Source organism: Tachypleus tridentatus, chromosome 13 (assembly GCF_004210375.1).
Source record: "Tachypleus tridentatus isolate NWPU-2018 chromosome 13, ASM421037v1, whole genome shotgun sequence".
Classification (NCBI taxonomy): domain Eukaryota; kingdom Metazoa; phylum Arthropoda; class Merostomata; order Xiphosura; family Limulidae; genus Tachypleus; species Tachypleus tridentatus.
Window position 1 is genome coordinate 275,296,366 of NC_134837.1, and position 72,089 is coordinate 275,368,454.

A 72,089-nucleotide genomic window follows, 5' to 3' on the forward strand; every position below is an offset into this window, starting at 1 on the left:
GTACTTACCTTCCTCACAAAAAGCTATCAAAATGTATTTCCAATATGTACTTACCTTCCTCACAAAAAGCTATCAAAATGTATTTCCAATATGTACGTACCTTCCTCACAAAAAGCTATCAAAATGTATTTCCAATATGCACTTACCTTCCTCACAAAAAGCTATCAAAATGTATTTCCAATATGTACTTACCTTCCTCACAAAAGCTATCAAAATGTATTTCCAATATGTACTTACCTTCCTCACAAAAAGCTATCTCAATCTTTGTCAGCCTGTGACTGTGCTTAAAACTAGTCACTAAAAAAAAAAAAAAATGAAAGAAAGGAATTGATAAAAATTACCCCAGTCAAAGGTGGACAGATGTGTTTATAATAGCTATGGGAGGAAGATGAATATCACCAGTGCAAGATAGGCAGATTGTGAGAATAATTAGTGATAAAGATGTTGGGAAAAGTCCAATTTCCATCCTGAATGATCTCCTCCAATAGATGACAAAGATAATCAGCCAAGGACATGGTTATGCAATGAATTTGATGAAAAGAAATTTTGTGTAGATAAGTTAAACTATGCCAGCCTAACAAGTTGATGAACTAACTCACCCAGGAATGGAAAGTAAAATCTCCTGTAAAATGTGACTAACCAAAAAAGTTACATAAAAAGAGAGTAAAGTTTGTTAAACCTGATGGTATTCTTGGTCAGAAATGTGCTCATGTTGAAAAGAAGAAATTGTTGGCCAAACATAGGATTCTGTCTGCCAGCAAATTAAGGCCCATACTTCCTCAACAGATAATCTCAAATCAGCATCCTAGGAACTCCTTCCATTTGTGTTATAGTTTCTGACAATCTAAACCTGAAATTCATACGAATAACATGCAAAAATTGGGAACCAAAAACATTTCAAATGCAAGACTATGGAAACAATTGAAATCAAATTCCAAAAATTAAAACAATTGATAAAATACAATGCCAATCAAGAAAGTTAAATTAAGCAGGAATAGCAGTATAGGTGGCACCATACTATTGATAGAGTGTAGTGACATGATCTACCAGTTCAGAAATGTCTTGAAATACATGGAGTATATGGACTGAGTGTAAGTAAGAAAGTACTGGAACTCTTGTTGATCTTTTAAGATTTATTGAATCTAATGAGATTAATATGAAGTGTATTAATCTCTCTTTGGTAAGTCTTTTGTTACTTCCACTTGGAAATTGTTATGTAACTTGATAAAATGACAACACTTTTCAAAACATAAATAAAAGCCGTCTTCAAAATGACCAGTTTGGTTGTATTTATATTTCTTCCTCTTCAAAGAATGTACTGCTATTATTTATTTCTGTAAATGTAGTTATCCTGAATGACACCTATAGAACCTGAGACTTTAATAATGCCAAATCTCCAGTCATTTAATTTGACATACTTAAGTGAGTAATGAAACAAGAGTCTGATATCTAACGTTGATAAATATTATCTGTAGATAAATATTTAGTTTAAATCTTGGCATTTATAAATATTCATTTTACACATACAGTACTTTTAAAGAAGAATGATAAAGTATTGGTGTTACTTAACATGTTAAACTAGACAAATCATTATATCATGATAATTACCACCTGAAGTTAGAAAACACTGACAGTTAATTCAGAAAGGCACTGGTTAATGTTACACACTACTGTTATGTTTGTACAGGCAGTTTTATATTTTATTAACTTAAAATGTCTCTTGAATGTGGTGCATTACCAACATGTATTCATTGTTATTCTGATATAGATAGATAGAAACATTTTTTTTATTAAGTTGTAAAATTTAGTTATATCTTTGATCTTTTTAATATTGATATTTGTGTTGATCATGTTTCAACATTAAAATATACGTAGATGTTCATCAAATTATATAATGTGTGATTTATTTATTATTATCTAATTTTTAACATCATGCATATCTACTTTAGATATGAAGACCAGTGTGGACAACTATATTGGAAGTCAGTTTACTGGTTGTGTAATAAAACAAGAAAATCACTTTACAGAAGACTTAAAATTCTCAAACAACAATATTAGCAGAGAAAGAAAGTCAAGTGGATATAACTTAAAACCATCTAATGTACATCAATGTGATGATAACCTAACACCACAAAAGAAGACATTTTCTGGAGAGAAAGCATATCATTGTGAACTTTGTGGAAAACAGTTTAAAAGAAATATTAACTTAAAACAACATCAGAGGATACACATTGGGGGAAAACCTTACAATTGTACAGTGTGTGGAAAACAGTTTAGAACAAAAAGTCGTTTAAAAATACATGATAGAATACACAATGGGGAGAAACCCTACAGTTGTACAGTGTGTGGAAAACAGTTTGGAACAAACAGTGAATTAAAAATGCATGAAAGAATACACACTGGGGAGAAACCTTACAGTTGTACAAATTGTGGAAAACAGTTTGGAAAAAACAGTCACTTAAAGCAACATCAAAGAATACACACTGGGGAGAAACCTTACAGTTGTACAGTATGTGGAAAACAATTTATAACAAATGGTGATTTAAATATACATGAAAGAATACACACTGGGGAGAAACCCTACAGTTGTACAGTATGTGGAAAACAATTTATAACAAATGGTGATTTAAATATACATGAAAGAATACACACTGGGGAGAAACCCTACAGTTGTACAGTATGTGGAAAACAATTTATAACAAATGGTGATTTAAATATACATGAAAGATTACACACTGGAGAGAAACCTTACAGTTGTACAGTGTGTGAAAAACAGTTTGATAGAAATAGTAACTTAAAACAACATCAAAGAATACACACTGGGAAGAAACCTTACAGTTGTACTGTGTGTGGAAAACAGTTTAGAACAAAAAGTCATTTAAAAATACATGAAAGATTACACACTGGAGAGAAACCTTACTGTTGTACAGTGTGTGTAAAACAATTTCATGCAAATAGTTACTTAAATCACCATCAAAGAATACACACTGGGGAGAAACCTTACAGTTGTACAGTGTGTGGAAAACAATTTGGAACAAAGAGTTACTAAAAACACCATCAAAATATACACTGAGGTGAAACATTACAGTGTACAATATGTGAAAGACTGTATGGAACAAACAGAAAATTAAAAACATGTGAAAATATAAAATGGGGAGAAACCTTACTGTTGTACAAATTATTGAAAAAAATTCAGATAAAGCAGTTTCTTCAAGTATTTTGAAAGTATATGTACCAGATAGAAATATTACAATTGTGAGTTTTGTGGAGAACTATTATAAAATAACTCTTAACTTAAAAAAAACATAAACAAATACATACTGAAATCTTAATCTTTGTCTAATATGTAATATAGAGTTTGTAAAAAATATTGTATTGAAATATCATAACGGAATACATATTGGAGACATGATTTACAGCTTTGCATTCAACTGAATTCAATTTGGAACAAATAAGAGATTAGAAATACTTTAGAAATTACACACTTTGGAGAAACCATACCATTTTGTTGTATATAGTATTGTGAGGAATTTAGAACAAACAGTCAGTGATAATGAGAAAACCCACTTGTAGAGAAAAGTATATATGTAAAAATGTCTGGTTTGGGTTGAGAAAATTTTTTATGTAGAGGAGCGAACAATGTTTCAATCTTCTTCGGTCATCGTCAGGTTCGCAAAGAAAGAAAAAGGTAACTGACATGTTGTGTTCTTTGAATCTGGTTTGCATTTTTCTACTTGTTTCTCCAACATAGAAGTCATGGAAGTTATTCAAAAACTAGGCACAAAACAGAGGTCTATCCTGTGTAAAAACTACACTGACAAACATCACACCCACATTATTTATAAAATACAATGTGCCTGGTTTTTGAATAACTTTCAAGACTTCTATATGGGAAAAACAAGTAGAAAAATGGAAACTGGATTCAAAGAACACAAAACGTCACCTTCATACGTTTTCAAACACTGCAAATCAAATAAACATGACATAACCATAGAAAACACCCAAATACTAAATACAGAAACAAGCATAAACAAATGCAAAATTAAAGAAACAACAACTCAAGCCAAAAATTAACCAATACAAAGGAACACCTTTGTACCTAAATTAATAAATATAATCAAACATCTAAGCATGCCCTCTACATTCCTACACTCAGTTACACAAAACCCCCTTCAAACATGTGGTCAGCTATCAGTCAGTTACCTTTTTCTTTCTTTGTGAACCTGACGATGACCAAAGAAGGTCGAAACATTGTTTGCTCCTCTACACAAAAAAGTTCTCAACCCAAACCAGCCATTTTTACATATATATTTTAGAACAAACAGTAACTACCAGTGAATGTGATAAATGTTCAAAAGTTGTTGAATCATAAAAGACAGGATTAAGGTATATAGATCTATCTTTGGTGTGTAATTTAGAATTATTCAGTGTTAGTGTTAACATTAAATTTAAGAATGTTAAAATTAAACCTGAATGGAAATTGCTGGAGACAACAGTCATTAGTTCTGTAAAATAAAACAGAAAGGAAGTGGTAGTTTTAGTTCCTTAATGTATAGATAGTGAGTACTTATTCAAACCAGTATCTTTATATTAATATTTCACCATGTTCTGAGAATGTACTGCTATAATTTATTTAGCTGGATTTGATGTTCAGAACACTTTACAGCCTTCTGGATTCTGGAACATGAAAGTTTCCAAATCTCTAGTCTCACAGCTTTTCATGTTAAATAAAGTAATCATACAGGTTATACTAAGATTATTCTGTTCTGTACATGATAATGTATAAATAAAATATTGTTAAACAGTTTTATTTTGTCTTAATCTTAACACTTCTAGTTATTTAAATTACATATCCACAAGTTGAGAAAAACAACAACTTAATCAGCCACTTACAATTAACCCAGAAATCAGTGGCCGAGAGTAATGATGATTGCTGTGATACTGTACCATGTTTTTACCATTAAATACACTTAGTCTTAAATATGGATGGATATATACTTTTTTAAGTAGGAATTCAATAGAGAGAAAAGGTTTATAAAGTGTGAAACTGTGTAAGTTACATCATTATTTTTTACCTATAATGTTTTGGTATTGATGTTGGTGTTCATTGTAAAAATAAATTTAATTTGAAAGCTCATCAAATAAAGTAAGTATGAATTATTTATTATTACATCCTGGTGTGGCATTTCAGTTTGCAAGTTCAACTGACAATCATGGGATCAAGACCTGTGGCTGTACATGTTTGTTCTTTCACCTATGTTATGTAACAGTAATCCCACTATTGGTTGATAAAGAGTGTCTTTAGAGTCTGGAGTAAGTATTATGGATTAGCTTTCTTATTAGAGATATTACTAATAAAGAATACAGTCTTGTAACCTGTAGAAAAGACTTCAAAATGATGAATGAGTCAAAATAACGAGAACATACAATGGAGGGAAACCTTACAGTTGAGCAGTTTTAGCAACAATTTTAAGTAATTGTAGCTCAAAAATAAATGAAACAACACATAGTAGTAGATAAAAACCTTGCATCTGTTTAGTGTTTGTCAAATGTAATATATTATGATTGTAATGAGCTATGTGTGTAAAATATAATAGATTGGAGCTGCATTGGACTGTGTGTGTGAAAATTATAATATAATGTGGTTGTAATGGACTCTGTATGTAAAATATTATACATCATGGCTCTAATGGACTGTAACAAGAGATTCAAGCAAGGAACTTGTTAGCATACTCGTATGTAAATTTGGTATGCATGGTTCTTTATTTGAGATTAGGGAGCAAACAGTTAATTAGACCTGGACAGTTAATGCAACAATTTTTTAAAGGTAATATTGACGTTTTATAACCTGCTAAATTGTTGCTGTCCTGTGTATTTAAACTGTTTATGAGTGCCACAAGCCTTCTGCAACCACTGTTAGAATTAAAATATTCTAAGGTATGTCTCGTGAAAATCATCATGCATTGCTTCACTAATAAGAGCATAATATGCTCACTTGATGTGTGTGACTCTCTCTTCGTGAAAATCATCATGCATTGCTTCACTAATAAGAGCATAATATGCTCACTTGATGTGTGTGACTCTCTCTTCGTGAAAATCATCATGCATTGCTTCACTAATAAGAGCATAATATGCTCACTTGATGTGTGTGACTCTCTCTTCGTGAAAATCATCATGCATTGCTTCACTAATAAGAGCATAATATGCTCACTTGATGTGTGTGACTCTCTCTTCGTGAAAATCATCATGCATTGCTTCACTAATAAGAGCATAATATGCTCACTTGATGTGTGTGACTCTCTCTTCGTGAAAATCATCATGCATTGCTTCACTAATAAGAGCATAATATGCTCACTTGATGTGTGTGACTCTCTCTTCGTGAAAATCATCATGCATTGCTTCACTAATAAGAGCATAATATGCTCACTTGATGTGTGTGACTCTCTCTTCGTGAAAATCATCATGCATTGCTTCACTAATAAGAGCATAATATGCTCACTTGATGTGTGTGACTCTCTCTTCGTGAAAATCATCATGCATTGCTTCACTAATAAGAGCATAATACGCTCACTTGATGTGTGTGACTCTCTCTTCGTGAAAATCATCATGCATTGCTTCACTAATAAGAGCATAATACGCTCACTTGATGTGTGTGACTCTCTCTTCGTGAAAATCATCATGCATTGCTTCACTAATAAGAGCATAATACGCTCACTTGATGTGTGTGACTCTCTCTTCGTGAAAATCATCATGCATTGCTTCACTAATAAGAGCATAATACGCTCACTTGATGTGTGTGACTCTCTCTTCGTGAAAATCATCATGCATTGCTTCACTAATAAGAGCATAATACGCTCACTTGATGTGTGTGACTCTCTCTTCGTGAAAATCATCATGCATTGCTTCACTAATAAGAGCATAATACGCTCACTTGATGTGTGTGACTCTCTCTTCGTGAAAATCATCATGCATTGCTTCACTAATAAGAGCATAATATGCTCACTTGATGTGTGTGACTCTCTCTTCGTGAAAATCATCATGCATTGCTTCACTAATAAGAGCATAATACGCTCACTTGATGTGTGTGACTCTCTCTTCGTGAAAATCATCATGCATTGCTTCACTAATAAGAGCATAATACGCTCACTTGATGTGTGTGACTCTCTCTTCGTGAAAATCATCATGCATTGCTTCACTAATAAGAGCATAATACGCTCACTTGATGTGTGTGACTCTCTCTTCGTGAAAATCATCATGCATTGCTTCACTAATAAGAGCATAATACGCTCACTTGATGTGTGTGACTCTCTCTTCGTGAAAATCATCATGCATTGCTTCACTAATAAGAGCATAATACGCTCACTTGATGTGTGTGACTCTCTCTTCGTGAAAATCATCATGCATTGCTTCACTAATAAGAGCATAATACGCTCACTTGATGTGTGTGACTCTCTCTTCGTGAAAATCATCATGCATTGCTTCACTAATAAGAGCATAATACGCTCACTTGATGTGTGTGACTCTCTCTTCGTGAAAATCATCATGCATTGCTTCACTAATAAGAGCATAATATGCTCACTTGATGTGTGTGACTCTCTCTTCGTGAAAATCATCATGCATTGCTTCACTAATAAGAGCATAATACGCTCACTTGATGTGTGTGACTCTCTCTTCGTGAAAATCATCATGCATTGCTTCACTAATAAGAGCATAATACGCTCACTTGATGTGTGTGACTCTCTCTTCGTGAAAATCATCATGCATTGCTTCACTAATAAGAGCATAATACGCTCACTTGATGTGTGTGACTCTCTCTTCGTGAAAATCATCATGCATTGCTTCACTAATAAGAGCATAATACGCTCACTTGATGTGTGTGACTCTCTCTTCGTGAAAATCATCATGCATTGCTTCACTAATAAGAGCATAATACGCTCACTTGATGTGTGTGACTCTCTCTTCGTGAAAATCATCATGCATTGCTTCACTAATAAGAGCATAATATGCTCACTTGATGTGTGTGACTCCTTTGTATAATAAGAGCATAATACGCTCACTTGATGTGTGTGACTCCTTTGTATAATAAGAGCATAATACGCTCACTTGATGTTGTGACTCCTTTGTATAATAAGAGCATAATACGCTCACTTGATGTTGTGACTCCTTTGTATAATAAGAGCATAATACGCTCACTTGATGTTGTGACTCCTTTGTATAATAAGAGCATAATACGCTCACTTGATGTTGTGACTCCTTTGTATAATAAGAGCATAATACGCTCACTTGATGTGTGTGACTCCTTTGTATTTCTCATTTGGCAGTACATGCACTCTGGCATCCTTTTTTGTCTTGATTTGTACTTCAGAATAATACTGTTATTGAAATGATTTTAATTTAAAATACTCCAACTTTTGAGGGCAGTCAGTGGCATTCGTTCATATTCTAGTCACATTTGTTCTGCTTCAAATGTCACCACTTTGATAGTCTCACGTTCAACAGGCACTTTACCACAGGCTTTGGGTGCTGGTGACACGTTGGGAGATTTCTCTACTTTTATACACGAGAAGATTGAACTTTATACAGGTAAACCTTTATTTCAGGTGGTACTCTAATTCCTTCTGAATATGTGGAACTAGGGCAGGCTGAGGAAGACTTTAATTGTCTGTTTCTGCCTCTTGAATGTGTCCATACCCTTCCTGTGAATTTTGTTTGGCCTTCCATGGTTTTTAAAACTTTATTTCTCAGGTATGTGATGTTTTGTTTCTTGCTCCTGTATCTTATGACCTATGTCTTTTATTATTGTATGAATATACATCCCATCCCTACTTGGTTTACTTCCACCCTCCAACATTTGGGTTCATGCTGACCAATTTGCCTCTCAGTTGAGCAATGGTGTTAGAATACCTTGTTCCCCACAAGTTTCAGATCAGTACGTCATATCACATATCAAAGGGCTGACAGTCAATATCTCGACCAACAACTTTTGGATTCAGTTTAATCCATTTGGTGCAGGAGGGGGGAGATTGTGAATCTTCTGTTTTTCTCATCCATGCTCAGTGTTTTTGCTTTCAGCTTACCCTCATGACTCTTTTAGAGTTTATTTCCACTATCCTTCACCAGTATGAAACTTCAAAGAAATCCTGAAGGATTTTCTCGTTATTTTCTCACTCTTCCTGTTGTTTTGTTTGTTGCACTTAGCTCTGGCTTTGGAAATATTATTTATCTATTGTTAGGACCTTTTACGTTGTGTTGCTATCTTACCTTAAACCGGTTACCTGTTTCTTATCTCCAGGATTTGTGTATGGCTCCATTTTTAAGATGTTTCATCTTTGATTTGGCTCTAGAGCCCGTGGAGTCTCGGATGGCATCACTTCAACAACAATCTCCCCTTTTACATCTGGTTGCCTGTTAATCTCGGTCAGAGCCAAGAGTAGCGCCAATTTCAGTTTCTCGTTCTTCCACTTCCCAGCCATTACCTGTTCTGTGTTCTCATGATACCACAGTTTGTCATTGTTTGTAATAATGCACAATATGCCACCAACAATTCTGGTTACTACCTGGTGGGAGCTTCCCTTGTAGACTTCTTTCATATGTGGTGGCCTTTCACCATAGATATTTGGGTACTTCAGGTTTTGTCAGAGGGATTCAAAATTTATTTTCTAACCCTATCTCCCTTGTCTCAGGTACCTGTTTCCTTCCCTTCTTAGGATCCCATAACTTGCCAGCATCTATCAGAGGTGGTATAGGACCTCATCACCCAACAAGTTATTGAACTTCTTACACATCCTACTCTGGATTTTCATTCTTGCCTGTTTATGGTTCCCAAAAAAGACAAGGAAATGGAGGTCCATGATCATTCTGTCCCACCTTAATTGTTTTTTTCACCTTCCATGTGTCACCATGGAGTCATACCCCACTATACAGTGGAAAGTTTTTATGGATGATCAAATAAACATCTCCAAAGCTTATCTGCATATTTTAATCTCAGTATGATCTTGTCCTTATCTTTGGTTCATCTATCAAAAGGTGGTGTACCAATTTTGCATCTTTCCCTTTGAGCTGCCTTCTGCTCCCTATTTTTTTTGTCAGGTGACAAGAGCTTTTGTTCTTTGTCTTCATGCCTGGGGCTGAATTTCCAGTTTTACATTCGTAACTCACTACTTCTGGCCCATTCCGAACAGGGGTCAGTTATTTGTGTTCATCAGCTCCTTCTTCAAGCTGCTTAAGTAAACTGGTTGATCAAATTGGAGAACTCCATCCTTCATCTTACCCAATTTCTTGTGTATTTGGATGTCTTTGTCAAAACACTTCAACTGGGCCAAACCATCTCTTTGTTTCCAAAAAAACGTATTAGTAGTCCCGAACTACTTGACAGAAAAACAAAGAAATCACCAAAGCATTTGTAAATAACATAGTCACTAGGTATGATATACTGACAGATGGAGGAAATAACTGTGTGTAAGTTAATGAAAAAAGTTTGCAACTTACTACGTATAAGGAAAATTGAAATGACATCTTATCATCCATCTGTTAAACGAGTTTGTAGAATGAATTTATAGAACTATTTAGACATGACCTCTCAGTATTACGAGGAAGGTCAAACAACTAGTGAAGAGCAGATCCATTTGTTATTATTAGCATATAGAAGTGCTACAATGAGTCTACTCAAGAAAGTCCGTTCTTTCTCTATTACATGATGCAAGAAATACTAACTCTTAAAAAATGAGGTATGTGATAGGTTGTGATTTCAAGGCAGAATTGTTACATCAAATGCAGTTAGCCTATGAGTTAGTTAATGAACATTTAACTAAAACTGCAGAGCATAGAGAGAAGCAAGTAAATATAAAGGCACAAAGTAGTGACCTAAGGTTAGGGACAAAGTGTTGTTACACACCCTGATTTTAAAAAAGGAATTACTAAAAGCTAGCAAAGCTATAGAAAGATCTAAATACAGTTCTTAAATAAACTAGTCCAGTTAATGTTTAGATTAAGGAGATTTATGGAAAATGTAATTAATTAATAGATTAAAGAAAGTTAAAAAAGATATAGACTTTATTAAAACTCTTTCATCCCTTCCCCCCTGGAGGTTAAAGTGCACGTTTGGAACTGTACATTCAAACTTTTTGTGAAATAACATTTTTACTACTTACGTCAATGAGAATGGTATCAAAACGTAGTTTATAATGTAAAATTATACATGTTGCAATGTTTTTTTAATTTAAAAGGAAATGTTAAGTATTGGGTTTTGTGTGTCACATGATACGTCCAATTGCCATTTCGCTCTGTTTCTATTTTAATATGCCCATCATACAATATGTACAAGTATCTAATGAATTAGAAACTTGAATTTGAGATATAAACAAGCTAAACATAAAATAAGAACCTCCAACCTTTATTATTTGCTGAGATGTCGATATATTTAGCGAATTATTTGAAGGTTCTCTACTATTGCCACCTACTACTGAGTAGCTTAAGTTTATAACTAATAGAAAGAGAATTTTTTCCTTCTACGTAATTCTGACAGTTGTTATAAATGACTTAAGGGCGAAAGAAATAATTTTGCTCAAACTGTAGATGTGATCAATAAGTCGTTTCTCTGTATAAGAATTTGGATTTTTTTCAATCCACATGTATTTTACTTAGATACGTTACTAAATTACAGGATTTAGAGTGTACCAATACTGTTATTTGCTATTGTTTTTTTATTTTTCAAAAGTAAGTGTTTGAAGTCTACAAATATTATCATTTCTACACACCCCACCCGCAAGTCTAGACAAGGCTCAGTGATAGAACAGGTGCAGAATTTCGTTACACGGGTACGTACTCGAAATCAATGTTGTACAACGTATTTCTCATTTACTTTCTATGTTTTAAGAAGTGTAACTGAAATTTAAACAGTTATGAGTGAATAATAGCATTTATATTTATAGGCATATGTAATGTACGATAGCCGAAGTAGTATACTTTTATAAGCCAATGCATTTGTATTGTACAGATAAGCACTGTATTTGTCATTCTGATTGTATAAATTGTGGTAAATTTAAAACCACGTTATACCATATTCGAAACTTGACAACTTTAAAACAACAGAATAGTAAATTTTATAATAATGTGCCAAAATAACGTCCCACGCATATACTGCGAAATTCGACAGACATCAAATAAATGAGCATTTGTATTGAAAGACGTGCAATGTAAATGGATCGGCTCAGAACCTACTACATTTATTGAAGCAGCGCAACTTTGAACCATATAATAAATATTTTCACACGTTCAAATTACAATTTGATTACCCTTGGAAATTTCTTTTGTAAGGATTGTATGAAACATAAGCCCTTTAAGTCCAATACTGTGTTATTTGAGCAAGGACATGTATGAATGACACTTTTATATTTTGCACGTGGGTTGTTGCTCTCTAGGGTTTGTTTGTTTTGAATTTCGCGCAAAGCTACTCAAGGGCTGTCTGTGCTAGCCGTCCCTAATTTAGCAGTGTAAAACTAGAGGGAAGGCAGCTAGTCATCACCACTCACCGCCAACTCATGGGCTACTCTTTTACCAATGAGTGGTGGGGTTGACCGTCACGTTATAACGCCCCCACGGCTGAAAGGGTGAGCATGTTTGGTGTGACGGGGATTCTAACAGGCGACTTATTTCTTTATGCTGCGCAAAGACTGATTCAGTCGGTCAGTGATTTAAGCTCTATTTACAGTGGATTTAACCTTAGATGTTGAAAGTAAAATAATTACAGAAAATTTATGGGTTATGTTTTAACAGTTTAAACTCAAGGTTCGTACTTTGGAACCTCTTAATTAATAATGAAGAAAAGGATAAGCTGCTCATTTTGTTTCTGATTTTACATTAAAATAGATGAGTTTTCTACAGGCTGAAGAATTAAGTGATAAACGTAATAACAGAAAAAATATAAAGTTTCAATGGAAACAGAAGCTATGTATTACTTTAAGAGGTTCTAGAGGTTATACAAGTTAAATATGAGGTTTTTGAGACAACGAAGAGTATTTTTAACCTCAAAATGAAAATCATTTTGCTTTCAAACTAGTTAAAGAAGAATCGACAAATTTTCGAAAGAATATTAATAAAAAATCTGTGTGCAAAAGCCTTGTAATGTTTACTAAAGGTGTACCAAATTATGTGAAGATACACTTGATGTATTAGAAGTTACTAGAATGTAAACCGCAACGAGTACTAATGTTATGAATCAGGTCCAATGGGCCAAGGCAGTGTGTGAACACTTATTATGAGTGTATAGTTGATGAAACAAAAAACAGAATGAACATAGGAATATACTCAACTTAGTTGAGTCTGACATACCTCTTGATCATGAAGAAGAAATGCCAGAGACAGAAATAGGAACTCCAGAGTTAGGAAAAAGATGAAAGTCTTGTATTAAGTTATGAAAAAATAACAACAGAAGACGTCCTTACTGGTAGTGGCGATAGTGGTTGTTTGTTTTTTTAATTTCGCCCAAAGCTACACGAGGGCTATCTGTCTGTAATTCAGCAATGTAACACTAGAGGGAAGGCAGCTAGTCAGCATCACCCACCACCAACTCTTGGGCTACTCTTTTTACCAACGAATAATGGGATTGACTGTCCATTATAACGCCCCCACGACTGAAAGGGCGAGCAGGTTTGATGTGACGGGGATGCGAACCTCAGATTACGAGTCGAGTTAACCATTTGGCAATGCCTGGCCTTTGGCGGTAGTGAAAGTATTGCACAATTAACTGAGGATAATACCGTAAAAACTACAGTAACACCACGATCTGATGTAATAACCCATGACTATGACCTTATATTACGCGGTGTTATATGAACTGAATGTATCTTTATCTTTTTTTTATGCACCTTGTACTACCAGGCTCAACAACGTTTGTCTTTACATGAAGGTATGATTTAACTGGATCTAAATAATCATCTCCTAATCCAGTTATAGAAAGTTCGAAATGTTTTCTATTGGTCAGTGAAGATAGACAGTCCACTGACTTTCTTCAATCACTATTTGTAGAGGTGGGGGGAGGAAAACAAGTTTCGCTCAAATTTTGTATGATGATAGTGTTCTTGTAATTTGGTAGGAGAGTCGTGATTACTTGTCGAAAAAGTCTAGAGTCGATGTTCTTCGTCTCATAGCTTAGGTATTCTGAATATGGGACCTTCATGTTTCTTCTTTTTATTGATTAGAACTTCTCTAGCTGGATTCTGAGCTCCTTGTATTGCTCGTTTTTCGTGTTTGACATTAGAAGCTAAATTTATATTTTATTTAACTGCCTTACTTCTTATGGCTAATGTTTTAGTTTCTGTTTCAAAAATAGTATATCAAACGAAATAGGTTACTTAAACATGTGAAAAAATACTTAAATTCATTGTTATATGACTTAGGTTAGATAGATACACCAGATCAGCCTGCCATTATTCATTGGTTCCTGAAACGATAACTCGGTTTCTCGAAAATGTATATTTACCGGTTCGTGTATCTTGTCGACTTAACTTGTCTTTTAATCTGACTTACTTACCTAGCGCTTTTACACAGTGTATGAAAGTGAATAAGCTTTTTATAGTTAGTGATGGAAATTATAATAACCCACATGTATTGTCTTGTATTTATTGTAATTAAAAAATCACTAAATGATGTAAATCGGCATCACAGATAACTTTCGAGAACGTAAGATATTCAGTGTTGCCCCACTCCCTTATCAGTCTGAAGTGAGTGCACTTAACCCCTTAGGTACATAGTAGACTAGTACTGTATAAAACAAATTATTATGAAGCAAATGGAGGTACTTGCTGATCTTACAGAAAGTTTTAATTTAATTTTTTTTTAAATTTATTATTGTATGTTGGTTTGGTGTTTGTGGCGCAGAGTAACTAGGCTAGCTGTGCTTTACTGTATGTAACAATAAGTTTTTTTGGGAGAATAATAAACATAGAGATATTTGGAAGATATTGTATGATATCTGTTATATAATAAAATGGATTTGAAAAACCTTTAAAAATATTCACATCTCACTGATGGATGGAGAAAACTATGATGTGGATAGAACTAAATGAAGAGCTAGCTAATCTTACTTTGTTTTTAAACATAGAAATAACACCACTAGATGCATTCAGTTATTCTCATACACTGATGGGTGACTTCTCAGTGGTATATCTATATGTTTGCAGACACACAATAATATAAACCGAGTTTGGATACTTGTAGTAGATAGAGCGCAAATAGTGGTGCTTCTCGTCAAACGAACAAGCTAATAGATGAAGAAAATATAGAGTGCGGCAAATAAGTGGGAAACTTCATTTTTTGTTTATAAGTTTTAGGAATGTTACCACTAAATGTGAACAGTGTGTCGACATGGCCGGGAGTCTTGCCTTCTGTAACATTTTGTACTGTTTATGAATCATTCTAACTGAATCTTTTGAACTAGATATATTTTTTTCAAGTTCAAGGAAGGTTTTTATATATTAGTTAGATCTCCAGGTTACAGCTGATGTGATTTTAAACTTACATCATCTTTAGCAACTTTAATACTTGTACATGACCATTAAGGAAAACTTGTATCCGTTTCATAATGCATATATACCTAAAATCAACATGGTGTAGTTAGAAGTAGCTGGTGAGTTAATATATTAACCAGACATTTTTGTTGAACTAATAATAAGAAATAAACACTGAACAAACCCATAAAATAAATCTACTTATGATGCTATTTGGCGTAAATGATGTTCATAGGTAATCTTTCAGTTTTAATTGTATAGGTCAGGTATTTGATGAAACTGAGAGTTGAAGGCCTTCTCAGTAACTGATGTTGCAGATAGTACGTTTGACATATTGTTATAAATTCTTTACTTAAGATATTAGAAGTACCACTTTAAGTTTAATAATTATTACATTATCAATATCATCTTATCGAAAGGTTTTTCAGAAACCAATTTAGATTACTGCTTTTTAACTTGTTGTTTTAATACGTGGTTTCCTCTATAAACATCCAGGGGTTTTGAGAATATTTTGGTTCTGCAGAATGCAAGAGTTCTGCATATTCTATACTACACAATAGTCATATAATTGCGATGTGACTACATCATATTCGTTTATTAGTATAGATAATTTTGTAATGTCACAACTTAAGTCACTACGTTGTTTTAAACTAGTTAATGAGACCAGATACAATGTGTTTGGATCGTGTAAAAATTAACTATTTGACGGATTAAACTTGTATGTGGTTTACTGAGTAGTTTACTCAGTAAATTTTTCATGTTCTACATGTATGTGTGTTGATATATAGCTATATTAAACATAAATATCCTGTTTATAAATACTGATATGGTATTACAGAGTGTTATTTGTAATGAATGATGTTATGTGACACAAGTTTAACACTACAAGAGTTCTTACATTAAAAAGCGTTAAGAACCATGGATTTAGATAAGTAACATTTATTCTTCAAGTCGTTCTTAAAATCTTAAATTAAATTTGTTTAATAATAACTGGATCAGAACTCTAAATGAATATATACGTCTTACAATGACAAAATAATCTTAATCTTAAATAAATCCTGGCTATAAATCATGTACAGATTGAATGTTATGACATCTAAGGATGTTCCAGAAAGTTGTCAGGAAATAAATAATTTATCATGTTCCTAAGCTCCTAATTACAGTTACCTTTAACCACAACCCAGACTCAATCCTTTTCATTTACTCTGGACATTATAACGCCCCACGGCTGAAAGGGCGACCATGTTTGGTGCGACTGGTTTTCGAATCCGCGACCCTCGGATTACGAGTCGAACGCCTTAACACCTTTTCTGTTTTATATTTCATATAATAAAAACATATAATAAATATGATAGGTTAAAGACGAGTATGCATGTATATGTTTTCTGATAGCAAAGCCACTGAGGGGAATTGAACCCCTGATTTTAGCGTTGTAAATCCGTAGACTTTCCGCTGTACCAACGGAGGACGGTTAAAGACGATAAATACAACTCTTTACATCTAAATCTTGTTGCTCTGAGATCTTCACTGACAAGTCGTTATACAAGTGATCGCGAGGAACAACCCTTTATTTATATTCTACGCACAATTTGTTAACAAGCTGTAAAGATTTGTTTTGTTTTGAATTTTGCACAAAGCTACTCGAGGGCTATCTGTGATAGCCGTCCGTAATTTAGCAGTGTAAGAAGAGAGGGAAGGCAGCTAGTCATCACCACCCACCGTCAACTCTTGGGCTACTCTTTTATGAACGAATAGTGGGATTGACCGTCACATTATAACGCCCCCTACGGCTTTTATTGCTGTCTATCAGAAACCAATAGAAAGGCAATCAGTTCATACCATTTACCGTCTTAAAGTAAAAGTGGGATTGTCTGTTACTGTTATAACGCACACATAGCTGAAAGAACGAAGCAGGGTTAGTAGCACCACTTCTCAAACACAAGACTCAAACAACATAAGAACATGGTGGCCATTTCGGTCATAAATGCGTTATAATCAAACATTCCGTTCGTTACGAATAGCCCAGATGTTGGCGGTGATTGGAGTTAATTTGTTGTTTTTCCTCTAATCTATCACTTCAAAATCAGGGTCTCCTGATACAGATAGTCATCACATAATTAATAAACAACCAATCAATCTCACAGGTCTTAGTAGCCGTATGAATTATATCGCTTCCTTACAGACCCTTCATACCTAAGACGTCATACTGTATGAAACAAAATGCAAGAAAACCCAGGGGTGAAGTACCCATAATATAACTAGCTATTAAGTCTGCTCCAAAGAGTGCTCCAGCCGCAGGTGGTCGAAATAAATCTCTTCCATATTATCTGCCTTTACCAGAAGTCCACTGAGCAACTTATTTGCAAACTACCTTTTAACAGACTAGTAAGAAAAATAGCTCAGGACTTCAAGACTGACCTGCGATTCCAGAGCTCCACCGTCTTAGCTCTTCAATTAGTCAGTGTGGCCAACTTGGTGGGCCTGTTTGAAGACACCAACCTGTTTGTCGTCCATACTAAAAGAGTGATAATCATGCCGAAAAACATCTGGCTTACCCACCGAATTCAAGGAATACGGGGCTAAACAACAAAAGCATTTGCTCACTTTTAAATGAACTACCACTTTTACGGCCACAGAAAAGGAAGAGAACAACCGTTTCCAGTGATCCAGACCATGGGACTGAGGGTTCTTGGTTAAGTCCAGTTACTACTGAACGAAATAATGTCCTGCACTTTGGTGCTGTGTTGGCATGCTATAAGAGTGACAGTCAAACAATAGCAGCTCAAGAGTCAAACATATATTTCAATCAAGATTAGATTGCAGGAATTAGTGATTAATTTACGTTACCTTAAAACTGAAATATCCCACGAGGAAAGGCAGACAGTCAGTATATAGCTTCCTCCACTATCAATTCGGATACCCCAAGTGGTCCTGGCTTGGCAAGGTGGTTAAGGCGCTCGACTCGTAATCTGAGGATTGCGGTTTCGAATACCAGTCCCACCAAACATACTCCCCTTTTAGCCTTGGGAGCGTTATAATATGTGGGCAATCTAACTATTTGTGGGCACTGCTAAATTAGGGACGGCTAGCACAGATAGCCCTCATGTACGTATGCGCGAAATTATAAAAAAAAGAATCATGAGCTCGTAGCTCTTAAATACGGTGTGTAATAAGTTGTTTGTCATCAGATGCCAAACATAACCCTCTGACCAAAATATAACATGCTAATCATTAAATCACACCAAGCCCAATATTGCAGTTAATTCTCCTGATTACTACCGAGATTTCTGCGTAGTTTTAAACATAAGAATGTGCACTAAAAACTGTTCGATGAAGTTGAGTTTTCAATCATATACAACAGTAAAAGAAGAAACTCTTTAAGAGCTTATAAGCGTTGTCAAGGAAACCTGGACATTCAAGTGTACACTTTCAATGTTTATTGGTTTTCAGACCCTGAATTCAACTAACGATTGTTGTCCCTTTCTAAAGGCTCAAAGTCGAATCACTAGCTTCAGTCAATGATGTCTAATTTTAATATTCAATGACATAATAAAGTAAAGAAACAGTACTTGTAATATATATGTACTTATAAATAAACTTATAACAAATGAAAGTTTAATATTAAGAGCACAATGTTGATATTAATGGATACATACCCATGTTGAAGAATGCTAAGTACTATAAACGTTCACGAACCTTTATCCATGAATCAGATTTTAAAGTCTCTTCAGATTTGTCATCACATGCGATTATCGTAATTTGATACATCTTCATCATAACCCGAAGCAATCTTGCTAATTTTGGGTTATCTGCATTCTGCCCACTGCGGGAAATTGAAACCCCGATTTAAGTGTTGTAAGGGCGTAAACTTGCTGTTGGTTCACTAGATACTTTTTTTGTTAACACGTTGTTATAAGTAACTTTTGGTTAACTTCAAGTAACGAACTCCACGTCTAAAAAAGTATATATATTTATAATACAGCTTAAAGTGTTCAGTAGCATATTACAGCCATCCTAGTCACAAGGTGTCATACTGACACAAGGTTACACCAAGTTTCAACTGATGGGTAACTAGACTCTATGCTATCCATAATGCTTTTTGGTAAGCAAAAGCAATTTTTTTCACAATACTTTGCACAATTATGTACAATAAAATGGTTTGCTGTGGCCAAGTGTAATTTTATGTTTCTAGGAAGGATGTCTGACATTCGAGATATGCGGGTTCGCTACTCGTCACTGAACATGTTCGTCCTGTGAGCGTGGAAGCATTTTAAAGTTACGGTACATCTCACTATTCGATGATAAAAAGAGTAGCCCAAGAGTTGACGGTGGGTAACGCTGACAAGCTGCCTTCCATCTAACCTTTCTCTAGTAAAGTAGGGACGGCTACATGGAGAGAAGATGGGCGCCGCCAGGTAAACTCCTGCCCAAGAATCATCGATGGTACATTGGCTCCTAAGGTGCCCCAACGATCGTAAGAGGTCCCGAAACTCACGCTCTAGCATGCAGAGTGTCGGATGTTAACAAAAATATGTCATTTATTTTCTCATGTAACACATGCAAATTTCCTTGAAAACTCTACAGTGATAAACAAAAGAATATTTTTCCAACGTCAATCCAATAAAAATGCTCCATCTTTACTGTTTAATATTGCAAGGGAACTTTTATTGTATAGATTCTTATGTAGCTGTGCCGTTGAACTTACTTCTAAGCAGGTTTTTAACAGTTTCAGCAAACTATAACTTTTTAGGTATGTAGCAAACAAGTGTTTTTTAGTAACTGAATTATAAAGAAATATTAATTTCTTTAATAGTTGAACTTGTTTGCATAGCTGAAAAATTCACCATTTATATGATTACACTCACTCGTTCTCAAACATTGTTACATTGGATTTTATGTTTTTGCGAATATCTTATTGGTTTTACTTTGTTTCACCATCGACTTGAAGTAGTGTATGGCGTTTCGAATGAATTTGTTGTTTGACGCAAAAGTTCCAGCAGACGTCACTTTCAAATGTGTAATATTATTCTCTTTTGTCGTCTCAAAATATACAAAAACAGTGTCATAACACGTGTGTATAGAACTGTGTAGTAATACATCGATATAATATACAATCCGGGTTCAGTGGAAATGTTAAAATATGTTTTCTTCTTATAACAACTTCGTTACTCAAGAAATAGATCTTATTCATTAAGTATTATCTCACGTTATTACAACTACAACTAGCTCTATGTCTTCACAACCTGAATTATTATTACATCTTTGGCTCTTACGTCCTTAGAAGTTCAACAATACTTACAACTATAATGTGCTCTTGTGTCTGTATAATCACGACGAACCCTTACATCCCAACATATAGTAATCACACCCTCAGTTCATAAATCCTTATAATAACAAATAATTATTAAATACTTGAAAGTACAACTAGTTCATTTCTTCTTACACTACAATTACAGTTTTTATCGTCTTACAAGTACAACTAGTCCATACATTCTTACGACTACAGCTATAGCTTTTATCTCTTTAGAGCTACAAATAAACCTTACATCCTTACAACTATAGCTAATCTTACGTCCTTACAACCACAACTAGACCATACATGTTTACATCTGCGACTTCTGCTACAACTCCAACTCAATCTTGCATCCTTAAAACTAGAACTAGCTTTTATCTCTCCATAACTGCAACTAAACCTTGCGTCTTTAAAACTACAACTAACTTTTACACCCCTACATTTAATCTTTACATGTTTCCATCTACAAATAACTTTTGATTTCATACAATTACTGTTGATTGGTTTCGGCTTCTATTGATGGTGAGATATTTGAAAACAATGTTTTTAGTCAATTAGTTATTTGTATTTATTAACAGGATGCACTCATTGACTTTATCTAGATCTGAAAATTTTTATGTAAACAAAAGTGAGAAAGAGAAGTTAGGGTGTTTTTCAACTGTTTAAGTTGTGAAACTCGTTCACCTCAGATTGAAACTGAACACACCTTCTCCAACACTTTCTTCTTTTAGACCATACATATATACAGTTCACTGTTATTGGATTATTCATTAAATGTGGAAGAGAGGTGAGAAAAAAAGTTGTTCCAGAAATTCCTTACTTTCCATGTATTTAATAATAATAAAAACCTATTGTTAAGGCACTGAATTATTTCTTTCGGATATACTATGACCAACTGGTGAAATTTAAAATTCATCTTCAGAACTGATCGTGATTATCTATAAACCCTGAAAAAGAAACAAAGAGGTAAAAGAAGTCATTTTGTTGAATACAGAAAACCAAACACTCTGTATTGTTACCACGTTTCTATAATATTGAAACGTTTTTAGTTTATTTTGGTGTAGTTTTCCAGTGATGTGAATAGTGCAGTTACATAGTTGACAATCATGGTTCTAATATATGTTCCTATAAAAAGTCAAAACACAAATATAAAAAAATTACCTCACCGTCAAATTTATAAGATCCTTGGTTCTTTTGGTAAAGTTTATTTTCGATACTTTGATATTCATGTGTTCACACAGGATGTTTACCATAACAAACTAGCATAGTTCGCCGAGCTGAGCCAACAGCTAGTATATGATTTTATGTATTTTATAGTTTGAAAAATGTCTGAAATTCAGTTAGAAGGTCGTAGCATTTTTTAAATAACGTGGTTAAAACTCTTGTTATAAATGTAACAAATTAACAATATATTTAAAATGAATCTGATTTTATATTGTACCTAGTTGTTTTTAGCTTTTCCTTGCTAATTGAAATAATTGTGATTGTGTACAATTAACGTAAGTAGTTTCAGATAACTAGTGTCAAATACATTCTGTAAAAAGGAATCAGAGAAATGGAAATTATGTTTTTAAATCAAGAACTTACACTGATGACAAGTTACTCGTTTGATGAGATCTCCACTACTTACACTGATGACAAGTTACTTGTTTGATGAGATCTTCAGTACTTACACTGATGATAAGTTTGATGAGATCCACTACTTACACTGATGACAAGTTACTTGTTTGATGAGATCACCAGTACTTACACTGATGACAAGTTACTTGTTTGATGATATCACCAGTACTTACACTGATGACAAGTTACTTGTTTGATGATATCACCAGTACTTACACTGATGACAAGTTACTTGTTTGATGAGATCCAGTACTTACACTGATGACAAGTTACTTGTTTGATGAGATCTCCACTACTTACACTGATGACAAGTTACTCGTTTGATGAGATCTACAGTACTTACACTGATGACAAGTTTGATGAGATCTCCAGTATTTACACTGATGACAAGTTTGATGAGATCTACAGTACAAGTTTGATGAGATCTCCAGTACTTACACTGATGACAAGTTACTTGTTTGATGAGATCCAGTACTTACAGTGATGACAAGTTACTTGTTTGATGAGATCTCCAGTACTTACACTGATGACAAGTTACTCGTTTGATGAGATCTCAGTACTGAGATGACAACTGTTACTTGTTTGATGAGATCTCTGTTTGATGAGATCAGTACTTACACTGATGACAAGTTTGATGAGATCTCCAGTACTTACACTGATGACAAGTTACTTGTTTGATGAGATCCAGTACTTACACTGATGACAAGTTTGATGAGATCCAGTACTTACACTGATGACAAGTTACTTGTTTGATGAGATCCAGTACTTACACTGATGACAAGTTACTTGTTTGATGAGATCCAGTACTTACACTGATGACAAGTTTGATGAGATCCAGTACTTACACTGATGACAAGTTACTTGTTTGATGAGATCCAGTACTTACACTGATGACAAGTTACTTGTTTGATGAGATCACCAGTACTTACACTGATGACAAGTTTGATGAGATCTCCAGTACTTACACTGATGACAAGTTTGATGAGACCTTCAGTACTTACACTGATGACAAGTTACTTGTTTGATGAGATCCAGTACTTACACTGATGACAAGTTACTTGTTTGATGAGATCACCAGTACTTACACTGATGACAAGTTTGATGAGATCTCCAGTACTTACACTGATGACAAGTTACTTGTTTGATGAGATCCAGTACTTACACTGATGACAAGTTACTTGTTTGATGAGATCTTCAGTACTTACACTGATGACAAGTTTGATGAGATCCAGTACTTACACTGATGACAAGTTACTTGTTTGATGAGATCCAGTACTTACACTGATGACAAGTTACTTGTTTGATGAGATCCAGTACTTACACTGATGACAAGTTACTTGTTTGATGATATCACCAGTACTTACACTGATGACAAGTTTGATGAGATCTCCAGTACTTACACTGATGACAAGTTACTTGTTTGATGAGATCTTCAGTACTTACACTGATGACAAGTTTGATGAGATCCAGTACTTACACTGATGACAAGTTACTTGTTTGATGAGATCCAGTACTTACAGTGATGACAAGTTACTTGTTTGATGATATCACCAGTACTTACACTGATGACAAGTTACTCGTTTGATGAGATCTCCAGTACTTACACTGATGACAAGTTACTTGTTTGATGAGATCTTCAGTACTTACACTGATGACAAGTTACTTGTTTGATGAGATCCAGTACTTGTACTGCTGATCTCGGTAACACAGTGATCTAACGAAATAGAAATAGCTTTGTTGATATCATTATGTAGAATGATATGGCTTTACCATCTTTACCAAATAATCCAAAAAAGACATCTGACAATATAAACCATCACAAGAGTATTTTGTTCTAATGTTACTTATTTCATTACCAACAGGTAATTTTATCATGGTAACAAAACTAACATGCCAGCCATGGTAACAAAACTAATGTTTTAATCAACTCTCCTGCATTTATGTTTATCCAAACCAGATATGTGATGATTGGACGTATGATCTGAAATGTGAAATCGGTCATCTAAGCTTACACTACATTCAGTGGACTTGCACGAGTTTCTCTCACTTGCCTCTTTTAAAGTCTATCACAGAATTTAAAGTATTTCAAATTGTTTGTGAACAATGTCCAGACCTCAGTAAAGAAATATCGAAATATTGAAAAATGGTTACAAATACCATTAGCATAAATGTAGCACTACTTTCAAACCAAGATTACACATCTGGACAAGGTCATTCACAACAGAAACAGATGACCAGTAGCTACCAATTTAGATCACCCACAATTAAAACTATTACCAGACACAACTCGTTAGAACCAGCCTTCACAATGCCATCATGTTTACCAAACATAGCTGAAACTGGATCATGTGTCAATGTACAGATGGTTAGGTCCAGACTTTACAAGGTAAACTGAAAGATGTATTAGTTATGGATGGTTACACACTAAGTGGAGTGTATTCTCATCACAACAAGCCACATGAGACATTTTTATAGATGAGTTCACCATGTAGAGAGATGATCTGTGGGTTAATTTCAAATTATTATAATATTAATCAATCATAATTTAATAGAAGATGATGTACATGCTATGTACATTTATCACTGTACTTCTACTTCATTGCCAGGGTTTTAAGAGTACATCATAGGTTTGGGGACAATTAGTCTAGCAGTTAGTCAAATGATGGATTATGTTATAAACTTTATAATATTTATATACATCTCTATAAAAACAATTGTTAAAAATATATTTTTATATATAACCTCTGCTGTGTTAGAATTAATTTTGTTTTCAATGCATTTACTAATTGTTTTCGTATGTTAGTTTTATTGATATAATAAATTGTTTTCAGATCCAAATCCATGATAATTTAGTTATCTATAAATTCAAATATTGAATGACATCATTAAAATGTTATCTAACAGATTATTTAGAGAAATGAAAACTAACCAAATTCACATAAAACAGTTGTCGCAAACAAACTCTGTCTTTTCACTTTATCAAAACCTAAGTAAAAAAATGATTAACACTTGACAATATTATTCTAAAGAACTTAACAATCATTAAATATTAAGTCATGAAATAATCCAAATAATAAAACCAACACTAAGCAGTCTTGTGTATCCAGAAATAAGCCCTTCTTCAATAAAAATATTATCAACAATCTTTAACACTATATACAAACACTGTTCTTTGTTCATATCCTAAGTCTTCTTATACAGTCTACACCAACATTTGTTGTCCTCTCTTCTCTCATAGGGTCTCCTGTAGGGCTTTACAGAAAAAGACAAACAAGGACTTTCCAGCGACGTTTATTACTGACTGATTTATCTTATAAGGTCACTGTACATGAGGACGACATTTACCAGTTTCACGTGTAAAATTACTTACATTTTACATGTAGACATACATGATTTATTTTTGTTTTTTTGTTCTGTCGGATCATCGATGGACTAAGTTTAAATTTACGGACTTATAACATTAAAATCCAGGGTTCTATTCCCAATACTGATCAATATTCAAAGCTTCAGTTGCTTATGAAGCAGTTTTATATCATAAATCAAAATCAATTGATAACAGACCTACACCTCTTCACAGATGCTTATCTTTCCATCTCTGAACAACAATCTCACCTCAGACATCTGGACCAGCACAAGCAATTCCTCCATATCAGTGTGCTCGATCTTTATTCTATCAAACGGAGATGTTCGCATTTCTTACCAATGCTAGTGGATTGTTTGATTATCATCCATTCTTACAATTTCATGGTGGTTTTATATATCAACAATAAAGTAAGTACTAGATCTTTAACTCTTTGTTTTAAACACTCGACCTTATGGGCATCTATCCAATGAATCTACTTTATAGATTCTCATGTATTGAAAGCGATGTGCCTTATAGCAGACTATCTGTATCATGTTTTGCCTATTAAATAACCACTTCACCCACCAGTTTCCTAATATTTATGCTTTCTTTTGGTACTTACGACTTCTTACCTCTTCAATAATAAAGTTTCATGAGTAAAGATGGAACTAGCCAACAAGTAGTTGATGTCATTCTCCTGATGATAGAGATAGTGCTTTTACTGAACAATAACACTATTATCCAATAATATAATTCATGAAAACGTATGAGAGTTTAGGTAGGAGTTGCCTAAAAGCTAGTGCCATGCAAATACTCAAGGAAGATGCTAGCAGAAGATGGAATCTTTGACTGAAAAGGTAAGTATCTAATGAAAACACATTTTCATGTAAGAAAATGTTAAGTTTCCAAAACCAGATCTCTTGTGACTAACCAGTAAGAGATAATAGAAGGGATGGTTCCCATCTTCACCTTTACATCTGATGATGTGTTAAAAGTTTTCCTCTTTCTTTTACTTTAACGTTTTGCATGCTGTTTGTTTATTTTTCCTTCATTTTCTAGTTATTAATTAGCTATGGTTTCAAAATCCTCTCCAGGTGAACATTAATCTTGAATTTCATATGACTTTTTATATCCTTTTCAACTGGTAGAATTTTCAAAACATTTCTCAATTGGGCAGAATTTTCTTCCTTTTATTTTAGGTTAATCTACTCCTAATCTGTCTTATAGTGAAGTTATTTCTGTTTTGAGAGTCATGTCTATGATGGAAGTCCTTCGAGTCACACTTACTTTCACACATGTCACTGAGTACGATAGAATTAATGGAAGATTTCTGCACGTTCTCTAAAATCCTCTATTCATCCATATCATTCCTACAAGATCCTTTGTATAGCATGTTTTTCTCAATTCTCAATGGTTCTAATGGTTATATAATCAGTTGAATACTCAACATCTGTATACATTTACCACTTGTCTAAGTAAAAAAAAAAGTCCCTCTTTTCTGGTTCCTAGTACCATATTCTTCAGCTTAGATGATAAATTAATTTATACAAGATTAGACTAACTTATCCATATACCTGCATGCTTCCTTCTCTATGTTTTATCGATCATTCATTCATTATCAGCATCTGTCCTTCCGATAAGACCTTTATGGGATCTCAAACTTAATTTCCAGTCCTTACTTTAATTCAGGATATAACTCCCTTAACACTTCCTCTTTCACTATCACTCCTTAACCAGACTCAGTGCTAAATGTATCATTTGGTATCACTACTCTCTGTCTTCAAATGTGGCTATTGGACTAGTTGTATATGTAGCTTTATCCTTTTTGTTTCCCTATATCTTTCTTCTTTCTTAAATTTTAATACATAACATAGTAAACGGATGTTTGTTCGAGATAAATTATATTATATAACAATGATAAATTGAGGGTTCGTGTCAGAGAACTGAATCAAAGACAAGATTCAACCTAAATTACAATTAAAATCATAATTCAATTTATATTTATCAAAGCCAACAAAATTTAAATATGTCTGAATATTAAGGATATCTTGAATCGTTCTCCTTCAAACAACTGGAAAAATATAACAGAAGTGAATTGCTGGAAATTGTCAAAAGTTTAGAATTAGAATTTAAGAAATAAATGAGATAAAATGACCTAATAAAGTTCATTATTAAAATACCAATCCATGATCATTTGTTGTCCAAGGAAAGCACTACTGGGTTACCCTAATGTTCCCACCAGCTAAACAGACTTCAGTGATAAAGATAAATTAGAAATTCAGCTAAAACTCAAATAAATCAAGCTTGAACAGGTCAGTATCGAAGTCAAGAAAAAAAATAGGCTGAGATAAATAAAAATTAGACTCAATTCCGATCAAAAATGGAAAAATACAGCTTTTAACTTGAAGTACCATTGTTTGATGAAAATTAAGTTGATAAACATTGCCAACATTTTGAGAAGACTGCCCTAATCACTGAATGACTCACCTAATATGGTCATTATTATTTCAATTAAGTTGATAAACATTGCCAACATTTTGAGAAGACTGCCTAATCACTGAATGACTCACCTAATATGGTCATTATTATTTCAATTAAGTTGATAAACATTGCCAACATTTTGAGAAGACTGCCCTAATCACTGAATGACTCACCTAATATGGTCATTATTATTTCAATTAAGTTGATAAACATTGCCAACATTTTGAGAAGACTCACCCTAATCACTGAATGACTCTAATCACTAATATCACCTAATATGGTCATTATTATTTCAATTAAGTTGATAAACATTGCCAACATTTTGAGAAGACTGCCCTAATCACTGAATGACTCACCTAATATGGTCATTATTATTTCAATTAAGTTGATAAACATTGCCAACATTTTGAGAAGACTGCCCTAATCACTGAATGACTCACCTAATATGGTCATTATTATTTCAAAGTGTTTCAACTGGTAAAGCACAATAACCTTATGCTGGTCTCTCCCTAGAAAATTGTACAGATTATGATAAGATCAAAGCAAATATTCTGAAAGCATACAAATTACTACTGGAGGCTTATCACCAAATGTTTAGAAGTTATCACAAGCAAGATAATCAAACCTGTATAGAGTTCGTCCATGAAAAGAATTTTACTTGATTGAAAATAAAATTGAAATACTACAAGAAGCAGTTGCTATTTCTGATGATTACACTTTAACACAGATAAAAACCACTTTGTATGAAAACGAAATTCCTGCTGCATTAACTAACACATGTATCTGTTTAATTCAATGAAGTTAAGGATTCGTTTAAGAATTCCAGCTTCTCTAGTTCGAAATAAAATTTCCTATGTTTATGAAGTACCATATTAAAGGATGCAGGACCCTTGTTAATATGAAAGTGTATTTAAATTTATGTCGTAAATATTGTTTTAACTAGATTACATTGAATTATTTTATTACCTTATTCAATAATTTTGTCATAGATCCTAAAATAAAAAAGAGAAAAACGTTTGAAACGGTTAACTAAGTAAATGTAAATCGATAAAAAAGGTGTTTTATACAATATTAAAAGACAATTTATTAACATTCCAATAGGATAATATAACAGTTGTTAAGCAGAAAATATACACATTTTAATTTGGATAAATGTGGTGATAAGACAACTAGAAAGACCTAGGAGAACTTTCATACCTAAACACCCAAGTGATCCACGATAGATGAGTTACAGCCCAAAATATATACAGTTATCGAGATTGTTTTGTATTGAGCAATACGCATGTCAGTCAATTGATGGCGAGATCTATGAAGTTAATCTTATTAAACTCTAAGCATTTTCAAACATTAAGTGATGTATTAACATTTAATATTTACCACTTAGAAATGTCTGTGATGTGGAAAGTTTTATTTCATCGAGTACTTGCTAGTTAAAAAAAATACAAATACCAAGCACTAGAATGTCGTTTTGTTGAATCTGCCAGCACAGATTTCTGTGTTTGAATAAAAATTACATTGTAAATTTTACTCTGTTGCCGGCATTTTTACAAACTTAAGATGTAATGTTGACCTTTATGTATTAGTAGAACAAATCAGAACCATTTGAGATATTACGTTTACTTAGACCTATAAAACATATTTTTTATCTGGTACTCTTAGTTTTGATTGTACCTTGTAATTACAGTTCAATACAACTATTAAAGTTTGTGGTATGTTGCTCGTTCTAATAGTTTTATTAAACATCAAAGATTGAAATTTGACAAGAAGATTGTTGAAAGTGGATTAACTTATATATTTATGTAAGTTACACTGAAACTGCATACATTTTACTTATATACGTAGTAATCTAGTCCTTAAGTAATATAATGATATATAATACTACTTTGTTTTTACGATTATTCTAATAATCGGATTTCTGAAACACCAACCTACCACAATTGTCACAGTAAAACGTTATATTATCTACACATTAAAATTATATAGATATGATGAAAAATCATACCTACAGTTACAGAACAACTTATCACACATTGAATTTATAAAACAATTATCATAAACACTTGCATTTCAAAGTTTCCAACATCAGTTTAGGGTTTAATAAACAATACCATAATAAAAAGTGTTTAAACAAAAAATCACTGGTGATAAAAAAAAGGAAAGATACAGAATGGCACATAGCTGAGAAGTTATGTACACACAATGAGAGGATGGTCGAATACTGTCCTCAAGAGGAAGAGAAGTTGACAGAGCCTAAGTAGTAGACGAAAATAAACAAACACGCTGACCTCCTCCTAAGTTTCCCATAGGAAACGGGAGATGAAAGAGAGTAAAACCGATAAGAGGGAAGCTGTAGGATGCATAATGAAGATCACTAATATATATAAAGTGGGAGTGAAGCTGTAGGCTACAGAATGAAGATCACTAATATATGAAAAGTGGGAGTGAAGCTGTAGGCTACAGAATGAAGATCACTGATATATGAAAAGTGGGAGTGAAGCTGTAGGCTACATAATGAAGATCACTAATATATGAAAAGTGGGAGTGAAGCTGTAGGCTACATAATGAAGATCACTAATATATGAAAAGTGGGAGTGAAGCTGTAGGCTACATAATGAAGATCACTAATATATGAAAAGTGGGAATGAAGCTGTAGGATGCATAATGAAGATCACTAATATATGAAAAGTGGGAGTGAAGCTGTAGGCTACAGAATGAAGATCACTGATATATGAAAAGTGGGAGTGAAGCTGTAGGCTACAGAATGAAGATCACTAATATATGAAAAGTGGGAGTGAAGCTGTAGGCTACAGAATGAAGATCACTGATATATGGATGCATAATGAAGATCACTGATATATGAAAAGTGGGAGTGAAGCTGTAGGCTACAGAATGAAGATCACTGATATATGAAAAGTGGGAGTGAAGCTGTAGGCTACAGAATGAAGATCACTGATATATGAAAAGTGGGAGTGAAGCTGTAGGATGCATAATGAAGATCACTAATATATGAAAAGTGGGAGTGAAGCTGTAGGCTACATAATGAAGATCACTAATATATGAAAAGTGGGAGTGAAGCTGTAGGCTACAGAATGAAGATCACTGATATATGAAAAGTGGGAGTGAAACTGTAGGCTACATAATGAAGATCACTGATATATGAAAAGTGGGAGTGAAACTGTAGGCTACAGAATGAAGATCACTGATATATAAAAAGTGGGAGTGAAGCTGTAGGATGCATAATGAAGATCACTAATATATGAAAAGTGGGAGTGAAGCTGTAGGCTACATAATGAAGATCACTGATATATGAAAAGTGGGAGTGAAACTGTAGGCTACAGAATGAAGATCACTGATATATGAAAAGTGGGAGTGAAGCTGTAGGATGCATAATGAAGATCACTGATATATGAAAAGTGGGAGTGAAGCTGTAGGCTACATAATGAAGATCACTGACATATGAAAAGTGGGAGTGAAGCTGTAGGCTACAGAATGAAGATCACTGACATATGAAAAGTGGGAGTGAAGCTGTAGGCTACAGAATGAAGATCACTGACATATGAAAAATGGCTGTTATGTCATCAACATGTAACGTACTTTTTCTAGCCACTGTTGAAATTTGACTTATGTGAAGTAATTCTTGTCCCACAAAGGAGACAGAAATAGTGATATGAGCTTGTGAGTTCATAAGCTAAAAATATAAGTTGAAAAACAAAATAAGTTTCTATCATTTAAAAACACATCTTTCGAGTGCAAAACTATAGAGGAAGCTAGCAAATAGGAAAGTTGTGTCCACTCTAATTGTTGGAAAGCAAATGTATCATCCCGCTTTCTCCACTCTCCAGCTTCACATGACATTTGGACTAGATGCACATGTAGTTTCCATCCTTTTCATTTCTATGTATCCTTTTTACCTTTGTTCTATATTAGAGAACATTATAACTGGCTGAGTACTCTGCATCCTACAAAATCCTACTGATTACTTTGTAGGATAACTGGTTTTAGAAAGGAATTCAAACAACCAAATAATATTAGTTGGCTGAGGAACCTCCATCATACCTTCTCCAGCAGGTTTATTTCTGGGAGGTATGGAAAAAGAGATGGACCAGTCTAGATGTATTGTGTTGACTAGGATGCCCATCACCTTATCATGGCAGATAAGGTGGACCAGCCAGCATATCTACAGTTAAGAATGTCATACTCATTTTTACACCCAATTTAGTGACCAGTACTTTCAAGATGGGAGAATAGTATACCTGGTTAGTGTGTTTTCCCATTGGTGTATTCTTACAAAATCACACTCTCCAACCACATTTTTGGATACTTTCTGAGGAGTGCTCGTCTTGGTTCATATGCCAAGAGAATGCAAGATTCCCGATGAGATTCCTGCTATTATGTTAGTTTTAAAAGATATCGTATCAAAGTTAATATTTTCTTACAATTTACTCTCCTCATATTTCTGGTGCTTCTTTTTTGTCTAATATTGAATTAAATATTGAACCACATTGAAACGTAAAGTAGGTGGAAGTTGCAAGCCTAGTAGGGAATATAAACATTTTCGCATATTGAAGGATGTAATGAACGATAAGAAATCTTATTGAAAATAGTATAAAACTGATATTTTAGAATATGTACAGTGATCTGATATAACATCCTGTGTGTACATATAGTCTTAAATATTTAGTGCCTAACAAAATTTGGGAACCTTATTACATTGTCTTTCCAAAATAAAATTTGGATCACACAATAAAACTTCAAACACATATTTATTTAAAACATTTCCAGTATTCTTAATTTATCCAATAAAAGAGGTAGATGAACAGAAATATATTTTCTCCCTCATCTTATGTTATGAAGTCTCCATTCACACCTCAGCCAATAAAATTAAAGTTATCTCACCTCATTATGCTGTAGCATATGCGGAAGAAAGCTGAAAATGAAAATAAACCATTAGTTATAAATATAACCAGACAAATAAAACTGAACATAACACATGGCAAATGATAATGTACGTAATATTTAAAATGAATATATAAATAAAATCAGGAATAATATCTTTATATCAAACACAAAATTTATAAATAAAAATGTTGATTAATTTATTGAAGAAATATGTAGAGGAATAAATATTTTTTGCAAGTATAACATTATATAACATTAAATTATATTATGGTCTGTTATTTTGTAATAAAGCCATGTCGAGCTATCTGACGTCTTCACTTATAAGAATGGAAACTCTGATTTTATTGTTGTAATCCTGTAGAATAAGTGCTGTACCACCCTGAGTTTCCAAGGATTTCCAAGCATGCCAGTGTTTTTCAATATTATAATCTAACCTAGACTGTAACATCTATATGTGTAGGTACGTCAGCACAAAGTTTAGACTTCCTAATACAGCCACAAGTTTTTCATGTGTTGTTACTGATATAGTCACCACTATGGTTGCCTTCAAACTTTGCTAATCTTGGCTCATTTATTATAGATGATATTTAAGTCATGGTGTGGGGTATGCTTCCTCGTTAAGCAGAGATGAATTCCTTTCAGATGGACCAAAATTATCAAGAGGTTTTAGAGATGTCACAGAAAACTAAAGTATATGGTTACTTTCTAGTGAACACTTGTTGGTGCCCGTGAAAAGTTTATCATATAATATTTTACTTCGTCTTTCAATTTCATTTTAATAAGACATATCCAATACTTGCACAATAAAAATATTTTACAGTTTTACTGACATTTAAATCTGAATAGTTTGATTTTGATCTGAAACAGCTTCGTTTTTGTTTTGTTTTTTCTAAAACTTTTCCAACTCATAAATAAGACACCAAGACTGACATTCTGATGAACTTTTGGCTTAACTTAAAAGGCACTGATAATTTTGCCTCCCGCTAGTACAGCAGTAAGTCTACGGATTTACAATGGTAAAATCAGGGGCTCGATTCTTCTCGGTGGGCCAAGCAGATAGCCTGTTGTGGCTCTGCTATAAAAACACACACACATACTGATAATTTTAACACAGTTTGTTTTTAACAAAAAGCTTTGACACATGGATTAACTTTGAATTAAAAGGTCCAGAACTAATTAAACTACCACAACCACTCTAAACATTTCATAATTATTTAATCAGCTCAGCCATGAATAACAAAATTGAAATTTGCACAAAAATTATGTTTCAGATGTAATTAATAAAATTTACAAAACAGAAGCAAGTTTTAAATATAAAATAATTAAAAACGAACTTAAAATAAATATTTATTTTTCTTTAGTGAAAATATCATGAGTTGCAAGGAAGACACTTTCTTTGATGATTCTGTCAACACAGAAATACTTCAATAAAATCTTTTCTGTGATGTAATGATGTGGTGAATTTTTAAACTAAAATATTTATAAAATCGTTTTACTCATGGATGGTAAATGTTACTGAATGTCTAGCATGAGTAGATTGTTATAAAACTATCAGACAATTCCACTAAAATATCCTATGCCCAATCACCTTCAGCACGAATATATACAGTTATTACTTCTCACAGTATATCACAACCCATTTCATTTACTGTAAATATCAACCCATGCAACACAGCACCAAACTCACGTCTGTAAAACTAATCATAGAGTCACCCTTACCTGACATTAAAACATCAGCCAACTGCTCACAAATACCGATACTTTCACTGTAAAAAATCACAGGTAATCGAAAATACTATCTTAGTCACACAGAAAATCCTTAATATCAGTCACTGGCAGCTAACCACAGAAATTCATAACTTCATAAAAATCAGAAGGTGCTTGCACAGAGAAATAATTTTACAAGAAACACTAGCCTCAAACCTTAATAAATGACACAAAGAACCACATTAAAAATTAATCGTAACCCAGCATTACGAAAAGTGATAAAGCTTCTTTCTGCCAGTCAATAGATAACCATAGACAGGATCCTACAAAGTTCTAGAAAAAATTCAAAACAATTTCCAATGACAAATCTACTTAAATATATACAACAATTACGACACTACGAAGACCAAGCCAAACTATCCATAGGTTATTATTCTACATTAATGATAATATAAAATACCTATATAAGACCTATTGTGGAATATGGATGTCAGTGACATACAGCATGCCTCACATCTATGTAAAACTTGAATTGAGGTTGTTGTTTGTTATTAAGCACAAAGTTACACAAAGGGCTGTCTGTGCTCTACCCACTACAGTTTTTAGCATTGTAAGTACACATTGTGCTGTGCCACTGAGAGAGTGTGGGGCTATAACTTGAGCCTACCCAACTAAAACCAGTACGAATAGCCAACCAAATCCACGTCTATACAATAGGCTCTTACTTATAGAAAACAAGCAATTCAATATCATAACAAACACGTTTCTTATGACCAGCTAAAAATACTAAAATAAGACCAAAACCAGAAATAAACTATTCAATATTGCACAAACACCAGCCTCATGGAGCAAATTGATCTCTTCTTCAAATCACATCAGTCACAAAACAAACAATCCAACAACCAACTTGAGAATTTTACCTTGTGGCTCTAACTCCCATCTTTCTTAAGGCTACCGACAATAATGAACAATGGACTAAATATATTCATTAATAATCATATGTATCATGTTTATATTATTCAATATGTGGTCATGTTCTCTATTTTACCAATATATTCAATGTCTAGTGATTATATAGTTTGTGTTTTATATATATGAACTGTATAAACATAGTAAATTGTACATTCTGTTAAATCTAATATTAATTACCATGCACATGATTGTATCCGAAATTGTAATATGTAAGTGTCCTTTGTGATGCATTAACTCTTGTTCTGGCTTTGTGTTTTCTCTGGGACGTGGTGCGCTGGCCGACATGGGATGGGTCTCCACTATCTGGATCTGCTGCTCGTGATAAGTTTATAAACTTCACGCTAGAAGTTTCAAAACACCCCTTGTCAAATCACCACCAAGAAGACAACTATCCTTCAGGCTTCCTTCACCTTTTTTTTTTCAAGTCTGAACCATGAATCAACTGTTCAGAGAAACAATTATTAACCCATTAAAATTATTTAAAGCCAAAATAGGCTCAAATAGAAAATCATTAATTTCTGAGAACCCACAGGTTTTTGATAAACCTAAAATAACTATCAAGTTTTTTAGCTTAGCTTAAAATAATAAAATAAAATTGGAGGCAAGGCTAATACCTGCACTTACAGTATTAATTAATTAAGCCACGTGATGATGTTTTGTTTTTGTTGTTGTTTTACCCATCATCATGCTCCAAATTGAAAAACTGGTGAATCAATAAATGAATATTTGCTGTAAAATTCTTATCAACGCTTCAAGTGTAGCAAACACTTTGCCAATTGTGATTTCATTTTCTCACACCCAAGGTGTTTTTGATTAGAAACAAAGATCAAAATCATTGAAGTAAAATTCATGTAAACCAGAAGAACTCTTGAACAACCCTAAAACCTCCTTTATTAAAAATAATATCAATCTCTACAACAAAACTATTTTACTTATATCACAATCTCTTAAATAACTAGGATCAAGTAGTAATCAGTTTATGATAGTTTACTTTAAAAATACTTTAGTGTTGATTTTAAACATTAACTATATTTTATATCATTATCAATCTACAATAAATTTCATTCCTAAACTATTCAAACCAAAGATACAGTAATTGCCATTTGGTATTTCACCACATGCTCCGCAGTCGTTATGAGTATTTCACAATTCAGTGGTTAAAATAAATCACGGTATCACCCTAATAACTGTGATAACAATAATCACAGTACTGGTTATTTTTTTCTCTTTTAGTGTGATCTTCATTATAAATATTATACATACTAGTTCTACTGGTTTGACAGTTTTCTTCTTTTTAGATATCATAACACAGAATCATGGTTATGTGTTGTAGTTTTTAACTCAACTAAAAATAACTGTTAACACAAGCCACTCACCCAAATAATTTGTATTCAAACACAAAAACTTCCTTCAGATTTTTCTCTCCCCTTCAAAGAAGCTGTAAAAATCTTACTGCATAAAAAGAAATAAATGCAAAAATAACTTTTATTGTCATAATTACTTTAAAAACACTCTGGCTTTGAACCCATACCTAAATTATTTAAATTTTTCTGAAATGCATTGCTGTTTTTAACTCTTTGTTACAAATTAACTTGTACTCACTCACTTATGTTTCTTTATTCAATAATCAGCATGAACAGACATATCTGTACAACTATCAATTAGATAATTAACTGTAACAATGCTGCCACACCTAATCATTTAATAAATTAAGTTTATAAAACGTTTAACCTCAGTCAGATGAGACAGGAATAGTTTGTGCATTTTAGATTTTACACTTCATGAGCTCTTGGGATTTCATTTCCATGTTGTTCTTTACTTATGTGATACTTTTTATATTTACTAAACACTCAAGTTTTCTGTCATATATCAGTTCCATATACTAGTCTACATGACTGATTACATGACTATAGTTTTGATAATTATCAAACAATTTCTCTTACATATATACGATAATTTATTTTTCTCACTCGTGACACAATAACTTCCTCATTGACAATCATTTTGATTGTGTTAAACAACAAAACCATCATGAATACATTAACTAAGTTACTTGAAACAGCTATCATGTCTTCATCAATTATAAATCAGAGTATAATCATTATTATTATATTAATCAGGTTCTGTAAGATAGTCATCATCACCTTTATAGTTACGTGTCTCAAGATATCCGTCATTACCACTTCAGTCACATGCATCAAAACAACTATTATGACTATCGAAGTTAAACATATTAACACGGCTATCACGACAACGTTAATCAAACAGCTCACGAGAACTATCAAGATTATATTAACTAAACAACTTAGGTTAACAACTGTAAAGACGTTATTTGAATGTTTTAGTGTAACTATCATGATTGAGATAATGAAACAGATTACGATAATCAGATATTTTGTGATATCCATCATGGATACATACGGTAAGTAACTGCTTTAGGACAGCTATCACCAGTACTTTAATTAAATGTTTCAAGATATCCATAAAGATTTCTTTAGTCACATATTTGAAAGCTTCTTTCATAACTTCCATAGTTACACCACATCTCCTGGCAATTGTCATTACTTTAATTAACGAGCATAAGGAAGCCATTATTGACACTGTGATTAAAAACCTAAAGACAACCAGCATGGTGATATTAATCCAACAGTATATTACAGGCATCACCAATATATAAGTTATACACTCCAGAAGAAGCATCGTTAGTATGTTAATTAAATTCTTCCAGACAGCCATCGCGATTACCTTTAGTAAAATTAGTGTTGTGAAATACACTGCTGGCCAAAATTTTAAGGCCAATGAACATAAAGAAAAATATGCATTTTGCGCTGTTAGACTCAACCACTTATTTGAGTAGAGCTTCGAAAAATGACAATAAGAAATGGGAAAATAAAAAAAAAACTTTTAGCATTTAATAGGGAAAATATGAACACTATGAAATTAACCTACATACTAGCTGGTTAAATGTTTAAAAACCATACCAAAATGAAGTCCTAAACAGGGTAGGAAATGCCCAACAAGAGGTCGCAGGGAGTTTGTCAGGGATGCCCGTTGTCCCCCTCGCTTTATGCATTGTTGATCGAGTGCCTGCTCTCTTCTCTGTATCACTTGGTCTTGGTGAGTGGCCTCCAGTTGCCGGGGGTACGAGCGTGACATACATCTTGCATGCAGACGATGTGAACCTCTTCCTCAAGAACCTGACATCGTTGGGTTCAGCACTGGTCAATGTCCACCATTACTCTCTGGTCAGTGCTGTCCAGCTCAATTATCTCATGTCTCGGTATTGGGGGTTGGGCAAATGGGCCTCGTCCGCCGACTCCCTGTTTGGTATGGCCTGGACCTCCTACCAGGTCACTTGCTTTGATGTTCATCTTCTCATGAGCCCCGGGTTGCTTGGGACGGGGTGGTGCAATGTATCGGTTCAGCAGTGCACGATTACTGCTACTGCCCCACTAACTTGTATGACAGGGTGGAGGTGGTGAGAAGGATGATACTCCCCTTGGTCTGGTACCTTGGGGCTGTTCTTCCTCTGTATGACTGCACTGCATGGGCCATTGAGCACCACGTCTTTGCCGTTCTGTGGGGTGGCAAGTCTGAGGCTGTATCTCAGCTTTTCTCGACACTGCTGCCTCGTAAGGGAGGTCTGGGCATAACTTGTGTCAGAATCCAGTGTCTCTCTCTCTTTCTGTCTACTGCCTTTCGCTGTTTGTCCTTGGAGGGTCATCCCTGTTGCCACCTTACTCGATTCTTGGTTGGCAAGGTCGCAGGCATTTTGGTGTTCTGTTGAGCCTGCGAACTTCTATGTTTTTGACCCTCCTTCCTGGTATGTTGACGCTGCTGCGGCGATTTCATGCTGTGTCAGCCGACGTTCCGACAGACTCCTGTTCCCTCTACTGCCTGCTGGTTTTCAGGTCCCGCCTCTCTTGGCGGAGACCATCCTGTACCACGTGCCGGTCCCTGTTTCCGTCCATCTGGCCTTTTCCTTCCAGTATACTTTAACCATCTTTACGTATGTCATCTGGCTTGTTCGAAACAAATTAGTTTTCGTGCAGGCACTGGTGTCGTACTTTAAGATATTGAGCAAGGCCAGGTATCGGCTGTTACTCCGCTTTGAGGCGGACTTTCGATGGCTGGGTTACAGGGATTTCTTCCATCTATAGCGGCCGGGTATCTCGCCTCTTTTTGCGTTTGTGGGGTCCGGGTCGAGAGTGGATTCTGAGCCATTCTGTCTTCACTCTCGCTTCTTATATATATGTATGTTCTTTTATCATTTTTGTTTTTTGGTATATATTTAATTATTTTTGCTTGGTATATATTTAATTCTGTTTGCTTTGAATGTATTACCTTTTTGCCTTGTCTATATTTAATTAATTCTGCTTTGTTTATATTTAATTACTTTTGCTTTGCATCTATTTCATTGTTTTTGCTTTGCATCTATTTCATTGTTTTTGCTTTGCATCTATTTCATTTTGTCTTGTATATACACCATTCTTTTTCACTTTGTAATATGTGTAATTATTTTGTTTTTCCTTGCTTTGTATATATTCCTCCTTTTCACTTTGTATATATAACATTTTTTTCATAACTCATACCGCGTGCTGTTTTTGTCACGATTTCTTGTACAGTTCATTTTTCTTGTAAATAAATTCAAAATCAGGATAAATATTTTTTATTAAGTAAATATATTGGAGGAAGAGGTCAAATGTACCTGACCCTCCTGGGTATTTAACAACATCAATACCCAAATACCCACACAGTCAAACTTAAGTAAATATACAATGAAACACAGTTTACTGAAACTGTTTTTCTCTTTGTGCTTTATTATTGTAGCAAAAATTAGTGAACTTAAGTAACTGTAACAAGCCTATTCTAAACGTTTTATTATCTTTCTGTGTATTAAGAATTAACTTGATTACTTAAGATCGATCAGTGTAGATCCAGCCTATAAATATAGGTAAATTATGAGTCAGGCGAAACATATTTTGAAGAGGATGCTGTTGATTTATGAAAAAATTTATATAATTTAGAAAGTGTTGAGTTTAAGTTAATGCGTGTTAGTTATTATATTTTAAAATATAAGTATAATTTGGATGGATTAACAGTGTTATGAAAGAAAGGAATCATGGTGTAATAGCTGATCATATTCTAAAGCCATCTAAGCAGTGTGCAATTGTTAGTGGTGGAGCAAATAGGATGTTGGGTTGTATGCACAGAAATATTGAATACAAGTCTAAAGAAGTAACAGTTTCATTGTACTTGTTACTAATTAGGTCACATCTGGAATACTGTGTTCAGTCTAATGTTCCTTATCTTAAGAAAGACATCAAATTTAAGAAAGTGTTCAAAGAAGGGTTATTAGAATGGTGCCTAGGATGGAAGGATTGTCATATGAGGAGGGGCTGAAATTTCTCAGATTTTTTTTTGAGAAAAATAAAAGTTAGCTTGGATACGACTAAAGTATGTGAGATTGAAGGAAATGACAGTGATAATGTATCAACGTTTTCATAGTTAAAAGTGAGAACTAGGAACACAAATACAAAACTTGGTTGTTTGTATATAAACACTAAACTATACATTGTGTTATAACAAAACTTTGTGGAGTCTAGCTTTCTTTTCCACTGACTCACTTCCAGTTATAAAAGATGTAGATTCACCTTGTGGAAGCACTCTTGATTTTGGAATCAGCAACCACATTGAAATTCATATTATCACAAAATTAACCTCATACATTTAACTGTAAGTTGTAAAAAATTAGAGTCAAACCCTAAGTTTGGTAACAAGGTTCTGCTGACTGGCTGATGTATCCGTATTCACTTGTTTAAAGTAAGGTAACTTTGTAATTCTGTCTAGTAAAATACAATCTCAGTGTAATTTTCTTTTTAATTGAGAAATTGTTTTTGTTTTCCTTGTTATTTGAGCAATCTATATTCTGCTCACCACAGGTATCAACACCCAGTTTCTAGCATTGCATGTCTGTCAATATGTCACTGGGCCACCAGTGATCTAAGTAAGAAATATCGAATTATAATCCTAAAACTTTGTTTGTTATCTTCATTTCTGTTTTTGACTGACCCATGTCCTGCTATAATTCTGTCTGTTGAACATTTCTGAAGTTTATTTTTCTGTTTTCACTGTGTCACATCTAGTTCTAATTCTACATGGTAACATTTCTATGCAAGGTAATTTCCTTGTAAAGGTTTTCACACTGTTCTTTTTCACAGAACTATTTTATTTATAATGCTATCCAGTAACACAGTTTTATGGGCTAGTTTTCTCTTTTTGTCAGCCATGTTTAGCTATAATTCATTATGTTAAACTTTTCAATGGTCTTTATACTTTTTCAAAGATCCATATTCAGCTGTAATTCTGTCTGATAAAACTGTTTATATTCTGAGCAATAAATAAACAAATAGCACCACAGTCCATTTACTATAAAATATTACATTAAGACAAGCCAAATGTTTATAGAAATTTTCATAAAACTGTTGGTTACCACAGCTGCATTAAGATAGTTAAATAATTGTCTCTTTTTTTGTTTTTGTCAAAGTCCACACAGGCTTCAATTACTTTAGAAAACAGCTGGGAAGAATTTCATAATGAATTACCTTTCCCTGCTCTGTTATAATTTCACCTTCAAATTGCCACTATACACTTTATCACTAAACTCTCAATCACACACTAGGTCTATCATTTGAACTAAATTTTTAATGCTTGATAGAAGTCCGGAACATTCCACATAGTAATAGTTATTATGATTCAATAATACTCAGTGATAGAAGAAAACCTTATAATGGTTCTAGTAACAAGTTGCTATAATATAAAAACTGACAGTTCATAACATAAGTATGATTTATAAGCAGCTGTGTCAATATGATTGCCATAAACTATTGTTTCTATAAATAATTAAATTTAACATTCACACCATGTCAGCTATCTAATTCATAACCTTCACATTCAGCTAAAAACGTCATTTATGTCTAACATAATGTTGACGTTTTTTAAAAACAATTACAAGTTATAATTCTCTCTGTTTTTACTTTTCTCATAACTAATAGGAAAGACAAAGACTAACCAAACTAGTTTGTTTCACTGACAAATAGATGGGATAAGAAAGAACAAGGGTGAGAAAATTTTACAACAGTAGATAATAGAAAGTTATATATCTATCACATAGGTTAATAAAGCTTTGAATCAAAGTTCCACAAGTTATATATCTATCACACAGGTTAATAAAGCTTTGAATCAAAGTTCCACAAGTTATATATCTATCACACAGGTTAATAAAGCTTTGAATCAAAGTTCCACAAGTTATATATCTATCACACAGGTTAATAAAGCTTTGAATCAAAGTTCCACAAGTTATATATCTATCACACAGGTTAATAAAGCTTTGAATCAAAGTTCCACAAGTTATATATCTATCACACAGGTTAATAAAGCTTTGAATCGAAGTTCCACAAGTTATATATCTATCACATAGGTTAATAAAGCTTTGAATCAAAGTTTGAATCACAATTTATAGTGAGTATAAATACACACTGGCAATACTTGTTTACAAAAGTTATGATTTAATAACTTTACAGATCCATGTATAGTACAGAGATGTTCGGATATTTCAATACTTGTTTACAAAAGTTATGATTTAATAACTTTACAGATCCATGTATAGTACAGAGATGTTCGGATATTTCAATACTTGTTTACAAAAGTTATGATTTAATAACTTTACAGATCCATGTATAGTACAGAGATGTTCGGATATTTCAATACTAGTTTACAAAAGTTATGATTTAATAACTTTACAGATCCATGTATAGTACAGAGATGTTCGGATATTTCAATACTAGTTTACAAAAGTTATGATTTAATAACTTTACAGATCCATGTATAGTACAGAGATGTTCGGATATTTCAATACTTGTTTACAAAGTTATGATTTAATAACTTTACAGATCCATGTATAGTACAGAGATGTTCGGATATTTCAATACTTGTTTACAAAAGTTATGATTTAATAACTTTACAGATCCATGTATAGTACAGAGATGTTCGGATATTTCAATACTAGTTTAAAAAATTATATGTTACATCATATAATAAATCACTTTTTATTCTGTAAACTTAATGAAGACTATACACACATATTGGATCATTGTATAAAAATAAAGCTTACCTAATAATGACAATTATGATGAATATCTTGAAAATATGAAGGATAATAAAAATGACGAAACACGATGTGAATGTATATGAAAATTTACCAAAACATGTTTACAACTACATAAATCAACACTATCAGAAGTCAACATGTATTTATAAGGTTGTGTAAAGAATCCAGAAACAATTATTGCACATCTCTATAGGCAACATGCTATATCAATGCTAACCAAATGTGATCTTGTTTTTCTTACCATCTTGGAGAATTGTTCTGGCATTTAAACAAGCAACAATGACTGCATAACCTCTCTGTAATACTATATCTCTCAAGAACTATGTTTTGTCCACATAGTTTATACACTTAGTTGTACAGTACCAAGAAGGTTATTATCAAACTGTTACAGGTCTCAAGAAGTAGGATAAAATAAACTACATAATGAACAAATAGGAATCCAAAGGACTTTGTTAACTATTAGAAGTTAGATTAAGATATAATTTAATGTTAGTGTTTAAATTTCAGTTTAATAATAAGTAGATAGTACTGACTAACTATTTTCCTGTGAAATGGAAAAACTTTGAATGTCTTAAAGTGGACAAAAGGATCAGATTGCATTTGAGATATACAAGTATTTTTTTGTAAATATAGTAAGATGGTGGTTGTAATGTATCAGGTCATCTCATAAGTAATGTCTAAAAATTTAATACAGAAGGTGCATCATCATTTTTGTCTTGATCAGTAGTAAAGGTGTTGTGTTACACCAGGATAATGCATGGACCCATACAGCAAGGATCACACCTGTTACCATTGAAGAGCAAGACTGGGAAAACTTCCCCATCTGATTATCATCTATTCCAAAGTTTGAAGAACTATTTTGATGGAAAAGAGCTTGGAACACATGATGTCAAAACTACCCTCTCTACATTCTTATCCTCCAAACCTCAAGAGTTTTATGTAAGTGACATTCAGAAGCTTGTGAGTCATTGGCAGGAAGTAATTAATAATAATGGAACATACATTATTGATTATATAACATTAAAAGTGTTTGAAATCCTTTCTCTTTTTCTGAACTTAAAATCAGACATTACTTAAGGGATGACCTGATATATGGATATAAAGAAGTTTTCCATCAGTTTATTACATTTTTAACCATGTTCCACAATGATTCTCCCATTTTTGCTTTCTCTAAACATTTCTCAGTTACAGATCTTTTGTCCATGGTTTAATCACATGAATCTATTCACACACATGTTAAGATAAAGGTAAATGATTTTCTGAAATTAGATGATAATGTTCAACTTCATGGATATATTGTTACTTCAGTTTTACCACTAATCTATATCTGGATATAAACATTAAAATACTGTAATTTTACATTGTTTATTATTTACAAACTACTCATTGTCATATGATCTTGATCATAATAAATATGTTTCGTGACATCGGTATTTTAAAGTCTCAGAATTCTCAGTGACAAAGTAAAAGTTTCTATATTCATAAAACACCAAACTGATGGTGTTGTATTTAGACATTAAATTGGACAGTGACCCTCATATGGATATCAAGGATTGTTTTAAATCCCCTTAAAAATTCTGGGCATGTTAATAAAGCTGAAAAAAAACAACCCAAAACCATGGCATTTGTTTCATTTAAAATTAGTTATAGAATTCAAATTAATATTACAACCAGTAAAGGTATGTGTGATTAACTTGTTAAATAATCTTTAACCAGGTTTTATACCTTTCTCTGGTATTTTAAGATATCATTCATTTGCAGACAACTTCTCAGTTTATGAAACTTATCTACACCTCAAATATACTACATGGCCGAAAGTATGTGAACACCCATTCTAATTAGTGGGTGTGGCTATTTTAGCCACACACATTGCTAACAGGTGCATAAAATCAAGCACACAGCCATGCAGTCTCCATAGACAAACATTGGTAGTACAATGGGTCATTCTGAAGAACTCAGTGACTTTCAACATGGCACTGTCATAGGATGCCACATTTCTAACAAGTCAGTTCATCAACTTTCTGCCTTTCAAGCGCTACCTCTATCAATTCTAAGTGCTGCTATTGTGAAGTAGAAACATCTAGGAGTTACAAAACCTCAGCCATGAAGTGGTAGGCCTCACAAGCTCGCATAACAGGACTGCCAAGTGCTGAAGCTCATAAAAATCATCTGTCCACAGTTGCATCACTCACTATCAAGTTCCAAACTGCCTCTGGAAGCAACAAAAGTACAAGAACTGCTCATCAGGAGCTTCATGAAATGGGTTTCCATGGCTGAGCAACCACACACAAGCCTAAGATCACCATGCACAATGTTAAATGTTAGTTAGAGTGATGTAAAGCATACTGCCATTGGACTCTGGAGCAGTAGAAACGTGTTATCTGGAGTGATGAATCATACTTCACTATCTGGCAGTCTGACAGACAAATCTGGGTTTGGTGAATGTCAAGAGAACACTAACTGTCTGAATGCAGTGCCGACTGTAAAGTTTTGTGGAGGAGGAATAATGGTCTGGGGCTGTTTCTCATGGTTTGAGCTAGACTCTTTCGTTTCAGTTAAGGAAAATCTTAATGCTACAGCATACAATGACATTCTAGAGAATTGTGTGCTTCCAACCTTGTGGCAAACATTTGGGGAAGGCCCTTTTTTGTTTCAGCATGAAAATGCCTCCATGCACAAAGTGAGGTCCATAAAGCCATCATTTGCTGAGATTGGTGTGGAAGAACGTGACTGACTTGCACAGAGCCCTAATCTCAACCCCATCGAACACCTTTGGGAGGAATTGGAACGTCGTCTGCAAGCCAGGCCTTCTCCCCTGACCTCACCAATGCTCTTGTGGCTGAATAGGAGTGAATCCCTGCAGCCACTTTCCAAATTCTAGTAAAAAGACTTCCCAGAAGAGTGGAAGCTGTTATAGCGACAAAGGGGGGGGCAAACTCCATATTAATGTCCAAGCTTTTGGAATGAGATGTTCAACAAGCACATATGGTTGTGATGGTCATGCATCCATATACTTTTGGCCATGTAGTGTATATATCAGTTCTCTAATGATTTCTTTGCTTTTTGTTTTTCTTTTGACATTTTGTACTTTTAAATGACTATTCTTTGAAAAATTAATTTTAAACTTTACTTAGACTATTTTCTTCAGTATTCATCTGCTTTTATTTTTTTTTGCCATTTAAGACTAAAACTTGTACAGCTAAACAGAATGATACATTAGTTTCTCTTTTACTCCCACTGCCACTTTTATTATAAAGTACAGATTCTGTACTGAGTTAGGATTATACATTATTATCACAAATGAGTCACTATATTGACAACACAAATATCCCTTCATACACAGGAAGGGTGGTATCCTCATATCAGATATATTCCACTTGCTACTATTACTATACTGTGGAACAAGAATTAAAGTTTATGACAAATTTATATTGAGTCATTCTGTTATCACATTACAACTGATTCATAACTTGTATGTATTCCAGAATTACAATGTTTAAGTTGGTGTAAATATCTCTTTCATGTAGATCCATATCATTTTACTTGTTCAGTGTTACTGTTTGTTTAGTACCTGGGTCTGTGGTGATCTTACAGGACCTGAAGTGTTATATATAAACAAATACAATAACTGTATATGTATTGTTACTTAGTTTATGTATTATGTTCTAGTATGTTATCCACTGCATTATTACAGTACTCCAGTTAATGAAGTTGTTAGTATAGTTAGCGATATTCTCCTGTACATCATATTGTTAGAGGATAGTGAAGTGTGTCTAGGTGCGTTTTAAAACACCACAACTATTACATTTAGTTCCTTTTTTTACTATATACAGCATTTCATTACCCCACAGTTTTGTCAGGACAAGTCCAGCATGGCCAAGGTCCTCTAAAGGCTAATGTTTCCTTTCCTAGCTAAAGAAGAATGCTCTTTCTTCATTTATTTAATATGAGAATCTTAGCTGTCTGTTAATCTAGAGGTAACATACTAAACTGAAATTAATATTTCTAATATAAAAGATGGAACTAAAATCAGTACTCATCTCCAGATGAACACATTTATATTCTTCCTATCATTGTATAGATAGCTGAGTCTCTATAAACACTTATTTATTTATAAAGAGGTTGACAGTGGTGTTAACTGATGGAGGAAGTCTTTTGTGATGTGTGACATAAATAGTAAACTAGTATCATCACTAGATTCTTCAGCTCTGTTATATTGTCATTACTATATGGTTTATTTTGTGATGTGTGACATAAATAGTAAACTAGTATCATCACTACATTCTTCAGCTCTGTTATATTGTCATTACTATTTGGTTTGTTTTGTGATGTGTGACATAAATAGTAAACTAGTATCATCACTACATTCTTCAGCTCTGTTATATTATCATTACTATATGGTTTGTTTTGTGATGTGTGAGATAAATAGTAAACTAGTATCATCACTACATTCTTCAGCTCTGTTATATTGTCATTACTATATGGTTTGTTTTGTGATGTGTGACATAAATAGTAAACTAGTATCATCACTACATTCTTCAGCTCTGTTATATTGTCATTACTATATGGTTTGTTTTGTGATGTGTGACATAAATAGTAAACTAGTATCATCACTACATTCTTCAGCTCTGTTATATTGTCATTACTATATGGTTTATTTTGTGATGTGTGACATAAATAGTAAACTAGTATCATCACTACATTCTTCAGCTCTGTTATATTGTCATTACTATATGGTTTGTTTTGTGATGTGTGACATAAATAGTAAACTAGTATCATCACTACATTCTTCAGCTCTGTTATATTGTCATTACTATATGGTTTGTTTTGTGATGTGTGACATAAATAGTAAACTAGTATCATCACTACATTCTTCAGCTCTGTTATATTGTCATTACTATATGGTTTATTTTGTGATGTGTGACATAAATAGTAAACTAGTATCATCACTACATTCTTCAGCTCTGTTATATTGTCATTACTATATGGTTTGTTTTGTGATGTGTGACATAAATAGTAAACTAGTATCATCACTAGATTCTTCAGCTCTGTTATATTGTCATTACTATATGGTTTGTTTTGTGATGTGTGACATAAATAGTAAACTAGTATCATCACTACATTCTTCAGCTCTGTTATATTGTCATTACTATATGGTTTGTTTTGTGATGTGTGACATAAATAGTAAACTAGTATCATCACTACATTCTTCAGCTCTGTTATATTGTCATTACTATATGGTTTGTTTTGTGATGTGTGACATAAATAGTAAACTAGTATCATCACTACATTCTTCAGCTCTGTTATATTGTCATTACTATATGGTTTATTTTGTGATGTGTGTTATAAATAGTAAACTAGTATCATCACTACATTCTTCAGCTCAGTTATATTGTCATTACTATATGGTTTGTTTTGTGATGTGTGACATAAATAGTAAACTAGCATTATCACTACATTCTTCAGCTCTGTTATATTGTCATTACTATATGGTTTGTTTTGTGATGTGTGACATAAATAGTAAACTAGTATTATCACTACATTCTTCAGCTCTGTTATATTGTCATTACTATATGGTTTGTTTTGTGATGTGTGACATAAATAGTAAACTAGTATTATCACTACATTCTTCACCTCTGTTATATTGTCATTACTATATGGTTTGTTTTGTGATGTGTGACATAAATAGTAAACTAGTATCATCACTACATTCTTCAGCTCTGTTATATTGTCATTACTATATGGATTATTTATTGTGTTTCTGTCTGTAACATTCTGTTCTTATGTACTTCAGAATGTCCTACAGTAGTTTATCATCAACCAACAACTTTGTTTCCAGCTTGAAAGAAAAGCAGTTTTTCAAAACATGACAAAAGAAAATTAAAACTCAAGTTCCTTTAAAATATCTTTTCTCCAACAGTCTAATGTTATAATTTTCCTGCACAGAGAATATACTTCTTATAGACACTTACCAACCCTTACATAAAACTTTTCTCAATTATTATATCCTCTATATACTTACAGGTTTCACTCACCATTAGTCTAAATACTTTTATCTACCCAAGCATGTTTAATGTGGTTCAGCTGTAGTGTAGCATATAAACAATCATGCAACAATCCTCTACCAACAGGCATGTGACTTACTCTCCTCATGCAACTACCTCTCCCTGGTGTATAGTCTAACCTCACTTGGAGATTAGATGCTAGAAACAGAAACACTAAATTGGATGTAAAGTGTGATAAGTGTCAATCAGTAATATATTTTATTGGTAAGAAAATGATAAGTTCCAATATGATACCTCACCTTTACTAATATAAAAACTAGAATCCTATACATTGACCTGTTGAATGGGTGGTGTAACATTACCAAAATTATCCCTTTTTTAAAATACATCTAAAAGAGCCCAGGGAGTTTATCAACATCTCTGTTCAGTAAACACATTAGAGGGAGATTGAACTACATCTGAATCAGTTTTACTCTTCACTCTTGATGAAAAACATCATCACTGAATGGACAACAAAGAGAAACATGATAAACAGCAGAAAGTAAAAGTGTCAGACTTTTAAAAGATAGGGCAGGTCCACTCAAAGCTGTGTGAACAATTCCATCCTCAAACCACTGGAACTGTGAATGATATATTCAGTTCACAGAAGGTCACGAACCAACTGTAGCTAGACCTGCCATTGATATAGTGTGGTTAAAGCATGTCAGACCATAACTGAGAGATCAACTATAGCTTCACACTATCTGAACCAATGTTGATACTTCTAGTCCTGGAAGAATGGCATCCTCAACCAATCAGATTAAGATGCACACCTAATATAACATGATGATGAAGCTCCAGACTGCAATCAGAAAATCAACTCAATTCTCAGAATCACTGGGATTGGGATTCAATTGTTTCATCCCTGGAAAGCCAGAGCTCCTCAACCAGTGTGTGAAATTAACTCTACCTAATGCCACTTATACCACAAATGGTTCATTTCTCCTGCATTAAGAAGTTCTTGTACCATATATTTTAAGGTCTATAATACACAACACCAAGATGGTATGTTCTACAGGACTGCTTGTAGATTCAACTTTGTGAAGTACTGCACCATAATTATATTCATCCCAACTATACACTCATGGACTAGTATGAATAAAGCAGAAAAGGATCACTGTCCATTTTAACCACTATTTTCTGTATATTTTACAAAGTTTGATCATTTAAAAACATGCAACAACTGAAAAATCTGTAAAATTAAGGGGGGGAGAAACAAATCTAATTATTTCTAAACAAATACATCATTTAATTTCATTAGACACTAACATAATAGCATTCCATGCCTTGACTTCTTAAGATACTGACAATTTTCCTTCATTAATACTGCTGCTTAAGATGCCTGCAGCTTTTGTAATATTGCTATAGAATACACTTCACTTAGTTCTGAAGTTAAACTATTCATATCACAGATGGTTTCCATTTTGTTGATGTCCAAAATAAGCAAAAATGCAAATGTACAACAGTTTAGCACAGACATTAATATTTGAAAAGAGTCACCTTGTTTACAAACATTAAACCATGAATTTAGGTTTACAGTTTATCATTTCTTTTGTAAACATAATATTGTAAATGTTTAGCTGTTACTTTCATATGAATCACCTTTCCAGAAATAAGGAAAGTGTTTAAAACCACTTGATCATAACTTATATAAGATACCCAAAGTGTTCTATAGGCTAATTAATTTTGTTACTAAATTTACTAGTAATGTATATATTTACTAGTTATAAGTAACTTAAACCTTGAAAGTAATATAAATTTGTCAGTAGTGCTAGTATATGTCTAGTTGTAACTTTACAACATCTTGAATCTATCTCTGTTCTGATTACTAGTGCTACTATATGTCTAGTTGTAACCTTACATCTTGAATCTATCTCTGTTCTGATTACTAGTGTTAGTATATGTCTAGTTGTAACCTTACAACATCTTAAATCTATCTCTGTTCTGATTACTAGTGTTAGTATATGTCTAGTTGTAACCTTACAACATCTTGAATCTATCTCTGTTCTGAGTAACATATTAACACTTTCACCGCAAGAACGTCCCCTGAGCTAAATAAAATCGTCTAGCGTTAAGCATTTATTTTTTGTTTGTTTTGGAATGTTGCACAAAGCTACTCGAGGGCTATCTGTGCTAGCCGTCCCTAATTTAGCAGTGCAAGATTAGAGGAAAGGCAGCTAGTCATCACCACCCACCGCCAACTCTTGGGCTACTCTTTTACCAACGAATAGTGGGATAAACCGTAACATTATAACCCGCGAACCCGCGACCCTCGGATTAGGAGTCGCACACCTTAACGCGCTTGGCCATGCCGGGCCCCAGCAACCATTGACGCCACTGCTGATGTTAATTGAGATTGTATTAACACTTTCACTGCAAGAACTTCCCCTGAGCTAAATAAAATCGTCTAGCGTTAAGCAGAATAAAATACAAAAAGGCCCAATACGCGACAAACCTCTTATATTAAAGATATATTTTAATTTTTTGTACAGCGTAACCTAATTCAATTTTATAGTTTTAGGGAAAAATACCAACATTAACATTTCCTCGCGGATCCCCATATAACTATGGCGGATCCTAAAGGCATTGGAGAGCATCGTTTGAAAAACCATGAGTCTGGAGTGGCCTGGCATGGCCAAGCGCGTAAAGCGTGCGACTCGTAATCTGAGCGTCGCGGGTTCGCGTCGCGCTAAACATGCTCGCCCTCCCAGCCGTGGGGCGTTATAATGTTACGATCAATCCCACTATTCGTTGGTAAAAGAGTAGCCCAAGAGTTGGCGGTGGGTGGTGATGACTAGCTGCCTTCCCTCTAGTCTTACACTGCTAAATTAGGGACGGCTAGCACAGATAGCCCTCGAGTAGCTTTGTGCGAAATTCCAAAACAAACAAACAAAGATACTACAAGAGAGGATGAAAGTCCCTGGTACTGCAGTAATTAGGGGTAGTATTTATAGAACGATTAAGTCACATTTCAGTTGTAGCTTATAGATCAAGAGGAAATAAGATATTTAAGAATTATGGTTCAACTACAATAGTTGCAAATATAAAAAAAGTACAGTCAATGTTCGTGAAGCTTTAGTTAAGTGATTTTAGATTGATAATTTACACCGGAATATCAAATTTTAAAATTTATTAATTTGCAAATAGAATAATAAAAAGTAAAAAATATAACAAAGTAAACAATCAAATAGAATACATTAAATAGCAACCTCAATATGAACCTGGCAAACGTTTTGGGAAATTCAGTCCGCCTTTCTGATGTTCAACTGTATGCAAGTGCATGATGTGCAACTGCAGGTTTCTCCTTCTAGAAAGGAATAAATAAGATTACATGTATGATAAAAATCGAAGTTTAAACAAGGGATAAACGTTTAGTATTGAATAACGAAATTATATAAGTGTTTTGGGTTAAAGTTGAATTCTATACAATATGGACTAAACAGGAAGATTATACATACCTGTACACTGGCATCGATCCTCAGTTTCCGCTTTTCTATTGCACATGATACACTCACAACCGTCTTCTTTACCACATGTGCACTTCTCGATACATGTGCATGTAGGATCTGTAAAGAAAGAGGAATGTGGCACAAATTAATTAGGTGTCATGATACATTGAAGTTCACATTAATAGTTGATTATGTCAGAAACGTTACTTTGTGGTTGACGTTAAGTTAAACAACTGACACAGTTTAACTTGTGTAATCTACAATAGATTAAATCTAATAATGAAGTGTATATAGTGTGGGTTAGTTATAACACTTCGTAAAGTACAAGTCATTAAGATACGAAATATTGTTGAGATAGGAGGTGAAGGTGTGGTTTGAACTGGAAGTTTTAACCATGTTGAGACTGCTAATGAAACTTCCATTGTTTTTTTTAGATTAAAGATGTCAGACAATAGGTTTAGCTCTTATGTCCCAGTATCACACTTAAATAAACGTGACAGCTTAAGTAGTGTTAAGCTTTCGAAATCAGTTTCAGTGGTAAATTAGGAAGTCAGTAGAAGGTGAGAAATTCCGCAAAAGTAAGAGGATTACTATTGTTCAACCACGAGCTATCTTAATACATGTTGGTAAGAGTTAGATTTGGTTAGAGGCATATGAAATAATGGTAATTCTCTATGTATATAGTTTGACAAGTAACTGACGTAGTTTGATAAAAGTTATTTACCTAAGTGAAAAAATGTATTAGATGATTTTGTAAACAACTTTCCATATTACATAGGACGTACCTAGATATTAAGAATAACTGACATAGCCCTATATAATTGGGACTGGTTATGTTCTAAAAGGCAGTTTAGGTAATATTTGATAACACCTATAAATTTCTGGATTTTACTTCCATATAAAACCTTACAGTAAATGGTAACAGATAAGCATTTTGAGTTATGGATTCATACTATTTCATTAACGCAATTTTTATAACAACGAAATCGCATGGAAGGAAATCTTAGTATCGTTAAACAGTTAAGCCGCTAAATATGAATATTTAGATTCATATAATTCAAAGATATCTCTAGTAGTCATTTATAGAAGGAGTACGTTTGTTTTTGAATTTCGCGCAAAGTTGATCGAGGGCTATCTGCGCTAGCAATAAAAAAATTAGCAGTGTAAGACAAGAGGGAAGGCAGCTAGTCATCACCACCCACCGCCAACTCTTCAGCAACTCTTTCACTGACGAACAATAGGGTTGATCGTCACATTATAATGTCCCCACGGCTGAAAATGAATGTTTGGTGCGACTGGGATTCGAACCCGCGGATTACGAGTCGAACGCCTTAATACGCTTTGCCATGCCAGGCCAGTATAGGAAACACAATTCGGTGAAATAACAATGCTTTACGTTTCATTGAGTACATGGTATAGATAGTGATTATCTCTGGAGTTATTTATACGTAGGCTTACCATTACTTCCAAAGTGGGACAGTTTATGAATTTGATTATAGGTACTGAAAGTGGTATAAAGTGCTATTCACTCACATCGTTCTTAGTAGTAGTAGTAAACAAGTATTATTATACAACGTTCCCGAGATTAGGTAAGAAAGCAAGTATTATTATACAACGTTCCCGAGATTAGGTAAGAAAGCAAGTATTATTATACAACGTTCCCGAGATTAGGTAAGAAAGCAAGTATTATTATACAACGTTCCCGAGATTAGGTAAGAAAGCAAGTATTATTATACAACGTTCCCGAGATTAGGTAAGAAAGCAAGTATTATTGTACAACGTTCCCGAGATTAGGTAAGAAAGCAAGTATTATTGTACAACGTACCCGAGATTAGGTAAGAAAGCAAGTATTATTATACATCGTTCCCGAGATTAGGTAAGAAAGCAAGTATTATTATACAACGTTCCCGAGATTAGGTAAGAAAGCAAGTATTATTATACAACGTTCCCGAGATTAGGTAAGAAAGCAAGTATTATTATATAACGTTCCCGAGATTAGGTAAGAAAGTGCGTTGATCTTTGAAACTGTTGAGAAAGTTACACATTTTTCTTCACAAGCTATTTCCTTTGCTTTCAAATTGTCGGATGTTGATCACCAGAACGATGAACCATAAACATATTGAAATAGACAATTAGTATTGATCGAAGCAAAATTACATGCAGACGGTTTTAGAGAAGTTAAAGCAGTTTGCTGTGGTCCACTTTAGAAAGCGATTGAGGGTAGTCCGTAGCTGCTGGTCAATGTACCTCGTGTTTGACGACTGACATGAGGTGCGAAAGTCGTCGACAGAACCCGTTTGCAATAGCGAGTTGTTCAGCGACAGCATTAATCTTCAAACTGAAAAGTGCGACACTCAAAGATACACACCTGAGGGACTCCAAGTTCCTCTAGAGAAGAATTAGAGTGGCGAAACCTCGTATACTTTGAATAATCCTGTTCATTAAGAGTTTAGTAAACATGGTCAAACGGCCATTTTCGCAAAATGCCATACTTCCATGTTGTATCAAGTCTTGTCAGTGTCAAAGAATAGATACACGATGTCGTTTGAGAATGGCTTCTCTGACGTTATGTCAGAATAAGGTGGTCTATGGTGGAGCACTCTCGTTGAAACCCATACTGGGTGAGAGAGAGGAGGTAGATTTATTAGAGTTCGTGAAAGCAATTGGACAGTTGTTTGGTAGTATCTAGTATCAGGAAAAGACATTCTACTGCCAGATCAGAATTGCAAGAGAAGCGAGAGAGAGAGAGATGAAGCATGTTAGTGTACATCAGACGTACTGAGAGATTGAGTAAAGGCCAATTTGAGTTCCAACAATGTAAGAGTGTGGATTAATCATAGAAGTAAACAGCTTGAAGGAAAAGGTGATCGCTCACTCGAGTCTTGGTGGCTAAGAAGGGAAGGTGGAGAGCTAGATATCCAGCAAAAGCTTTCACTTGCTGTATAGGTGATGGTCTGGGTATCAGCTACTTCTTGGCCATCAGAGCAAGAACAAGAGGGGGACAAAATTACATTGCTCACAGACCTTTCGAATATTGTCCCACAGTTTTGGAACTGGTGGTACAAGATATACTAGTTATGAACCGAATCCAACATTCCTTATGGCTTTGATTTCTTACCACTGAGCATGGAAAGTGATGTGGTTCGAGAGTAGGATATCTACAGAAATATTTTTGCTCGTTTTTTGAGCCTTCCATGCCATGTGACACGTAGGATTCTACCACGGACGAGAATATAGTGGAAAGCATATTGAGATTCTAGGAATATATTGATCAAATGCTTGTATTATACAGTCAGTTTGTTACTGGAGTGGTCTGTTGGTAGCTTACCGACGAAGACAGGGCTAAGGTTCTGCAAGGATAGTGAAAGAGTTGGTTTGTTTGATCCAGCTTCTACCAGGGCACGAAGGTCGGGGTGGCATCGACAACGACCATTGTGAGACCCACGGAAACACGTAGGGCTACAATCTCCAAGGGTGTGTCGAGTGGTAAAGAGAAAGGTGCTGATTTACCAACAGTGCCACACCTCCATGCATTCGTTCACACAGACTGTCATTTCTGTACAAATAAAAATGTCTGAAGGTGACTAATGGCAGGTTGAGAAATGTATTCTATAAGGAGAGAGAGGATGGTGGGAAGCAATTAGAGTTTTCATGTCATCCAGATTAGAATGTAACCTTCTATAGTTCCATTGTATTATGGTGGCTCTGTGTTGGCGAGGCCTGGCATGGCCTAGCGCGTTAAGGCGTGCGCTTCGTAATCTGAGGGTCGCGGATTCGCGCCCGAGTCGTGCCAAAACATGCTCGCCCTCCCAGCCGTGGAGGTGTTATAATGTGACGGTCAATCCCACTATTCGTTGGTAAAAGAGCAGCCCAAGAGTTGGCGGTGGGTGGTGATGACTAGCTGCCTTCCCTCTAGTCTTACACTGCAAAATTAGGGACGGCTAGCTCAGATGTTGGCGTGTAACTGGGAAGTCGATAAGCCAGTCGAATGGCAAGATTCTGGGCTTGTTGCAATTTTTTTAAGGTGGTTGAGGAGCGCGTTCGCAGTAATCATGTTGCCGTATTCAATGATCGGCCGAATGTAAATCTTGTAAATGGTGAGAATCGTTTTAGTTCTACTGCCTTTGGCAATTCTACTGATTCTTCTGAAGATTCGTTTGTAGACTTTTGAGAGTATGGTTCTGAAGTGATCAGTCCAAGTGAGTTTCTTGTTGAACGTGATACCAAGAAATTTAATAGTGGGGGAGAATTTAAACTTAGTCAGTTTGTCTTAAGGGATGGATTTGCTTTTTCTCGATATTTTGAGTTTAAAGGTTATAGCCTGAGTTTTATTTGCATTAAGCACGACCCGCCAGGTGTTAGTTACACCAAGTGGTTATACTGTTCAGTGTGAATTGAACGTTAGAGGTGGCCAGTAGGGGTTCGCGTGACGTACTCCATACTGCTATGAGGTCAGCATATCGCGACGCATAGGTGTACTTAACTTTAGGAAAAGGGATGTCGTTAACATATACATAAAAGAAGGCTGAGTACTGAACCTTGGGGAACGCCTGTCGAGAGGTGACCAATGTTAATTCTTACTTCAGCTGTTCTATTGTCTAAAAAGTTAGATATTCATCTTGTTAAGGTGGACGGGAAGTTAAACTGAAGGAGTATAAACTTGAGGTCCTGGTTACAGACTGAGTCAAAGGCTTGTGTGGTTTTTATTAAATCCTTGTATGATAGATTAAAATAACCTCCGACCTATGGATAACTATAACACTCCTACAGTCCACCGCTATACCAACTGAGCTATCGTCGGATGTTGTAGACTAAGCCAACTAGTTTTAACTGAAAATCCTACTTGACGTCGTTAAGCTCCGCCCAGACCTGACTGAACTCTCAAAAACTGAGCGGTGAACTCTATATAGTCCCTTCAGCTCTCATCTGATGGGAACTTATAGAAAAGATAACAGACTCTTATTTCATATAGAAACTAATAATATTATCAATGACATTCAAAATGCAGCCCGGCATCAGACCAGCGATTACATTAACTGAAACTATCTTTCAAGCATTCAACCCTAAACATATGACAGTTGCAGCATTCCTGAATGTTAAAAAAAAACATTCGTTTGGCATAACGGACTGCCGTTCAAACTGTACCAACTCAAAATTACATAACGGACTGCCGTTCAAACTGTACCAACTCAAAATTACATAACGGACTGCCGTTCAAACTGTACCAACTCAAAATTACATAACGGACTGCCGTTCAAACTGTACCAACTCAAAATTACATAACGGACTGCCGTTCAAACTGTACCAACTCAAAATTACATAACGGACTGCCGTTCAAACTGTACCAACTCAAAATTACATAACGGACTGCCGTTCAAACTGTACCAACTCAAAATTACATAACGGACTGCCGTTCAAACTGTACCAACTCAAAATTACATAACGGACTGCCGTTCAAACTGTACCAACTCAAAATTACATAACGGACTGCCGTTCAAACTGTACCAACTCAAAATTACATAACGGACTGCCGTTCAAACTGTACCAACTCAAAATTACATAACGGACTGCCGTTCAAACTGTACCAACTCAAAATTACATAACGGACTGCCGTTCAAACTGTACCAACTCAAAATTACATAACGGACTGCCGTTCAAACTGTACCAACTCAAAATTACATAACGGACTGCCGTTCAAACTGTACCAACTCAAAATTACATAACGGACTGCCGTTCAAACTGTACCAACTCAAAATTACATAACGGACTGCCGTTCAAACTGTACCAACTCAAAATTACATAACGGACTGCCGTTCAAACTGTACCAACTCAAAATTACATAACGGACTGCCGTTCAAACTGTACCAACTCAAAATTACATAACGGACTGCCGTTCAAACTGTACCAACTCAAAATTACATAACGGACTGCCGTTCAAACTGTACCAACTCAAAATTACATAACGGACTGCCGTTCAAACTGTACCAACTCAAAATTACATAACGGACTACCAACTCAAAATTACATAACGGACTGCCGTTCAAACTGTACCAACTCAAAATTACATAACGGACTGCCGTTCAAACTGTACCAACTCAAAATTACATAACGGACTGCCGTTCAAACTGTACCAACTCAAAATTACACAATTATTCGCTGTATCTCAAGTTTTCTCCCCAACATACAGGCCAGAGCACAATTCAATCAAATACATTCCCGCTTATTCAGGCTGGTGGCAGACGTACCGCAAGGGTCTGCTATCAGCTCACTCTTGAACTTAATATACTTCAACAACGTTCGGTAACTCAAACTCGGGTATACTCAGGCGTCACAATATGCCTAAAACGCTGCTGTTTCGAGTACGTCAATAGAATAATTAGTCGCAGCTAGTAGAGCTCAAACGTCGCTCAATCACATAACCGAATTGTGTGATCGCAGACGTATAGCTTTAAATCCTAACAAAATACAGGGAATTGTATTTCACCCATGTTGTAAAAAGAAAAATAATAAATTAATCCAACCAAAACTTACTCTACTAGACACCGATATAAAATTAACTAATTCTATAAATACCTCGGAGTCACCTTCAATCGGTCTGTATAATAGACGGGTCACTTTAGCAAAATTTGTAAATTTGTCAATCAACGTAATACTCTTTTTCAGACGCATTGGAGGTACTCACAAAGGACGCTTGGCCAGTACCACTACAACTATTTACAAAGCTTATATTAGACCACTTACTGAATATGGATACACAGTCGCGTGCAGCATGCTCAATGACCTCATGCAAAAGTTAGAAAAACTACGATATCGAGTTCCCCGTGTAGCACATCGTTTACCAAGGTATACGCCCCAAGGCTACTTAGATTCACTACGGATATTACCTAAACTTAGTGAAATAACCCACAATTTAGCCGCAAGATATTATCAAAGAGCCAGAACAAGAAAAACAATTCTTAAACTTAGCTGAAACACCCAACACGTGGCGCCCCCACTAGTCTCCTTAATATATTTGTAGTGTATAGAGTACTAACCACTTTCCCCTACACCAGATTCTTGACACAGGATCTATAGATCCCACACCACTATGAAGGACCCTAAGTCCCATACCGGTCGTTTATCTTTGTGATACTTACTAGTCGGTACCTGTCGTCAGTTTTTCCGCCGCTGCTTGCTTGCCTATTATCCATAACCACAGTTTGTTTGTTTATACGTGTCAGTAACGTGCGTAAGTATTTACATACGTGAATTCGCACGTCCTTTTTTGTTGTTTTTTTCTCATGTAGCTTTACCAAATATCCAGTCACGAGTAGGGTGAAGAGAAAATAAATTTCTGAGTTGATTCTGACTCATAACCTCGGCTAGGGACCAGTTAGATCTTAAACCGAAATATCTGCATGTTTTCTCTGCTGTAGATAAAGTTAGAGAGAAATAGTATTCAGGAAGATCTTTCCTCTGCACATTTTGTCTGGTCGCTATTTTTTACGTTTTTCTACTCTTTTCAAATATGGGGTGTTACGAAACTAATGAAGTGTATTCATATTTCATAATCGCTGGTTCTCGCGAACACGAAAAAGCAACTTGCAGTGTAACTGGTTGCACTAAGGTTTTAAAGAATCCTTGTGTTATTAATCTAACATAACACATGGAGAGATACTCGGCCCGGCATGGCCTAGCGCGTAAGGCGTGCGACTCGTAATCCGAGGGTCGCGGGTTCGCGCCCGCGTCGCGCTAAACATGCTCGCCCTCCCAGCCGTGGGGGTGTATAATGTGACGGTCAATTCCACTATTCGTTGGTAAAGAGTAGCCCAAGAGTTGGCGGTGGGTGGTGATGACTAGCTGCCTTCCCTTTAGTCTTACACTGCTAAATTAGGGACGGCTAGCACAGATAGCCCTCGAGTAGCTTTGTGCGAAATTTCCAAACAAACAAACAAAAAAAAAAGGAGAGACACTATAAAGCAGAATTTGAAAATCTAGTAAGAAGACGCGGAGCTTCAACTATGAAAAGATCACTCCTGCAAGGACCCGGCATGGCCAGGTGGGTTAAGGCGTAATCCGAGGGTCGCGGGTTTGAATCCCGGTCGCACCAAACATGCTCGCCCTTTCAGCCGTGGAGGCGTTATAATGTCACTGTCAATCCCACTCTTCGTTGGTAAAAGAGTAGCCCACGAGTTGGCGGTGGGTGGTGATGACTAGCTGCCTACTCTCTAGTCTTACACTGCTATATTAGGGACAACTAGCACAGATAGCCCTCGAGTAGCTTTGCGCGAAATTCAAAACAAACAAAAACACTCCTGCAATATGAGAATAAACACAGCAAAAACACAACTCGTAGTCTTTACGAAATCCACAAAACACAAAAAACAACAGCCAGAACTATATATGAATGGCACTCTACTCCAAATTGCCCCATCGGCAAAATTTGTAGGTCTAACCTATTATTCAAAACTAACTTGGATCAATCATGTGAACGAAATTAAAAATAAAGTCTGGCGAAGAACTAACTATGCTAGGAGTCTAACTGGTAAAAACAATGGAGCATCTACAGATAGCATAATAAAAATGTATAAAACATATATTAGACCTGTAATAGATTATGCAACTCCAGCATGGATAACTGTAAGCAATAAAATAATTAAATCCAAACTACAAACAATCCAAAACACACTCCTCACAACTGCATACAGAGTTCCAAGAACAATATCATCTCAGTTCATTCACAAATACTCGAACATACCAACCATGCCAGATGGACTCCTACATATTACAATGATGTACTTTAATAAGAATTGGATGAAAAACGAATTACTATGCGAACTAGACAGGTACCTCATACATGATGAAGCTAGTCCTAAATATCTCTCCCCAGTTAACTTATATTTCAAATATAAAAATAAATAAAAAAAGAAAATATATAAACTTTAAATAAAAATTAAAAAAATATATTTATAGTTTATTTATTTATGTATTTAAAAAAAATGCCACCAGCAAACTTGACATTCTGCTAATAGAATAATAACTGTATACGAGCCAAAATACATGGAAATTGTCCTGAAAAGGACCAAATAAAATTCAGTTCACAGTCATAAATATCAATCAGCCAAGTACGGGGAGGAGGAAGAGGTCATAGAGAACCTGACCCTCCAGGGTATGTACCCAAACACCGACGACATTCACAATATGAGAAGACTCAAGACCACAGCGACACCAAGCGTAGAAAAACTATTCACGAGTTGTTGTTTTTTTTCAACAATAAATATTCCAATGGACATAAAAAGGTTTCATAATGCTATGATTGAGTTGGTAACCCTAAATTTGAGACATTTTCCTACAGTATAGGAGAGTATGTTTTAAAGTAATCGATCCAATTAAAAATGTTCTTAACACAATAGTAGATTTAGTTGATAAAAAAGCTATAGAAATTGTAAAACAAATAAGTGAAGAGCTGCAAAACAGATGTTTTCATTGAAAATTAACATCGCATCTTGTCTGGATAGGTCTGTGCTAGCCATTAATGTCCAAGTCATTGATAGCGACTCTCTTCAAATAAGAACGTTAGCTGTTACAAACTTATATTCAGGACATTTTGGTAAAAAAAAAAAAACATCATAGAAATAGATATAAATGTGTTATCGAAATACAACTTGAGTGTATTCTATCACTACTGATAATGCTAGAAATATGGTTAAAGTTGTGGAATTAATTTCCGATGACGGAAATGTGACTGTTAGTGATGAAAGTGAACTATATTAAACTAGGCAGTGTTGTTTCTGTTAAATATGCTGCTTACACTTTGCAACTTGCAGTAATAGATAGGTTAAATAAAGAACTGTGTGTAATTACTATATCTCAGGCGTAAAAGCTGTCGAAAAAGCTGCGAACTCCAGCTATAAAAAATATTTCAAAGACAAAGAAATATCATATGCTTATTGTGGACGGGAGATGCGATGGTGCTCAACATATGATGTGATCTCACGTTTAGTGGAACTTGGTGCTCAACATGTGATGTGATCTCCCGTTTAGTGGAACTTGGTGATCAACATGTGATGTGATCTCCCGTTTAGTGGAACTTCCACCGTTTATTGAAATAACTAAAAACATTCTCTTCAATCCTGAGAGAAATTACAATAAATTAAACTCGTATTAGAACCGGCTAAAAAGCTACAGTACAGTTATAAGAAGAAAATTTAACTCCTGGAGACTTCTATAAAGTGTGGCTTGTTTGTAAAAGTGAAATATCCATAATCAAACGTCTGCTAGCTCACAACATCACAGAACTAATGAAAGTTAGGAAAAAACGTCTTAAAAATGAAGTAATACGAGCATCGATATATCTAGATTATAGATTTAGTGTTTTGTTATGTGAAGCAGAACAGGAACAAGCCATAAATCATTTGATCAAACTTAATGGCAGATTATGTGCAATGAATCCTAAACTTGAACTTTGATCAAACTTAACGTCAGATTATGTGCAATGAACCCTAAACTCGAACTTCAAGTAACTTCAGAATCTGAAGAGCAGATGACATCCAGTACATCAGGGGATGAGTTGGAAAAGATGCTTAGATTGGCTATAAAAAGCAAGAAAAACTCGAGTACTTCAAAAAAGGGCATTGCTTCGGCTCTGAAGAACTTTGGGAATACTGAAATAATTCCAGCACACAGCAGTCTAACTTCATGGTGTAATTCAATGAAAATAGAACATGAAGACTTGTACAAACTGACTATAGTTGTGCATGCTGCTTCAGTGATACAAGACAATGTCGAAAGGTTATTTTATATATATAGTGATCTTTAGTTCCTAAAGAAACAGTTTGTTGCCTGAAAACATTGAGAATATCTTAGTTGTTCATTCTAATTTCAACTTGTAAGCTTATAATGCTTGTATGTTTTATATAATAAAGGAATTGCAGTAGAAACTCCTTTTTACTATTTCTCTTTTACAACTTAATGTGTTTCTAAAACTGTGAGTTGAAAAGTACTAAAGAGTTTAAATACACTATGAAAATTAAATAAAACAGTATCGGAAAGAATGAGTGGTTTTCTGTTAAATACGTTGATTTTATTAATACTTGTCTTAAATGTGTGTTAAAAATATTGTAACTGTAAAAATAATAATAAATAGGAGGAGACAAACTCAGTGCTTCACCTTCAGAAAGAGAAAAGAAACGGGACAGTAGAAGGAAAAATAGATAAAGTTACTAAGTGTGGAATTTATATAGATTAACTATAAAAACTTATACACAGAGATGAAAAAGATATCTTTCAAAAAACGGTGTGAATGCACATGTATAATAAGGTCACAAGTTACCAAAAGAGTGCATAATGGTGCAGAAGAAAGTAATAACAATTTTAAAGAAATATGAAAAACTGGAATTAAAATCAAAACTGATCTGAACTGGAAAACTGAAATCGAAAAAGGAATGTGAATCGAAAAATATACAAAAACAACTTGAATCGAAGCTGAAATCGAACAAACATAACAGCTCAACTTTTCTTGATTTTCATAGAAAACCATAAAATAAACAACAGAGTTTAAAAAGTTATTTCATACAAATATACATGGTTTTAAATTATGTTTTCAATGTTTTAATTTAGGTGTTAGCTGGAGGGAACATAAAGTTAAGATACAGTAAACTATACTAAGATATATTTAGGTACATAGATATACATACAGTTAAACAATTAGTTCATTAATTTACAGTGAAGTATTCATTTGAGTAGAAATGAATCAGAATTCAGAGAGGTCATACACTAGATGATTGTATATATTCATTGTTTGTAGTCTGTTATGTTAATCTTTCGACTAGTATATAAATTCTGTTGAAAGTGAAAACTATACAGTGTAATATAGTAGCCCAGGAACTTGCGTGGGTGATGATGACCAGTTGCCTTCCTACAGTCTTATACTGATAACTTAGGGACGGCTAGCTTTACGCGAAATTCAAAAACAAACAAGCCAAACCTTTGAACGTAATGCGTATTCTATTATAGGTCTAATGTATGTTTTGTAGATTTTTATTATATTATCAGGTGATGTGCCTTGATTTTTACCCGATAGGCTTCTTGCATAATTTGCTCTTTTCCAGATTCTAGCTAGTATATTGTTATTATGCTATATCCACGTTAACTTGGTATCGTAGGTTAATTCTAAAATTTTTGCCGAGGTACCAGTCTGTAGTAGTGATCCGTTCATGTATATCTTTGGTGGATATTTTTCAATTTGTTTAATCTGGTGAATAGTATTACTTGGTTTTTAGAATATTTATTTTTATTCTATATTTCTGGCAGTATTGTTCTAACTGGTTGGAGGTTTCTTGCTGCTATTGAAGGATTGGAGGTACTTTTCCAGTCTGCTACATCGTCAGCAAACTGTGATGCAAAACCTACATTTAGGTCCGACAGTGGCATATTACTCACATACATGAAATATAAGAAAGGGTTAACTACCCCTCCCTATGGGACTCCTGCTTCAGGTGAAAAAGATCCTGAGTGGGCCCCATTCACATCTACTTTAGACGTTCTATTGTTCCAGAAAGTTAGATAGCCAGTGAATAATTCCCTGGAATAAATCCATTTCCGTTAACCGGTGAAGTAATCCGTTATGCCAGATCGACAAAGCAAGCTAAATAAAGTACATTCGTTTTTGTTAAAGCTGTCTGTAATTGTTTCAGTTAATCTGATTAGGTAGTCTGTACTTTGTCTATATTTTTTAAATCCGTTTTGAATTTCGAGTAATTTTAAATTTACTTCTAAGTATTAGGTTGAGGAATAATTCGTGAGCGTTTTTAAATAATTTCATTCAAGCATTACATGCAAGGCTATACAATACTTCAATGCATGAACACATTACACCCAAAATATTTATTATGATACTTTATTTCATGTAATACCTAGGTATATAGTATGCATTGTTTTAAACAAAATTGCAAGAAATTAAATGCGAAAAGCAGATGGTGTCGAAAATGCTCGATTTTGTCCACTTGACATTCCATTTAATGAGCTGGAAATGAAAGCAAAAATTAAAGACATATGAAAATCAAACACACCATCTATTAGAGCAAAAAAATTATCTACCAAATGACATGAAATATTTTGCGAAAGCGTTTCATTTATGAATATATTTTTTAACTTGAAAAAACGCTCACGAATTATTCCTCAACCCAATATATAAATAGTTGGTTAATAATTATTTTTTCTAAAATTTTTTCGATGCAGCTGGTTAGACTAATCAGGCGGTAATTGTTTGGTTTATTCGCTGGCTTTCCTTCTTTCTAGAACATTAAAATTACTGCTTCCTTCCAAGAAAGAGGGAAATATCTAGCTGAAAATGATAAGTTAGGTGCTCATATAAGTTCTGAGCACCATGTTTTAGGAGGATAGCTTGTATACCATCTTCTCCAGGAGGTTTGTTTTTGTGTTTTTGATGTTCATGATGTGTTTTGAACGTGTTTTGTAGATGGCCTTTAAATATCTCTGCTTTTTATAGTTAGTGTAAACTGTTTCGTCATATGATTCGAATGATGGGCACTCTTCGTTTGTTTTTCCTGTGTTGGTATATCTTTTAGAAGTGTGTCCAGAATTGTTTTGGATCTGTTTTACGATTTAATTGTGTCCCAACTGTCTTGTTTTTGTTGTTGGATTATAAGAAATAAAATAAGACATCTACTGTTTATTTGTGTTTTTAGTGTCGGATTTCCATTTTGTATGTACTGTCTGCGTAGTTTTCTTCTTTCTTTTATCAAGTGTATTATTTCTTGATGTGGTTGCCATATGTGTGTTGTTATGAAGTGTTTTTGTTTCGGTATAGAGCTGTTGGCTGCACGTTTTAGGCACTCAGATATTATATGACTATATACATCTATATCTGATGTGTCCGTGTCAAAGTTTAGTACTTCAGTTGGTAAAATTTGATATGACTGATTGAAATAGTGGCCAATTAGCTTTATTATAATTTAATTTATATTTTACTTTAATTTTGTTTAAGTGGGGGTAAGGTTGAAAATACACCAGACTGGAAGGTAGTCACTACCTATATTGTGACCAACAGACAAGTTTATGAATTTGCGACACATATTGTACGAACACAGGCGTAAGTCCAATATTTTACTGTGACCATGTGAGTACGAGATATGTGTCGGTGTTGCATCATTTAACAAAATCATATTAGTTTCACTTGGAAATTAATAAAGTATTTTACCATTAGGGTTTGTACATGTACAGTTGAAGGTGATATTTACTATTTAAATCTCTTATAATTACTATATTAAGGTTGTGGTTATATATGGAATGTAATAGACTGACATCTAATACTTTGCTAGACGAGCAGTCAATGCCCGCCACTGTTACTGAATTTTATACGTCTATTACTACTGATTCATTAGAGGAAGGTATTCAAACTCCTTGAACTATAAGTTCAGTTTTATACCGTAATAAAATTCCTCTGTTTGAATCTCTCTTACCCTTTCAATCTTGTCTGATAATAGATTATCCTATTATTTTAAATATGTGGTAGTTATAGAGGGTTGTTTCACTAACTACAAAGACATCTGGTTTTATGATGTTGGTTATGTCTTCCATCTCATGTTTCTTGGAAACAATAGCATCCTGGATATTGATGTGTAGTACTGTTAATTTATCCATGGTTGATAGAGTTCATGATATATGTTAAGATCTATGGCAGGTATTTTTGGATGTTTTTCATAATTATTTTAATGACTATGTCTATTAAACTGTTTACATTATTTCGATTAGTGTATTCGGCCATTATTTCAGAGAAAGTGGATGTAATAGAGACAGTATCTGATAGACACTTGCATAATGCACTAAACTATTTTTATAAAAACCGACATAAAAATGATTTATTGTGTATCTTCATACATGATAAACATAGTACCTCTCTCATATGAATATATATTTAAGAAATAGAAATCACTAGACGCCTATAACTGGTATAATATACATAGCTTTTTTATGTTATTTTTTTTTCTTTCTTTCTTTCTCTTATTTTCCGGAAAAAAATATATAAAACAAGAAAATAAATGTGTGCAATTTTTGTACATAGTTACTCACCATCATATACGAGTGGTTAATCTTTTTCGATTTTGGTTTTACAATGTAATAGTTTTAAACATTTTTTTTTATATGTACATGCAATTTTGTGGTAATTTTAAGAAGTCATAAAATAAACACAATTCTAAATAGACTCACACCTAAAAGATAAATCACTTGAATTATGTTTATGATTTACTCTTAAAATGATAAATCGTTTTAAGCAATACAATTTTCTGAAAAAGAAAATTTTAGTTTATCGTTATTTGCATTGATCGGGCCTGATCTTTTCAGTTATTTTTATCACAAAGAATTCTGCACTTCTACCTATTATTACAGGGATATATAACTTATTCTCATCTGCCCCCTGCAGAAGAGTTCTTTTAAAATCGTCAATCGTAATTTGGTATGCGTTCATTATTACGCGTTTAGATATAAATTTGTTTGTTTGTGTTTGTTTTTTGAATTTTGCACAAAGCTAGCTATCTGTGCTACCCGTCCCTAATTTAGCAGTGTAAGACTAGAGGGAAGGCAGATAGTCATCACCACCCAGCCCCAACTCCTGATCTCCTCTTTTACCAACGAATAGTGGGATTGATCGTTAAATTATAACGCCCTCACAGCTAAAAGGGTGAGCATCTTTGGCGCGACCCTCAGATCACAACACACATAGCTATATTGTTTATCATCCCCTTCGCGCCAATAAATGCTCGCCCCTTTCAGCCGTGGGGGCGTTATAATATGTCGGTCAATCCCACTATTCATTGGTAAAAGAGTAGCCCAAGAGTTGACGGTGGGTGGTGATGACTAGTTGCCAACGCTGAACTGTACGTTCACTAACAGATCCATGGTCGAATGCCTGGTTGATGTTCCCTGTAGTTTCGGTAGCTTTAATATTTGACTAATATTCAGATCTTATTTTATCAAATTTTTCTGTATACTCAAAATTATATTCAAAACCTACTTTTATATATATATATAAGGAACAAATGTGACGAACCACCTGTCCAGTATGAGCAGTCTTTGTTGTGATATAGAATGCAAGTCTACTATCAGTAGACTTTGGATGTTCAAAAAGGTAAGATCGATTCGACACAAAGTGATATTTAACCATAATTACAAGCGGATCAGTTAGTCAGGTACAGCTGAACACATGCTCCAAGGGGCGAAGTGTGGGTAAAAGATTCCAAGATTTTTAAAAGTTTCACATTTAATTCAGTAGTGTATGAAAAGGATACATTTTCTCAACTACAGATTTTCTCCAGTCATGTGAAAAATCACAAACATATCAAACAAGTAATGTTGTTGTTAAAGACAAAACATCTTAAATTAGAAACTATTTCCACAGTTGTCTTAAATACAAGAAGATTCTTTTATTTCTGCACCTTCACGTACGTGATGATGTTTCAAAGTTTCTACAGTTTTATTCAAGTTACTTCTGTTCTTTTATCTTCGTATTATAAGGTATGGATAAAGGGTAATTGATAAAGGACATTTCGACGATAATTTAACTCATCCTATTTTTACAGATATTTTAACAGCTTGTATAAAAGGTTCATATGAAATCCTCTTTCCGTCAGGTAACTATATTATATAATATATATAATAGTAACTTAGTACCTGTGTTTTATAACTTGTTGACACTTTTGTTCATGTTACAAATTAATTATAATTTATTTTATTTGTTGATTGGCGATTCAACTGAATCAAACACTGAATATAAAACAGCTTAAACTCATGAACCAGTAATCTGAAGTGTCGTAAAATTCAAGAAAAACACGGATGAATAAAGTTACGTGGGTCGAAATCTCCCTTGAAAGATGCTAAGACAATGTATTGTAGGCTGAAATTGTTGTTCGCCTAACAAATGTCCCCTCGGTAGCTTTAAGCTTAACAAACGAGACATTTATTAAACTAATTACACAGTAACAGGAACACCAACACGAGTATTCGTTTTGAAAGAATCATAACGATTTCTTAAGGTTCGTATTTCCACCTTACAAGAACAGATGATGAACAAAGTTTTTATAGAACGTGCATTAATTCACTATATTTTGTATTATTATTATTCAAATGTTAGGTTTGAAAACACACATCATTGTTCGATGTTTTAAGTTATCTGGTTTCATCTTGTTAATGAGATTGTGATATATAGTGAAGAACCACATCTTATTATCCACATGAAAATAATGCACTAGTTGAAAGAACTAGATATTAACCAGTTACATTCCGTTATAGTGAATGTTAACCGTAACAAACAATAGTATTTCATGTTTGGTATAGGTTGATACTATGTTTTTAAGTGTTAAGCCTATATTAGTATACAGACTTATTTGTGTTCTATTATTCATGTTTTGAAGGAGCCGGCGAGATCTTAAAGTGTGGGATGTAATTCTAGAAAAATTTCAGTAGGAGTAAGAAAATCTAGGAAAACAGATTTAATTACAGGTGAATTTAATGCGATTTGTTTGATGCGTATTAGATAATCCTTTATATTTACTAACTGACGATAGTTGTTCTAAACGATAGTTGTTCTAACCAACCTATAAATACCAGTCTAATCTTGTAGATACTACAAGAGGCCTGGCATGGCCTAGCGCGTTAAGGCGTGCGCTTCGTAATCTGAGCGTCGCGGGTTCGCGCCAAACATGCTCACCCTCGCATCTGTGGGGGCGTTATAATGTTACGATCAATCCCACTTTTCGTTGGTAAAAGAGTAGCCCAAGAGTTGGCGGTGGGTGGTGATGACTAGCTGCCTTCTCTCTAGTTTTACACTGCTAAATTAGGGACGGCTAGCACAGATAGCCCTCGAGTAGCTTTGTGCGAAATTCCAAAACAAACAAACAAAGATACTACAAGAGAGGATGAAAGTCCCTGGTACTGCAGTAATTAGGGGTAGTATTTATAGAACGATTAAGTCACATTTCAATTGTAGCTTATAGATCAAGAGAAAATAAGATATTTAAGAATTATGGTTCAACTACAATAGTTGCCAGTAAAAAAAAGTACAGTCAATGTTCGTAAAGCTTTAGTTAAGTGATTTTAGATTGATAATTTACACCGGAATATCAAATTTTAAAATTTATTAATTTGCAAATAGAATAATAAAAAGTAAAAAAATATAACAAAGTAAACAATCAAATAGAATACATTAAATAGCAACCTCAATATGAACCTGGCAAACGTTTTGGGAAATTCAGTCCGCCTTTCTGATGTTCAACTGTATGCAAGTGCATGATGTGCAACTGCAGGTTTCTCCTTCTAAAAAGGAATAAATAAGATTACATGTATGATAAAAATCGAAGTTTAAACAAGGGATAAACGTTTAGTACTGAATGACGAAATTATATAAGTGTTTTGGGTTAAAGTTGAATTCTATACAATATGGACTAAACAGGAAGATTATACATACCTGTACACTGGCATCGATCCTCAGTTTCCGCTTTTCTATTGCACATGATACACTCACAACCGTCTTCTTTACCACATGTGCACTTCTCGATACATGTGCATGTAGGATCTGTAAAGAAAGAGGAATGTGGCACAAATTAATT

General features: G+C 34.2%; 2 protein-coding genes and 1 long non-coding RNA gene across 6 annotated transcripts in view; 1 reads left to right on the forward strand and 2 right to left on the reverse strand.

The window, feature by feature from the left end:
* The first annotated feature begins 1,697 nt into the window (after positions 1-1,697).
* Positions 1,698-3,252, forward strand: LOC143238557 (uncharacterized). Its single transcript, XM_076478902.1, has one exon. The coding sequence runs from the start codon at positions 1,952-1,954 to the stop codon at positions 3,047-3,049; it is 1,098 nt and encodes a 365-aa protein (XP_076335017.1). The 5' UTR covers positions 1,698-1,951; the 3' UTR covers positions 3,050-3,252.
* A 29,774-nt stretch (positions 3,253-33,026) lies between these two features.
* Positions 33,027-60,451, reverse strand: LOC143239351 (uncharacterized). Of its 4 annotated transcripts, XR_013021144.1 has the most exons (5): positions 60,058-60,451; positions 53,494-53,601; positions 37,198-37,273; positions 35,999-36,263; positions 33,027-33,170 (listed from the first exon to the last, which is right to left on the reverse strand). It is a non-coding gene; the product is annotated as an uncharacterized LOC143239351 (long non-coding RNA). The 4 variants fall into 4 exon arrangements; XR_013021146.1 differs by lacking the exons at positions 37,198-37,273; positions 53,494-53,601; positions 60,058-60,451 and adding an exon at positions 38,243-38,477; XR_013021145.1 differs by lacking the exons at positions 33,027-33,170; positions 35,999-36,263; positions 37,198-37,273 and adding an exon at positions 53,187-53,342 and having other exon boundaries at positions 60,226-60,451.
* An 11,152-nt stretch (positions 60,452-71,603) lies between these two features.
* Positions 71,604-72,089, reverse strand: part of LOC143240118 (uncharacterized) — a 6,725-nt gene continuing 6,239 nt past the window's right edge. Inside the window, exons 3-4 of the mRNA XM_076482025.1 lie at positions 71,948-72,055; positions 71,604-71,796 (exon numbers count right to left, since the gene is read on the reverse strand). Coding sequence (XP_076338140.1) covers positions 71,732-71,796; positions 71,948-72,055 — 173 coding nt within the window. The 3' untranslated portion in view covers positions 71,604-71,731. The remainder of the gene's footprint in view (positions 71,797-71,947; positions 72,056-72,089) is intronic.

Bases quoted from the DNA above. Each gene is read 5' to 3' on its own strand.
- LOC143238557 (XM_076478902.1), top strand. From the start codon at position 1,952: ATGAAGACCAGTGTGGACAACTATATTGGAAGTCAGTTTACTGGTTGT.